Source organism: Podarcis filfolensis (assembly GCF_964270895.1).
Source record: "Podarcis filfolensis genome assembly, chromosome: 2".
In the NCBI taxonomy this organism is placed as follows: domain Eukaryota; kingdom Metazoa; phylum Chordata; class Lepidosauria; order Squamata; family Lacertidae; genus Podarcis; species Podarcis filfolensis.
The window spans coordinates 38,974,143-39,046,231 of record NC_139605.1 but is presented as its reverse complement, the minus strand read 5'-3'; the positions used below and the strand labels follow the sequence as shown (position 1 = coordinate 39,046,231).

General features: G+C 42.6%; 2 long non-coding RNA genes across 3 annotated transcripts; one reads left to right on the top strand and one right to left on the bottom strand.

Annotated features, from left to right (window-relative positions):
• The first annotated feature begins 35,064 nt into the window (after positions 1-35,064).
• Positions 35,065-53,889, top strand: LOC310757571. Its single transcript, XR_014545322.1, has 6 exons — positions 35,065-35,211; positions 40,309-40,366; positions 42,578-42,760; positions 46,082-46,323; positions 48,110-49,281; positions 53,157-53,889. It is a non-coding gene; the product is annotated as an uncharacterized lncRNA (long non-coding RNA).
• On the bottom strand, positions 50,336-70,829 carry LOC310757577. Of its 2 annotated transcripts, XR_014545330.1 has the most exons (5): positions 70,583-70,829; positions 67,898-68,004; positions 53,828-53,861; positions 51,776-51,915; positions 50,336-50,794 (listed from the first exon to the last, which is right to left on the bottom strand). It is a non-coding gene; the product is annotated as an uncharacterized lncRNA (long non-coding RNA). The 2 variants fall into 2 exon arrangements; XR_014545331.1 differs by lacking the exon at positions 50,336-50,794 and having other exon boundaries at positions 51,436-51,915.
• Between the last annotated feature and the right edge of the window lie 1,260 nt (positions 70,830-72,089).

The window sequence follows — 72,089 nt, the reverse complement described above, 5'->3', positions numbered from 1 at the left end:
TCAAATGATTTAAAATGTTTTTCAAATGATTTATTTATTTATTTATTTATTGCAGTTGCCCGTCTTGTGCTTGCTATTTAGCACTAAACACCACACTGCAAATTGTTTGCGACCATTGACTTGCAATGTTTGTTTGATGTAGCCCTTGAACAGGAGCCAGGAATGGTGTTCAAATGAGTTGTGCTGAGTGAAGTAGATCATTGTGTACCAAGAGGCTTGAATAACATCTAGATATCCCCACTGGAGAAATGTGCAAACAAAGGTAATCTTTTGGTTAAACTAAGACGAAATGCAGATCCTTTCTGTGTCTATGCTTAAGTCTAACATTTATACACTGTTAAACCAGACAGCATAGGGTGTGTGTTCTTGTTTTATGTTCCATTGTGCTATTCAAGGCTGTTACTGTTTGGGCAAAACTGCTAGTTGGTCAAAGGCATTTGGTATCTATTGTTCACCCAAAATTTCATGATCTCTGGTCCTTTCTGAATCCGTTTTCTGATCTTGGGTACTCAACTGTGTTCCACAAATAATGATGCCTTTGTACAATAGTCCATCAAAGTTAAGGCTGTGAAAAGAACCTGCACCACAACAGGATGATTCACAGGGCTGCCCTAACCCCACTTCCCAAATCTAGACAATCTCATTTCCATAACATGGAAATGAGGTGCTGCAATCATGCAAATTGGGTGCACCAATTTAGCAGACAACGTTTGCATGATGTGCGTGGCTTCTTTGGCTGCCTACCAGAGGTGGCAGGAAGGAAAATGCAAGGTGGCCCTATTTGGCCAATTGGTTTGAAGAAGAAGAAGAAAAAGAAGCAGCAGCAGCTGCAGCATTTGCTCTTCCAGCTGTGACTCAGATTTGGGTATATTCTAGCTATGTGTCAGTTCATTTAATAGTATAAAATCATTTGCTTACTGTTAAGGTGTCAGATATATTCAAACATGCATGTTTTGCTCATGCTTCCCCTTCAGTTGCCCGAGTCTCTAAAATTATGGTATGTGAGAATGAGAGACAAGATCTCTCCTTATGCAGCACTGGAGTCATTCTAGCTCAGCAGGTAAATCCAAATCTTGTCTTGTTCACGAGTCTGAAGCTGATAATGTTAAGTACCACCTTGCCAAATGTGATAGTTTTATACCAGCCTTTCTTTAAAAAAAACCCACACCATTCAACAGCTTCCCTAATAAGGAATGCTGAAGATCAATGTGAACTTTGCAAAGAGTTTCAAAGCTAGGAGAATTTGCTTGAGAGCACACCCTCACAAATTCTCTTCAGCTGAGACATCCTGAGCCTTGACCTAGGGACCAGTGGGGTGGAGTAAAGCAGTGGGACACGTGCCACACCCCAAGCACTGCTCTTTGGGGCTGGGGGTTCTTTTGCTGCACTGGCTCCATTTGAGGGGCCCAAGGATCAGGTCCCTCAGGAGATTCACAGAGCTTTGGATCCAGTGGGTTAAAAGGCCATTAGCACCCCAAATGCCCTATTTCAGGGCTTTTCTGCATTCCTGTCCTGGTGGGTGTCATGGAGGTCTTTGCTGTGATGGAACCCTCCTTGCTGGTGGAGGCCAAAGGAGCCCAATGAATGGTCACCTTCTTATCCTAGCGCCCCTCCAGCACTACAGATTGGGATTAGGATTACTATGAAAGACTCTTTCTCAAATACTAGCCCCTCTCTTTGGTTGCAACCAACACAACTCCCTGGGGGTAACTCCTGCTAAACTCAATGGGGGTTAATTCAGAGTATGCATGTATAGGATTGCACTCTTAGGAGGGAAGCTTGCTTAAGATCTTGTGATTATGGTAAACTGGCATTTCACATCCAAGGTACCTGTAAACATCGTCTGGAACCTAACCTTCTGCTATACAAGATTAGGAAGAGCAAACAGGGGAAGGGAACAGCAGGGAGTAGGCTAGTGATATAAAAATATAATAAAACCTGAACACACGAAGCTAGTTTAATCTGAGTCAGATGGCATGTCTAGCTAGCTCAGTATTGCCTGGGCATGCAACAATCAGCCTAATCATGGATAAAATCCTTGAAAAGTACTGAGGCCACTTACTATGCAGATGTGTCAGTGGGGGGAATTTGTGCGTTAATGCCAGCCTTCCCCAGCCTGGTGCCTTCCAGATGTTAAGGGCTACAACTCCCATCAGCTCTAGCAAGCATGGCCAATGATCGCGGATGGCAGAAACTGCAGTCCAGAACATCTGGAAAGCACTAGGTTGGGGAAGGCAGATCTATGCAATGGTCCATCTCATTTGCAATGCATTTCTTTTTTAAAGTCAGGCTGAAGCTGATAATCTCAAATATTAGCATTTCCCCTGGTTTGTTTTTGCAGATTGGCCACAATTAACATTTGAGGTGTTAATTACCTCAAATGTATACTGATTTGGTGCCTAAAAATGCATAACGAGGACTTCCGGAGGCGGCGCGAAACAGCAATGGCGGTCCTCTTCAGTTGTTGAAGAGGGGCTCCGCGGAAAAGGGTCGTGCGCTGCGGCACAGCGACGACCCGTTCAGGAAAACCACGGGTAGAGTGAGCCCGTGGCCGTGGGATTCGGCGGGCACCAGGAGCGACCTCGGAAACGCAGAAGGGACCCCGTAAGGGGCTCCGGAACGTGGAGGGGGTAGCGGTGCTGTGAATCCATCGCTCTTTCCGCGGAAGTGAAGCCGCGCGGCTGCTGCTGATGAGCGCTGACCTTTCTTCTTTGAACATTTGATCGGAAACAACAAACTCGTGAGTAAGAAATTTGAGGCTTTATTTGGACTCTAAATTGATGAATTTCGGCTGAAAACGGGAGACGCTAAAAAGGAAGTCAGTCTTCCGTCCCTGTTTAAAGTACTGAGCAAAGTTTTCCTTTAAAGCGGAAGCGTTGAAAAGAGTTTAAAAGAAGTTGGAATTTACCCTGCAAGTTTGAATTTGACTGATTAAAAATAAAGGGAAAGTCAAAACTGTATTATAAATGGACTGAGACTGTGCTATACCTCTCCTTATTTTGTGGATTACAAAGTTATGAGCCCCAGCACACGGGCTGCCTGGATACAAAGTAACATCAGACTGTGGCAATTGCGTATAGAGACATAAAGTTACTTGGGCTACTTTACAGCCACTAAAAAGGAACTGTTGTTTACACCTTCGCAAAGAACTTTCATTATCTGCAGTGTAAAGTGATCTTAGAGGGTTCCACCCCCCCTATTTTGGAATTTACTATATATGGGATTTAAATGGTGGAAAATTTTCTATCCTTCTTCCTAACTTTTGGGGAGCTCCCCCTGCTGGATTGTGGAATATAAATCTCTGAGAACTGCTGGTTGTTTTGGAAATTCTTTTGCCTGGATGATTACTTTTCCCATGGGATTTACAATTTGACCTTGAAACCTAGACAGCTGTGGAATGAGTGTGGCAGGAAAAACAAGGGCTGCCAAGAAAGCAAAACAAACTGAGCTATTGCAATCAACTTTGCCTGTGCAACCACGTAGATCATCTGTTCCAACAGTGATAGATCTGCCAGAAGGACAATTTAAACAGCCAGCTTTGGAGGATATGGCTGCAGGAGGGTTAGACCCTATCTCTAAAGAAATTTTGGAACAACTGGCAGCATTAAATAAGAAAGCCGACGAACAAGCGGCTAAATTTGACCAGGTTACAGCAACAATTAATAAGTTGACAGACCAAGTTGCTCAAAATACACAGGCGATAGGAAATTTCGAAAAGACTATATCAGAGAATCGAAAATTAGCTGAAGACGCAAATACGAAAGCAGACCAAAATAAAAAAAGGATTGAGGAATTAAGAGGGGAAGTAAGACCACTGAGCAGACAGGTTACTGAACAACAGGCCTATCTGTCTATGGCGGAGCTGAAAAATCGGGAGAGTAATCTTAGGATCAGAAACATCCCAGAACTAGAAAAGGAAGATTTGGCCGGCTTTTTGACAGCAGAAATATCCAAGTTCTGGGGTCTGGCAGAAGAGAAAGACTTCAAAATCGTCACCGCTTTTAGATTGGGAAGAGTGGCCAAGAAAGACAAACCAAGGGATTGCTTGATCATATTGAGATACAAGCAAGAAAAAGATAACATACTTGGCCTACATTTTAAAAACCCATTGGTGATACAGGGGAAGACAGCAGAAATCTTCAGAGACATACCAAAACAACTGTTGGATTTAAGAACTATATATAAGGACCTGGCAAGATTATTAAGAAACAACACAATCCCCTACAGGTGGGAATTTCCCCAAGGACTATCTTTTAATTTGAAAGGGAAGAAGGTGAGAATCAGAACAGCAGAAGAGCAAGAAAAATTCCTAAACGACTACGGGGAGGACCTTCGAAAAGGGACAGCAGGTACCTGGCCACCCCCCACGCCAGACACAAAAGATCCACCTCCAGACATAGACGATAAGGGAGGCAATCCCACTGGCTAACAAGTGGATCCAGGATGTCTCTGCAGCTTTTTAGTTGGAATATTCATGGTGCAAATTCCCCTGAAAAAAGGAAAAGGATTTTCCATATTTTGAGGAAAGAACAACTAGACGTCATTTGTCTCCAGGAAACCCACGTGACCAGGCTCCACAGAAGAGTGCTAATAAACAAGCGACTAGGCCAAGAATTTATTTCATCAGCTAAAGAAAAGAAAAGGGGAGTCGTGATATATGCAAAGGAGAGCCTAGCACCAAAATTTGTGTTTAAAGATGAACAAGGAAGAATTTTGGCGATTGAGATACAATCACAAGGACAAAAATTTTTGATAATTGGAATTTATGCACCAAATGAGGGGAAATCTGAATTTTATGGGAAGCTGCATGAGACAATGCTGGACCACATGGACTATAACAACATCATTCTGATGGGAGATATGAATGGGGTTGTCTCCACACACATGGATAAGTCACAAAACCAAAATGTGACTAAAGATGGCAGACTACCAAAGACCTTTTTTGAACTCACAGACAATATGGATTTGATTGACATTTGGAGGACAAAGAACCCCTTAGGTAGAGAGGGAACATTCTTTTCTGAAGCCCACCTATCCTGGACAAGAATCGACCAAATCTGGATATCTGGAGGACTGGCACCTAAGACCAAAAAAGTAGAGATCTGCCCTAAAACTTGCTCCGACCATAACCCCTTGAAAATGGACTTGAGACTTACACCAGCTGGATCCTTCAGATGGAGAATGAATGACGCATTGTTTAGAGACCAGGAGATAGTGAAGAAGGCCCAAAAGACGATGAAAGACTACTTCGAATTGAATTTGAACACGTCGGTGGAAAAAAAAACAATCTGGGACGCAAGTAAAGCTGTCATGAGAGGGTTTCTGATACAGCAGAATTCTATTAAGAAAAAACTCTGGAATGGTAAAAAGGACAAGATTTTGGAAAGGATAAAAGACGGAGAGAAAAAGTTGAGACTAAATCCAAAATCAAAAGAAGTTTTGAGAGAAATAAAATTCCATCAAGCACAATATGCTAAATTGATAAACCAAGAAGTTGAATGGAAAATTAAACAGATGAAACAAAGATCATTTGAATCCGCAAATAAATGTGGGAAGCTGCTTTCATGGCAGCTGAAAAAGAGACAAAAACTGAACTTTGTTACCAATCTAGAGGTTGAAGGAGAATGTATTCAGAAACCAGAGGAAATTAGAAAGTGTTTCCAGAGATATTTTAAAAAATTGTTTTCCCAAGGACCCCAAGTGGAGACTGAAATAAATAATTTTTTAAAAAGCTATGGCCTACAAAAATTAACACAAGATAAACAAACTGACCTGAATTATAAAATAACCCAACAGGAAATCGAAAATGCCATTCAGCACATGCAACTAGGCAAATCTCCGGGCCCAGATGGACTTACCTCCAAATACTATAAGACATTAAAGGAATACCTGACCCAGCCATTGATGGAGGTATGCAACCAAATCATGGAAGGGAAGGGGGCACCAGAATCGTGGAAAGAGGCATTCATCACTTTGATACCAAAACTGGAATCTGAAAAGACTCAACTTAAGAATTACCGTCCCATCTCACTCCTAAATGTGGATTACAAGATTTTTGCTGACATTTTGGCAAATAGATTGAAAAAAGTTTTAAATGGAGTTATTCATAAAGACCAAGCAGGCTTTCTCCCTGGTAGGCATCTGTCAGACAATACTAGGAACATCGTCGATGTTCTGGAACTTCTACAGACAAATTTGAATACGAAAGCAGTATTGATATTTGTGGACGCGGAGAAGGCCTTTGACAATATATCTTGGAAATTTATGAAGAAGAATTTGGAAGGGATGGGAGTGGGAAGGGCGTTCCAAAATGGTATAGATACAATATATTCAGAACAAAAGGCTAAATTGATAGTAAACAACGTGGTGACAGAAGAGTTTAAAATTGAAAAGGGAACACGACAGGGGTGCCCCCTATCACCCTTGCTATTTATCTCTGTCCTGGAGGTTTTGCTAAATTTGATTAGGAAGGATCAGCGGGTGGAAGGAATACAGGTCGGAGGAAAACAATATAAACTGAAGGCCTTTGCAGATGACTTGGTTTTGACATTACAGGAGCCGGTGTCCAGTACAAAAAGAGTATTGGAACTAATTTCTGAGTTTGGTCGGGTGGCGGGATTTAAGTTAAACAAACAAAAAACTAAGGTCTTGGCAAAAAACTTGACATCTTTAGAAATAGATGGGTTTCAGAGGGAAACAGAACTAAATGTTGTTAATAAAGTGAAATACCTGGGGGTTAACTTGACTGGGAAAAATTTGAATCTGTTTAAAGACAACTATGAAAAATGTTGGTCTGAAATCAAAAAGGATCTAGAAATCTGGTCAAGATTGAAACTTTCCTTGTTGGGAAGAATTGCAGCAGTAAAGATGAATGTATTGCCAAAAATGTTGTTTCTGTTTCAGACCCTACAGATCGTGGACAGAGTGGAATGTTTTGGAAAGTGGCAGAGGGACATTATGAAGTTTGTCTGGCAGGGCAAAAAGCCCCGAATAAAATTTAAAATATTAACAGATGCAAAGGAAAGAGGGGGTTTTGCCCTGCCGGACTTAAGGTTGTACTATGAAGCTGCATCCCTCTGCTGGCTGAAAGATTGGTTTTTGCTAGAAAACACTGATGTCCTAGATCTGGAAGGGTTCAATAATGCTTTTGGGTGGCATGCATATTTGTGGTACGACAAGGTAAAGTCTCATAAGTTGTTTAAAAACCATATTGTAAGGAAATCTCTGTTTTCTGTCTGGACTAAATACAAGGACTTATTCGAAAATAAGACTCCGAGGTGGTTATCACCGATGGAGGCTAAAGCCATAAAAACACTTAATATGGGGGGTGACTGGGCAAAATACTGTGAAATAATAGAAAGAGTGGGTGACACTTGGAAGTTGCAGAGCTTCGAAAAATTGAAAGGGAAGGTGCGAGACTGGTTTCATTATGCCCAAATTTTAGAGATTTTTAAAAAAGATAAAAAAATTGGTTTCCAGGTGGAAAAATCAAAATTAGAACTAGAATTGTTTGAACCTAAGACGAAAGTGCTTTCAAGAATGTACAACTTGTTGCTTAAATGGAATACTCAAGATGAGACAGTTAAATCAGCCATGATAAAATGGGCTCAAGATATTGGATACAACATTATGTTTGAGGACTGGGAAAGGTTATGGACCACCGGTTTGAAATTTACGGCATGTAGTGCCTTAAAGGAAAATATTATGAAAATGATGTACAGGTGGTACATGACCCCAGTCAAACTTGCAAAGATATATCATTTGTCTGATAATAAATGTTGGAAATGTAAGGAGGCTGAAGGAACCTTTTACCACCTCTGGTGGACATGCCCGAGGGTGAAGGCCTTCTGGGAATTGATTTATAACGAGTTGAAAAAGGTATTTGAGTATACCTTTCATAAGAAACCAGAGGCCTTCCTCTTGGGCATTGTGGGCCAGAGGATACCCAAGAAAGACAGAACCTTCTTTTTATATGCAACGACCGCAGCAAGAATTCTCATAGCTAAATACTGGAAGGCACAGGAGCTACCCACACTGGAAGAATGGCACACACAACTGATGGACTATATGCAACTAGCCGAAATGACTGGCAGAATCCGAGACCTGGGAGAAGAGGCTGTGGAAGAGGACTGGAAAAAATTTAAGGACTATTTACAAAAACATTATAAGATATATGAATGTTAAAAATTTGCTAAGGTTTGAGGTAAATAGGCTTCAGTATTGAAATTCGGAGACGATAGAAACAAAGTTAATGATTGAGAAAGTTTTAATTTCAGAGTGAATAACTAGACGAAAATACAAAAACACAGGAAACAAGGTACTAATTTGCTGTTTACATTTATTATAAAGAATGCAGGGATGGAGGGGATGGGGAAGTCCAGTGGATGATGGAAAAAGATGTTGAAAGATGAATTTTTTCTTGTTTAATCTCTTTTTTTCCTGTAAAACTGCTTTTGTTGTGTTATTGATGATGGACTCAGATTCTGGAAAAAAAGCAATAAAAAATATTTAAAAAAAAAAAAAAATGCATAACGAGATAATAATGAAGCTGCAACCCTAAACTCAGCTACTAGGGAGTAAGCTGTATTGAATTCATCTTTACCTCTGAGTAAACAGGCTTAAGATTGTGCTATGAAGTAGGTAGGTGGGATTGAATTTAGATTGTTTTGACAACTGTGGGTGGTGTTATGTCAGGGGTGGACAGCCTTCAGGCTAGCAGGAGCTGCTTTTTGGTTTAAATGGAACTCATAGTCCTTCCTCACAAAAGACCCACTTCTGTTAACCCCCTCAAACTTTCTTCATTTCAGCGCTATAATTAAGGGAGCAGGAAGTCAATCATTGCTGACCTACTTCAAATCTGTCTGAGCTATCAGTAGATCCAGGTCTACCTCTTGCTTACCCTATTGTTATGTAGCCAAATTCTTTCCCAAAATTAAAAGGACCCATTTTTGCGGAAGCTTTTTGGATTAATCCTCAACCCAGTTAAGTCAAAGTGCTGTCATTTATAGGTGCTTTTTTCCCTTTGCCCCATGGATACTAACTCAACTTCATCTGAAGTGCATTGAGAACTGACCTTATTCTTGGCACTTGGATTCAGTGGTAATTGGTGCATTAGAAATATTTGAGCAAAGAGTTAAATTGGTAGATCAGATTGAATTAGGTGCTTCTATTTGAATGCATTGCCCTGACAGGGCATTAGAATCCACACTGGTAATAATAAGGACACTTCAGGATGTAGGTTAATGGCCCAGATTGCTGCAAGTTGGCATTGTGTCACTACAGTGCTCTGGGCCATGACTGTGGAATGCTGAATATATATATATATTTGTCCTTGTTAAAAAGGAAGTAAAGAAAGAAAGAGAATCCAGTTGCTATGGATTCACATATCTGAATTTCATTTCCATGGGAATTCACTGAGCAGTCCATCCTATCAGCCAACTAATCACCAAGCAGCAGCTCTCAGAGAGTGGTGTTTAACATATCTTGAGCTTGTGGCAAATTGTTGTAGACCTGAAATATCCTGAGCAACAGGAAAAATGAGGGGGGAGCTGAACTACTTGTCGATGACAGCAGTAAGAGTACTACACTGAGTGAGGACTTTGTACTGGGCTCTGTCTACACTATAAACTTATTCGGATTTCAAGCAATTTAATGATCACAGCTTCCCTAATGTATAGTGGGAAACTCCAGATTTGTGAGGGTGGGGGAAGTTCTAAGGGGTGGGGGAATAAGCAACACTCTAGCTGCGTTACAGCTTTCCTTGGGGAAAGATGACAGCTTCACTCACTTAAAGTGTGTGATAGTATTTGTTTGTTTATAGGATTTCTTGCCCATCCTTCATCATCAGGCCCCACGGGTTGATTACAAATATTTTACAAATATTTTAAAATGCAGTATTAAAAACAGATTACAGTCAAGAAAATAGGGTGGTTTCTAAAACATTCATTTCATTTTATTTCTAGCCCACCTTCCTTGGAGCTCAAGGTGGCATACATGGTTCTTTTCCTCCCCATTTTATCCTCACAACAACCCCGTGAAGTAGGCTAGGCTGAGACTGTGATTGGCCCAAGATCACCCCCTGAGTTTTATGTTTTCCCAACTCCTTGTGTCTTCAGCGTACAATTAACACAACAGAATGAAGGTGCCAGACACACTTCTGTGGAGAGAGGATTCCACACCTTAGGGCATGGGTAGGCAAACTAAGGCCTGGGGGCTGGATCCGGCCCAATTGCCTTCTCAATCTGGCCCATGGATTGGGATTGGATTGGTCCGGGAATCAGTGTGTTTTTACATGAGTAGAATGTGTCCATTTATTTAAAATGCATCTCTGGGTTATTTGTGGGGCATAGGGGCATAAAAAAATTCATTCACCCCCCCAATATAGTCCGCCCCCCACAAGGTCTGAGGGACAGTGGACCAGCCCCCTGCTGAAAAAGTTTGCTGACCCCTGCCTTAGGGGCTGCCACAGAAAATGTCCTCTCCTGCCACCTCCTGCCCACCATCAGAGGGCAGTGGAACCACCAATAAGGACTCCTTTGCGAATTGTGATACCCAAGAGGGTCTATAGGGAACAGGGCTGGCAGAACCCCAAGAGGCAGCACCCCCATGGTTGCCCCACCATCTCCGCCATTGGTGGAGAAGTGATAGTGGCTTCCTGCAAAATCTTGCGAGATCTCGTGCATTCTGTGAGATCTCATGAGATTTTGCTAGAACCCACCATTGCTGCTTTATGGGTGTCGCTGTATGACCCAGGTAAAGGAGGCTTTGGTGAGGGAGTTTGGGGGGGACTTAAGCAGCTGGATAGTGTGCCCTTTCCTGTTTCATCTCAGGTGGCACAGCAGGCCACGCTGCCTCTGGTAGAGAAAGGAATAGGTTTTTCAGATATTTGTGGTCCATTTAGGGCTTTAAATATTAAAGTAAGCACCTTGAATTGAGCCCAGAAATAACCAGCAGCTAGTGCGCTTGTTTTAGAACAGGGGTTATGCAAGTTCTAAATTTAACTCCAGCCAGCAACTTAGCTGCTGCTTTTTGGATCAGTAGAAGTTTTCAAGTGGTCTTCAAAGGCTGCAGTAATCTGGAAGTAACCAGAGCATGGAGTACAGTGGCCATGTCTGCCCAAAAGGGGTCATACCTGGAGAACCAGCCAGAACTATAAATACTTAGCCCTAACCACTGAGCTTCCAAGATCTGGGAACACTCCCAAGCTATAGACCCGCTCCTTCAAGGGGAGTGCAACTTTTTCCAGAACTGGTTGTTCCACATCTCTTGTACTTGAGAACTTGGAAAATGTACTGTATAGTTTTGCTTGGAAAATATGGAGCAGCACTTTCACCCATTCATGTGGAGCATAGTATGGCAGATGTTTCTTTGCTGCATATAATGATCTGGAAGAAGATTTTCCAGAGCTACCAACATCACTCTATGCAGCTTTTGGTAAAAAGGTAGGTTTTGTAACTTCTCTAATGGATGACTTCTCAGATGCAAATCAGGAAGATGCTATAAATGGACATAGAGAGCTGGTGTGATGTAGTGGGCAGAGTCAATGATGGTAGATTGGGAAGACCTGATTTTTAATCCCTGCTCAACTCACTGCCAACAATGGTCTTGGGCTAATCTCACCCTGTCAGGCCTAGACCTGGTTTGCATTGGGTAGCTATAGAGTTCTGACATAGGATTATGGGAATATAACAGAAGCAGGAGGTGTGGTGGTGAATGAGCTAGATATCAAATACCAGACTAGCAAAACAAAGGCAGATGTGTATGTCTGAACTGAATAAATTGCTCAGATTGACCTGATGCTTTTTTGCTGAATGAAAAGTCTGATGATCGCCTTCAGGCTGTGGGGTCAGCTGAGAGCACCCAGGCAAGTCTTCTGTTTTGAGCACTGGTATCAGCTGTACTGGTGGTGTGCGTGCCGTGTGCGCACTCAAGATATGGGCAAACAGGCTCCACTGGCACCATGGACAGCTCCATGAATGGACTGAATACTCTATAAGAGCACAGGTTGCACTATGCTTCAGTGATAGTCATTCACAGTCTGAGCCTTAAACAGAAACTGCAGCGCCATTTAAAGAGGCCTAGACTCCTTTAACAGCTGTTGATTCTGACGGAGCAGGGGAGCCTGTCGTTTCACAAGCGCTTCCCACCAGGACTTCTTGAAGTCAGAGGAAAGCAAGGACCTGAGAGCTACTGGCATAATGGGCTTTTCTTGTGCAGGTGTACCTATGGCTAGGCCTAGGGGTGATTGTATCTTCCACTCCAGTTTCCCAGCCTCACACCCCAGAGTCAAGGAGTTGAACCCCAGGGCCATGCCTAAACGGCCTCGGTCCAGTATACCTGAAGGAGCGTCTCCACCCCCATCATTCTGCCCGGACGCTGAGGTCCAGCGCCGAGGGCCTTCTGGCGGTTCCCTCATTGCGAGAAGCAAAGCTACAGGGAACCAGGCAGAGGGCCTTCTCGGTAGTGGCGCCCGCCCTGTGGAACGCCCTTCCAGCAGATGTCAAAGCGATAAACAACTACCTGACATTCAGAAGACATCTTAAGGCAGCCCTGTTCAGGGAAGTTTTTAACGTGTGATATTTTATTGTATTTTTGGTTTTTATGGAAGCCGCCCAGAGTGGCTGGGGAGGCCCAGCCAGATGGGCGGGGTATAAATAATAAATTATTATTATTATTATTATTATTATTATTATTATGCCACCTGGTTTTGCAACTGAGAAGGGATCCTTGCCTATGTGAACTTGTCTGGCTGACTGGCTGCTTTTTCTGTGTTTTTAGCTGTTCTTATTTTTATCTGTTAGCTCTCTTGAGGCTCTGACAGAGAAAAAGGTGGGGTATAAATAAATAAACAACAACAAAGACCCCATGAAAGAAGGATGGGCCAAAAATCAGATAGAAATGAACGAACAATGAGGCACATAAATCCCCACCCTGAGGTGCACTTGCATGATAATGATGATTTTATGCCATGCCTCCACATCTGATAAAAAATTTTTCCAACAACATGAGGCATTCTAGGGGGGGAAATTATGTTGAGGTCTGAAAGTCTGACTTAAATAAGGCATTTCTAGTCCCTGTGGGTGTGAGACTGGTGTGCTTGGTGCTAAATAGCAGTGTTTTGTCATTGATGGAAAGCTGTTGGATATAGTTTCCCTTTTCAATTCATTTAGTTTCCAAAGCCTCACTTATGTTGCCTGGGTTAATTTGCAGTCATTTAAAGTAAGGGTTAAGTGAAGGTCACAGGCTACTCTAAATTAGAGGGAAGCTTTTGCAACAATTGCTATGCTGTGACCTTTTCAGTATTTTCTGATTTTTGCTGGCTAGCCAGGCTCTTTATAGCATTGTTAACCTGTGAGAAATACATAGAGTGGTTGTACCCAGTAGTAATGCAACAAATTTTGAAAGGTTAAAGCCATTTTAGGGTAATGCAGACATGAAACAGCCACAGAGTCCCATGGAGCTGTTCTCTTTTTGATCAGTTTTGCCAAGGTTTAAAGTATGAATTGGGAGAAATGCAAAGCATTCCTGTAAACAAATGTGCCAGGACAGCCCCCTGTTTCAAGGTACACAACCAACCAAACCTCAGCATCAGCTAGATACACATTCATTCTTTGTGGGTAATTATTTCAAAAGAAATAATATTGACTTAAATATATAAGTACAAAGCAATAAAAACCCACCCTGATAATAAAGTTCCAGTTCTTGGTACCGGTCTAATTGCATTCCAAGGAGCCTCAGCAGCCTGACTTACTGTAGATACAGTTCAGAGTGAGCCTTTTCACCAGTCTAGTTGATTCACAGCTGGCTCCCTCATCTTTCCTCCAGAGGAGACTGGGGAGGGCAATGATAGTGATTCACTTCCCCAGCCTCCTGGAAGTTCCAGCTGCTGGTGCAGGTCTCATGGTACAGGTAAGCTGATATGGGTGCAGGTGACCCCTAAGAGGTAATGTGACTGCAAACCATTTAAGGTTTTAAAGATCTTTGAATTGAGCCTGGAAATATGCTAGCAACCAGTGGCAACCGGTGGAGTATCAGTGTGACATCGCAGGATTGCCTGGTGCCAACTAACAGCAGCCACCAGTTTGCAATGCATGGTTTTCTGTAGATATGCCAACATATTACGTCCATACAAAATATGCAGTTTTGTGCATTTGCAAAAGTGAGTCACTGTGCATTTTAAGATTGCACATGCAGAAAGAATGAAACAACAACAACACCATGTATTTTGATAGGTGTTCACAGCTGAGAACTGTTTTACTGCATTCGGAAAAGTGTGAAAGCCAGTAGACACAAATCCCATTCACAAACTTGTCAGGGGCGGGTGGGTAGATCAGGCCATTTTGTCTAGGAATTTCTGAGGATCAAATTTCTAAACAATCACCAGAAGGAAGCAGAATAACTATAAGTAGAATGGAAAAAGGGATGGCAACAGATAGTTAAACAAACCCACCAAAAGGAGGCAAAAGTTTCTAACTGATTATTAGACAATGCGCCATTATTTTGATGTGCAGTATTTACAATGCATTTTAATTACTTGTTGTCTTCAGGGATCAGCCAGTAGTGCACGATGTTATTCCACTGTTTTATTGTAGCAATGAAGATGGAAGCAATGTGCAGAAAAACCAGAACCTCATGTTATTCCAGATGCTCAGCTTGATTCAGAAAATGGCAATTTGAAAATCTAAGGCATCAATGTGCTATCTTTGTGGGGGAGGGCCATGCCTCAATGGTAGAGCATCTGCTTTGCATGCAGAGGATCCCAAATTCAATCCCCAGCATCTCCAGGTAGGGCTAGAAGAGAACCCTGCCTGAAACAGCCGCTGCTGGCAGAGCCAGATTTAGGGCTCTGCAGGCAGTTCCCCTGCACACAGCACCAAGCGAAGGGGGCAAATAATAATAATAATAATAATAATAATAATAATAATAATAATACCTATATTTATATGGGTACCGACTGAGAAGATCCATCACAAGCAACGGCACCTAAAGGAAAATAAGAACTATTTAGAGGGAAGGCACCAAGTTTTGTCCTTGCTCTGGGCACCATATTACCAAAGTCCACCCCTGCCTGCCAATCAGTGCAAACAATGCTGAGCTAGATGAATCAATGGTCTGCCTAGGCAGTGGTGTAGCGTGGGTTGTCAGCACCCGGGGCAAGGCAAGTAATTTGCGCCCCCTAACCCGTGGATTTGCGCCCCCTAACCCGTGGATTTGCGCCCCCTAACCCATGGATTTGCCCTAACCCCAGATGTTGCGCCCGGTGCGGCCTGCCCCCCCTGCCCCCCCACGCTACGCCACTGTGCCTAGGGGTCAGGCAGCCTGATATGTTCCAGTCGTTCCTAAGTATCTTGGTACTGCAGTTGAAATGCACGCACAACCTAGCAAGGCAGTTCATGTACCTATGCTTTCCTAAGTTAAACTGTGTTATAAAGAGGGTAAACTCAGTATTCCTTGGTGGGCTACTTTTATAGTGTCCCTTTGTCCCTCCTGTCACCTTTGCGAATATATAGATCAAAGTGCTGACATTATATATGGTCAGAGTGATGACATGTGGCATGTAGAGGTACCATAGCTAGCTGCTGCTAAGCATGGCTTAGGCCTCTCCTCTTATCCCATTATTGAACGTAAGCCCTTTGGTATGTCTCTAACTTTGATCTCCTTTCAGCGGAAATGAAAGGCTATTAAGAGGGAAGAGACCACAGGAGCACAGTGCTAGCACTAATCCATGCACTGTCAGGTTGACGGAACAGCGTCCAAAAAGCTATGCTTGCAGTGGGAAAGGGGCTTATTTGTTCTTTGAATAATTAGGCCAAACACCCCAAAAGAGAGGCCCATTAATATGTCCAACAATCCAGAGTTTAGATAGACTGGCAGGTTGTGAAATATGGTGGTGAAATGCACATTGAAAAAGCTCATTTGTGCGCTAAAGTGCACCACATATCTATAGCAAGGAAGAGCTATATACTTTAACTGCAGGACACGGCAATTTTCTTTAAGTAAATGCAAGGTATTGCTTTCATCATGCCAAGGAATGGTGCAATATTAGTATCAATCAAAATACTGTTATCCCAGAATCCTCCATTGTGATGCCAGTAATACTCCAGCAGATTAAAAAGGAGACAACAAAAACACACAAGAAGGTGAGGAGATAATTATTTCAGTACCGATTTGCACCTGAAGCAACTGCTGTTTGAATTAGCTGTGACTTTTAGGTGGAATAATTCCATCGCTGTGAGAAAAGAAAAATAACAGTGTTGTAATGCATTGGAATTAAATATCCCCTTTTAAAAGAAAAAATTAGCACAAACAACATACCACTTCATAATAGAATACTGGTTGACATTTCTAAAGGAACCTAGAATGGCTAGCAGAGGAATACTATACTTGTCTTCTCAGAAGAAATGTCAATGACACTTATTATCAGGTAACTCAGAAAACGCTTGGAATGTAAAAGAGCTGTTATGTTTTTATCCTTCTTCCCATTGTGGTGCTCTGTAAAGTTTCCAGGGTCCCGGTGACTTCCCTCATCTTCTCTTTCTGGTTTATTACAAAAATTGTTATCTTCTGCATGTTAATATTCATAAAATGTCATTACATTATCTTCCTCCATGTTTTAATTAAATAAAATTGTGGGTGTTTATTCAAAACCTGCCAACGAGTCCAATTCTTTATGTTGTTTTTGTAAGTAAATTGTAAAAGATTCCCATTCATTTTTAAAGTCTCTATTGTCCTTTTCATGCAATTTTTCTGTTAACTTTGCTAATTCTGCATAGTTCATCAATTTTTCTTGCCATTGTTCTCTAAAAGAGCTTTTTGGAAAACCTTGGGCAAATCTGAAATTTACCACAGGTTTATTATCTCACATATGTACAAATTTGGATCTGACTGATCAAAAGAAGAAATAAATGAGATGTGGTCATTATTGTCATTATTGTTTCATTACATATGCCTGTGTACACACTGTACCTTTAAAGCACATTTGAAGCACATTCTTTCCCTCAAAGAATTCTAGGCACTATAGTTTACCCCTCACAGAGTTACAATTCACAGCAGCCCTTAAGAAATTACAGCACCCAGAATTCTTTGAGGGAAAGAATGTGCTTCAAATGTGCTTTGAATGCATTTTAAAGGTACAGTGTGTACACAGCCTATGTGGAGATATATGTTTCAGGACAGCCCAGTTTGCGATCTCCAAAATGTACCGGTATGTAAAAATCATTACAGTGGTACCTCGGGTTAAGTACTTAATTCGTTCCGGAGGTCCGTTCTTAACCTGAAACTGTTCTTAACCTGAAGCACCACTTTAGCTAATGGGCCTCCCGCTGCCGCCGCGCTGCCGGAGCACAATTTCTGTTCTCATCTTGAAGCAAAGTTCTTAACCTGAGGTACTATTTCTGAGTTAGCGGAGTCTGTAACCTGAAGTGTATGTAACCCGAGGTACCACTGTATATAGTTTAACATTTGACATTTGACTCATAAATATTAATTTATTTATGGCATTTGTATACCCTATCCTTTAGCCTAAAAGGCTCTCAGAGTGGTTTACAAAAATCAGGACTGATCTTAGGAAAACACAGTAGATATAATATATGCAAATATTGGTGATGGTGCTCACTATATGTGGGGATGTGACAAATTTAAAGATTGGGGTGAGAGGGAGCAGCTGCACGTTATGCTGATCACCAGGGCCTACCGAATACATTTTAGCATCTGAGGCAAACCACAAAATGGCACCTCCATCCCCACCAGAGAAGAAGGTGTGGGCGAAAATCTACACCGGGAACAAGGGAACAAAGATTTACATCGAGATTTGCTGACTCTGTGAATCCTGCTGCCTGAGGTGCTCACCTCACTTTGTGCGTGGGCCAGCTCTGCCGATCACAATTCTGTTAAAGTCAATGCTTTTTTGATTCAGACATTTTTAAATGGTACAAGCCCTCTTCAGGCATTCTGTTTGAATGTGCAATGGGGGAATGCATGAGGTCATCCCAACCCGTCAATGGCACTATGTGTTCCAGAAACACTCCCCAGCTGATGCTTAGTCAATGTTATCCGAAAGGGGGCTGCCTTATTTGTGCACCGGGTTTCTGACACAGCAGCAGAAAACATCCATTTGTATTCCATCTTTGCACATAGATGTTGACTCGGATCTTATTCTCACAAAACCTAGCCATTGTGCTGTGAAACGGAGTATAGCATTAAACTTTGTCACCAACATTTTTGGCTTAATTGTACCTGAATTTCATTCCGTATAATTTGTGCTGTGATATCTTGCATCAGTTTTGCACATGTCCAACCTCTGTTACATACACATGTTCATCGTATTTGGACACATCTAAGGAAGCACATGATTCCTTTCCTTTGAGAATGGCATTATGTTATTAAAATTAAAGTGTCCAGGGTATGAGATCCAATGCCAACATATGCTTAAAAAATTAAAGATAATGTCTTCCTTGTGACTACCAGAAAAAACCCCAGGCTTTTGACTCCGAGAATAATTTCCATGAGACCCGAACAGCTTAATTCACTAGGTAATTACATGCTTTTTTTTTTTTGTTCTAGAAAAGGTAAAGAGGTAACATTTAATTTACAAGGTACTGGATAATCCTCTAATTACTCAGTAATTTCCATGTCATCACACAATAAAAGCAAGGTCTTTTCCATGGCCCAGATATGACATGATGAGAATCTAACTTCCATCAAACGTTGTCATAAAATTAACCAAGGGGGTGGATTTTATCTTCTTCATACTGACATGGAGTTCTAGGGAATGAGGTTTTCGAAGGCTGAAATTCTGTGACCGTTGTTGGTCATCTGCTTGCCAAAGGATAATGATTAAAGACGTGAGCTCAATGTGTCAGAAAAATGAGAAACCAGAAAAAACAGATACAGCAATCTCATTAAGAAATGTGTTTATTGAATTACATTTTCAAGTCATGTCAACTGCAGTTCTGGATGGACAGTATAAGAAAGTGCTAAGGGAACAGATATTAGGTATTGGTAGCCAAAACCAAGTGGCGGAGGTTCTCAAACTATTATCCATGAGCTGCATTCACCTCTGCCCTCTGTATGTAGTTTCTAGAGAGATTTTTAAAAAACTTTTGCTGACTTAAGGGAGTGTTTCCTTACAGAAACTGTGGCATCAATAAGAAACTGGATGAAATTTCTGTAAACTGCTGCAAAGATACAGAAATTGAATCTGAATAAAATTTAGTTCCTTGAGTAACCCTCAATTCCTATGATGTAGGCTTTGAAATTTTTTACTTCACTCACTTGATTGCTTGCTGCATATATTTGTCAAACCTTGGGCTAGAACAATAAAATGTGTTGTTGTTGTTTTTAGAATAGATATCCCTTATCACTTCTAAACTTATATGGAGATTTCATAATCTCCAGATATCTGAGATTGACAATAATGAGTGTTGCTATTTCCATCTGAAGAAGTGTGCATGCACATGAAAGCTTATACCCAGAACAAACTTAGTTGGTCTCTAAGGTGCTACTGGACAATTGTTTATTTATTTATTTTGGCTATTTCCATCTTTCTCCAAATATGCTGGGCCTGAGCCTCCTGTTTTCCTCATTTTTCCTTTCCTAGCTTGCATCCTGAATATTTCAACAAGAGGGCAGATGATTTTTTAAGGTCTGTAGAGCTCCTTACCATTCCACACTGATGTACAAAGGGGGGCGGAGTGCACCGCCCCAGGCACCATTTGGGGAAAGGGTGCCATCATGGCTGCCCCCCTCGGGATGCGCTCCGCACCCTCCCGGGACGCATGCCACACGCTGAGCAACCCTGCGCCGCTCACCACGCCCCCACAGACAACGCACCATGCCCCCGTGCTGCTCGCCATGCCCCAGCCCCCTCCCGTTCTCTGCTTCAGGGGCCGCAGCATGTTGCTCCGCCACTGCCATTCCATTGTATATAGTACTGATAAAATAAGCCGTGCATTCCTTCAGCAAGCTGTATACAATCACTCAAATTGCCTTTGACATCATAGCTCATCATAGGTGTAGTTTGGACACATTACTAACCCATGAGGCAAGGTCTCAGAATGCCCATGGTCATGTCAGCTACTAAGGTTCACCATTCCAATAATAATAAAACACACAGTATTAAATATGTGATGGTTGTTTCTAGATGGGGTTCTAAGCCATGGTCACTTTGCAAGACCCTGTCCTGCTCCCAAGACTGTTCTTTAGCCTGACCTTTCAATTTAGCCAGCTTGAGTAACCATATCCCTTTTCCCTACCTGTTTCCCCTTCCATGCATAGCGTGTTAAATACACACACACACTCACTAGGCCTGATTTGCATTCAGTTTTGCAACTGTTGAAAAATACCTTCCATTTTCAGCAGTGGTTGATGCTTATTGTAGAACATTCACAGTGCCGCTGAAGACAACCATGGCTGGTGAAGCTCCTTGGAGAAAAGAGGGGCAGAAGGGTGAAAAGGGAGGGGGGAATCTTCCCTCAATGAACTGGTTTCTAAAGTAAGGCCATCCAACTCTCATCCTCCCAAATTCGCAGAAATATACGCTACTCTGAGATGCTCCTCTCCACGGATCATTCTATATATATGCATGGTATTTACAAAACAGTAATTCAGTGAATGTTGCTTACAAATAATTGTTAAGTCTTTAGGAAGCTAGCAAAAAAATCCTCACATTTATGGAAGAATGGTACACTCCTTCTATCTGGGATGGTCATCCTCTTTGACTGAGTGCGCAGCTTCAGGAGGGATGCACATGGAGGGGTGAGGGAGGGGCACCCACCAGCCAGATTAGCTGAATGAACCCTGGAAATCAATGCAGTGACAAATGTCACAGCCAGATCACCTTCCCCTGCCAATAAGGTTGACAGGTATCATACATCAGCACCCATTTGCAGGGTACCTTTTGTTGCTCACAGCATTGGAACATTGAAGGGCTCACACACGATCATGTTTTGAACAAATGGATGCAGTACAATGATGGAATCAGATTCTATGCCATTCTATGGCATCCCAGTTCAAGGGAGATTGTGTATTTGTGGGAAACCTGTCTCAAAGGATTTGGCACATATCCTTGAATGTATATCCTTGATTATACACAGACACCAAAGATCATTACTTAGATCCTTTTCTAAAGAAGATGAAATTTTGGTATGCTAAATATAAATTAGCTTTTCTGCTACAAGAAACACTAAAAAGAAGCTGGGTGTTTTGCTATAGTGGGCCTTTGCAGGAAAGGCTGCCAGGTGTTGGAAAAAGCAAGTAGACACAATTGCTGTAAATTGGAGATTTGAAAGCATGAGAAATGCACCTCAATATAAGTTTATAATGTTTTGCACTAGGTAAGTAATGTGTGTTATTTTAAGAAAATGTTTTGATATGGTTTATCCCATAACAAATATGTTTTAACATTATTTATCCTAATCACTAATTTTACTAATGAAATTACTATTAAATTTTAAATAGCAAGCAGTGATTTTTCCATGTAAGTTTATCTGGTTTAAATTTTGTCATCTCACTGTGCAGCTATAATCTAAGGGCTAATGCAATAAAGTTATTCTGCTCTATTTAGCAGTAAATTGGAAGAAGTGTGGTTTTGACTCAGAGAGACCACCTACAACATAGGCTGAGACCTTCCTTGCATAGCCTCTGTGATCAAGTTTTAGTCTACCTGAAAATACTGATCCTCATTCAAAGTATATTAAAACTTTACAGTCTGAATGAATTTAACAGGAATATTAATAAGAAAAGGAATGTAATCGTTTATACCTTAGCCTTTGCAATATGTGATTTCTGCAACTTCAGTTGGGGTACCTGCCAATCATGAGTCTTGGGTGGACTCCCAATTTATGGCTTTAATACCGCAGAGGCTCCTTGCATTATTTATCTTTTTGTCAATTTTCACAATTAATTATGAATGCTGTAATCAAGGCCTTACCCATATTATGTATTTTCCAATAGCACAGGTCATTGGTCACTTCCCTAGGGTGTTGTGTCATCCGAGCCACCATAAATATTCTTGACAAGGTTCTCCTTTTGTTCCAGTGGGGCAAGTTAATTAACAGGGAAAATGATGAAACTTCAAGATGCTCCCTAGAGAGATTTCATTGTTTTGCAGTGTTATAACATCATCACCATCATCATCATTGAAGAACATTAAATGAACCCAATAGCATCAGACTAAGGATTTTATCTAGCCTGGCATCTTTTCTTTTCAACAGAAGTCTACCAGCTTCCAGAATGGCAATGATGCAAATGACCAACCCAATTACAATGTGTGATACAACTGCAGAAGAATTTTATTAAACACATTTTCATCATTTAAATAAGAGTTACTTTTTGGAAATATATGCAAGGTCAGGTCTTCTGTTTGTGCCCAGATTTTGAGACATTTGCATTGTTTTTGGAATCCAACAATAAACAGTATAGCTGTAAAACCTCTGTTTCTCAGACTTCACTGACATGCCAGATGAAAATATGTTGGAGATTTGACGATTTTTTGTGTGTGGTGAAAATCTAGACCATTACCTCCTTCTCCTCCAACTCCTCTTCCCTCCCCCAGGTGATGCTTTTATATGTCCAAATATAAGGTTAAATCTAGACTAAGTTAGATCAATCAGTGAGGACAGTGGTATCAGTCACTTTTGTTTGCCTGCGAATCACCTGCATTTTGTGCCCAATAACATGATCTGCTTATGAGGCATACGAAGAAGTCAGAAGTGGCAAAGGAAGGAGTCTCTTTATAACCTCTGCCCCACATATTCAACTCAGCTTGAATGATCATCAGTCCCTATTTGGCTGCTCTGTTTCTCTGTTAATAGGTCTTTTAATAGTTCACAATAGAAGTCTCTCCACACATTCAAAATGCACTCGCTTTGCACTTAATTTCAAAAGAAAGGTGTGATAGCACATTTTGTATTAACTCCAAGTAATGTATAAGGGTCAACTCCAAGCTCTGTTACAGCTCAATTTCCATTTACATCACCCTCTCCCATAGTTAAAACTGTTTTTTTTTGAAAACTGGAAGCATGAAGAAACATCTGGAAGCCTTATGTCTGGATCTGTGTTTCCCCAAAAACACCGAGTGTCCTTTTTCCTGTTTTTGTTCTGTTTTTTCCCAAGCTACTTCCAGTAATAAGACAGTACCAACTAATGCAAACAATAACAAATGTGAGGCTTCATATCTCCTTGGTGCTTTAAATTGATCTCAAGCTGTACTAGTTATTTAAACTCATACAGGTTGCCAAGAAATTTACCAGAGAGCCACTTAACCAGAGAATGGCAGAGATGGGAGGGATAAAAAGCCAGGGTCATGCAGTGGTTAGGGTGCTGGACCTGAGAGGTTCAAAGGCCCCCTCACTGAGTGACCTTGGTCTAAGTCACATTTTCTCAGCCTAACCAACCTCACCATGTTGCTGGGAAGCTATAATGAAGAGGGGGAGTACTATGTATGCCATCTCGAGCTCCTTTGGAGTTTGATTTTCCTCCCAGATTTGTTTCTGAGCTATAGATATAATGAGGCAAAGATTTCTAGCCCATCCTGGGTTTATCACAACCTCTGTTTTCTCCATTCTGCCACCAGAGGCATAGTTGTTGAAGATGCAGGGCACAGCCTTCTCCACCTAGGTGCCCTTTGGAATCAGGGAGGTACAATTGGCTCTTTTTCTAATGGCCTCCAGACATATATGTTGGCTGTCTCTTCAATCTTGGCTCCTAAATTATAAATTAGGTTGTGCTACTTTATTGTCATGTTAGTTTTGTTGTTTTTAGACTATGGTAGGCTTGTTTTAATTATACCATTGTTAGCCACCCTAAGACTCTCTATATGACTTGGAAAGGTGGTATTTAAATGTTTTAATAAACAAGTAATAAACAGATATCAGAGCAAATCCATATGCTGCCAAGTAAAGCAAAGTAAGTTTGGCATCATCACTTTGACCTGTGGACCAATTTCCTCCCCAGCTCCATTTATAGCAGTCAGATCTAAGCACCAATAAAATCCATGCACTGAGTCATCAACAAGAAATTTTATTAGGTGTGCTTCCGTGCCTTTTGACAGCCTGACTGCACTACTTCCTGAGAACAGAAAGTTGGCTTAGCTTTCCTGAGCTCAGGCTACAATCCTCCAAGAATGTACCTAACTTTGAAATAACCAGCCAACATTGTTTTCTTTTGGGTTTTTAAACCAAGCTCAGTTTGGCTCTTTTGGAAGCTTTCATAGGATCAGAATCAAAACGACACTACCCAAGCAAATTAAGCCAATTGAGAAGGCAATATCATGCTGTGTGTTATTAACCAATCATGCAGCGTTTCCCAGCACAATTCAAAGTATTGGTGCTGACCTTTAAAGCCCTAAACAGCCTCAGTCCAGTATACCTGAAGGAGCGTCTCCACCCCATTGTCCAGCCCGGACACTGAGGTCCAGTGCCGAGGGCCTTTTGGCAGTTCCCTTGCTGTGAGAAGCCAAGTTACAGGGAACCAGGCAGTGGGCTTTCTTGGTAGTGGCACCCGCCCTGTGGAACGCCCTCCCACTAGATGTCAAAGAGAGGAAAAACTACCAGACATCTGAAGGCAGCTTTCAATGTTTAACAAACCACTGTATTTTAATACTTTGTTGGAAGCAGCCTAGAGTGGCTGGGGAAACCTAGCCAGATGGGCGGGGTATAAATAATGAATTATTATTATTATTATTATTATTATTATTATTATTACCCACGCATCAAACATCCCATACTTCACTCTGTCACACACACTTACCTTTTCATCATTTGGCTTAACTGCCAATGAATAAAGATGGCATAATATTGGTCCCCAGAGCAGCAAGACACAGCAAAGTATGAAAGCTGGTGCTGTCCTTAGTGCTGAAACTGGAAACTACTCAGCAAGCTTCAGCTATGCAGTTTTAGGAGTACTCAGTGAATAGGACAGAAATATAATATTCATGGTTTTCCTGCTTTACTACAACAAGCGTGGTTTTTATGAGATATTTTCTTAATGTCTGAGGCATGAACCACATCACATGTTTTGCAGGTTCCACTCCCCCTCTGGGTTCTTTTTATTCCCAGATGTCCAACGGGACTTTGGTTTAGACACTGGAAAGGGAAATGCAACTTGTATCTTCTTTAATATGGTCCAGATGGGATCATAAATCAGGCAAAGCCTCCCTTTTTGTTCCATGTGGGTGAATGTCTGCAGCACCTGTGTAGCTGCTTGGCAGCTCTGCTGTTCCATTGATTTTATCTCATTTCTTACATCTCACTGCATACAGGGCCTCTGTAGGTACCCCACAGGCATACACCTCATGGCGGTCAGCTAGTCTGTGCCTGAACCTGCAAATGAATCGGGTGATTGTACACTTCCCAATGCATTAACAGCAACAGCAGCCGAAAGGGGCCCACATATCCACTGTCTGGTTTGCATGAAGAATTTCTGATCAGATGGGGAGAAGAAGCCTGCCTGCTTAGCCAAGTGTGAGGCTGAGCAGACAAGGCCAGTCAATGCAAAGTTTCATTTAAAATAATAATAATAATAATAACCAGCCCAAACGTCAGGGCCTCTCAGATGAAAAAAATGCAGTAATGCGCTCCTTGTCGATAAATCCGACACCTGGCTCAAAAGAAACTTAAATATTTCAGCACTTTCAGGATCGACCCACAGTGAGCCTGAAATTCCAGGCTTTGCTTTGAAAACTCCACTCCAGCTATGTCAAAGCTTAATGAGAAATGCCACAGATTGGCTCCTCAGGAGCAGTATTAGCTTCGGCAGCCACCAGATTAATTTTACAGCATTGCTCAGGGGAGGAAGAAAAATGAAACCAACACAACTGGATACTAGTATGGAGCTCAGAAGGCAGGGCAAAAAAATATATGGGGCCTTCTTGCTGTGTTTCTCAACATTAAAACTATCAAGGACAGTTCTGGACATGCATAAATACTAAGCTTGAAATTGGCATAGGCACTTACTTGACAGTCAGGGCAATTCATACTTTGTAGCCCACACATGGAGCCATAAGGGAAATTGATTCCACATAGTGGCGTTCATGTTGTATGTGGAAAGCTTTATGAGGATCTTGCTTCATACACTGGATAACATTAGGCGGGCCTAACTTTGTACGTCTCAGCCCCTGCCGAAAACCAGTTTCAAACTATCATGACCTGGCCTTGTCCAATTTATCTTGTATGGGGAGGAATCAAGCCAATCCTCAGTGTGTTACACCAATGCTTTCTATTGGCCTCAAGCTAGGCCACAACATTCTAGAACAGCATTGCCTTGATCACTGGCAGGATTAGCAAGTAATAAGAACATCTGACCAAGGGCCCATCTAGTCCAACATACTGCTTCCAGCGGTGGTGAGCCAGATAGCCTCTGGGCAGCACATAAACAGGACATGAAGGCTTTCCCCTGTTGTCTTTCTCTAACACTCTGATATTCAGAGTTATGCTGCCTCTGAGCAGGGAAGGAAGTTCATAGAATTGAAGTAGGTATGTTGGTCAGTGCCTAAGTGCATCAGAGATGAGAAACTGCTATAGCGGTTACATAACTAGTAGCAGTCACTAAAGAGTTGCAGGGGTTGCTCATCTGCCTTCTGAACACCAAGCACCACTGCTGGTTCCTGAGATGAAGAAGGGCAAGGTTTGGCAGGAGTATCTGATTTGCTCTGCTATGCACTCTTCTCCCTCTGAGGAACCAGCAGTGTTCAGATGGCAGGTGAGCAACATGGCTGCGCCTGCTCTACCCCACCAACTGGCTACATTAAAAAAAGGGGGGGATTCTCCTTGGACTCCTCTTGGGACAGCCGAGAACCATGAGCAGCTTAATGGGATCATTTTGAAGACCAGTTATAGTGGTTGGAAGGGTTGTAGCTCAGCAGTAGTGCACATGCTTTGCATGCATAGAGTCCCTGGCATCTCCAGGTCAGACTGCCTAAAAGCCTGGGATGCCACTGCCAACCAGTGTTTATCATAACGAACTGGATGCAGCAATGATGTGGTATAGGGCAGCCTTGTGCTGTATGGATCTTTTTAGTAGCTAGGTCAGGGAAATTTTTGACGTCATTGGGAGATGAAGGTCACTGATTTCCAAGAAGGGTGGAAAGATCAGGCTTTTGCCTTCCTTTCTGGAATCTCCTGGAGAAGATGTGGAGGAAACCCAACCTTCAAAGCTCCACCCATCTTGGACTTCCCCCTCCCTCCCTTCAGCTCCTAGCACCTAGTGTGCTGCCTTTTCTGTGCAGCAACGCTGCTTCTGCTTTTCCTTACTGAGTCCTAGTATTCAGCATGTTCTGGGACTGTGAGCTATGCTACAATAGAGAGGTGAGGTCAGTGGTGGAGCAATCTGATTGGTCACCTGGGGCGGCGTGTGTGCCCTGCGTGTGGGGGTGGGGCCAGCAGGGCAGGACGCTCCATGGGGCCTCTAAGGAGTCTGCCTGCTTCCTCCCACTCAGCCACCCTACAGCTGAGGGGGAGGCGGTGGGCGGACCATTTGGGGAGAGACACATGAATTGGGTGCTCTGCAGACCCAGCGGTGAGTGCTGCTCGGCATTTTGTCACCCTCCCCAGTGATGACACCCAGGACGGCCTGCCCCCACCACCCCCACCTTGCTCTGCTACTGAGTGAGGTTGCCTTGGAACACATGAGCTGCACAAGTCAGTAGCTGTATTTCCAAACCAGCAGGAACACAGATATCATGAGTCAGGTTCAGAAGGGTGCTCATTACTGTTGGTAAAGCTCCAGTCAAAATAAAATAAATAGCCCTGACAGTGTTAGAGAAGCCAGGATTCTCTAAACTGCACCAAACTGTCAGCCAAAATTACTGTCAGTTCCCTGTCTCAGCCTTACCTTAGCTTTCAGATAAAATCGGCACTAAGGAGATGGCAGTGGAAGCATGAATGCAAAGAGGGGAGGGGGTGAGAAGAGGCAAACTTGGAGAGAATCTCTTCCCTTTGGGTGCTGGAGTATTCCAACATCAAACCTTCTGTCCTCATTAAGAAGCGCTGTGTGTGCAGTTGTGACATCTTTATTCACACACCCCAAGACTTCAAAGCCTTCAGGAGATTTCCTTGGTGGATTTAACATAAAAAAAAATTTCAGGAGATGAAACGGAGCAAAAGGCAGCCCAGTGCATTCTTGCTCTAATTAGAACTTGGGTGAAAGGAAAACAGAATCAGGCAGGAACCAATGACATGAGCATTTGCTCAGGCATATCATGCAAAAAACAAACAAAAACAAAAAAACCTGTAACATGTGAATATCCACAATCTCTCATCCTATTTCCCCCCACCCTTGTGCATACATAAATTTAAAATATGTTGTACAGATCATGCATCTCACAGTATGGATTTTTTATTTTATTTTAAAATGAATGCATATATCAAGCAAACCTTATGGATGTAAGACCACCAAAGGTGAAATACATGCTAATATTATGCATTAAGCATTTTCTAAAATGAAGAAAATCTATAAGAAAGGAGCAAAAGAGAGAAAGATCAAACAACGCATTCCTGAAACAACACAGGAATGAAATTTGGTAACAGAAAATAGTACTGGATAAACTATTTGCGGTGAATCATTTATTTACATGAATTTAACCTCTTTTTGCTGCTTGTTTTTCATCCAAAGTTCACAATGTATGTGTGTTTAAGCAGTGCTTATTCATTAGTTTAAATCATTTCTGAGTTAATTTATGTAAATGCACTTGGTCTGTAGCTTTTTCATCGCATGAAATTGCATTTGAATTAAGTGCATTTGAAATGTGCAGTTCGAGGAGCCTTGATTGGATGCACAGGTCACACTGTATGCCCTCAACTTCTGATCAGGTAATAAAGATTACTCACTGCTTACTTTAGTGCAACCCCACTGAGGTCAGTGGGAATACATTAATGCTCATGGCTAGGACGCTATTCCAGGCAGATCACAGTGGGACTGAAAAAACAGACGTCTTAGGAGACTATTACATCTCAATGGCCATCAGTGGTGATAGCAAACACAAAAGAATGCAGTGATGAGGCACAGAATGTGCTCTTTACTTTAATATAGTATTATTGAGGTTTTTGAACAGAACATTATTACCAAAGATAGCTCTCTATTCCTCTTGTTCCTTTACAGAGTACCTGATTGCCAGCTTCCAGTGAACCTTCGCCGCAGCTCCTGGTAATCTTTACCAGCAGAACCTTCAGGGAAAGAGAGATGCAGCACAAACAGAGGCTGGAAGTTTTCTCCACTTTTGTGGTTCAAAACATTTCCATTCTCCTTGCCATGAGACCCTTCTGCCCTGGGATAGACTTTGAGGTCAGCATTTGGTCTTAGGCCAAAGAGACAAATCGACAAGGCCACTTTGGGTTCAAGTGCAGACAGCGATAACAACATAATTAATGGTGGTAATTCACAAAACAAGAAAGGACCTACCAATAAGATCCTCATCTTTGTCTGGTCTGAGCTTCATTTACTGGTATTGGCCCTCATTCTATGCATTACCATACACAGGCTGTGGTTTAGCACCATCACTGCCTCACCTGAACTGGATGAAAAAGTTGGGTTTCATTTGCAATTTTTTTTTAAAAAAAGAACACTTGCCTCATGATTTATAGACCCAAGAGCCACTTGCAAAAGGTTCTCCAAATTGAAACACACTCAAATATAGTAACAGGAAGAGAAATTATCGTACATGGCATCCACACAGAACCAGGATTGTTCAAACTGCATTTCCTAGAATCATAGAATCATAGAGTTGGAAAAGACCACAAGGGCCATCGAGTCCAACCCCCTGCCAAGCAGGAAACACCATCAGAGCACTCCTGACATATGGTTGTCAAGCCTCTGCTTAAAGACCTCCAAAGAAGGAGACTCCACCACACTCCTTGGCAGCAAATTCCACTGTCAAACAGCTCTTACTGTCAGGAAGTTCTTCCTAATGTTTAGGTGGAATCTTCTTTCTTGTAGTTTGGATCCATTGCTCCGTGTCCGCTTCTCTGGAGCAGCAGAAAACAACCTTTCTCCCTCCTCTATGTGACATCCTTTTATATATTTGAACATGGCTATCATATCACCCCTTAACCTCCTCTTCTCCAGGCTAAACATGCCCAGCTCCCTTAGCCGTTCCTCATAAGGCATCGTTTCCAGGCCTTTGACCATTTTGGTTGCCCTCCTCTCGACACGTTCCAGTTTGTCAGTGTCCTTCTTGAACTGTGGTGCCCAGAACTGGACACAGTACTTCAGGTGAGGTCTGACCAGAGCAGAATACAGTGGCACTATTACTTCCCTTGATCTAGATGCTATACTCCTATTGATGCAGCCCAGAACTGCATTGGCTTTTTTAGCTGCCGCGTCACACTGTTGGCTCATGTCAAGTTTGTGGTCAACCAAGACTCCTAGATCCTTTTCACATGTACTGCTCTCAAGCCAGGTGTCACCCATCTTGTATTTGTGCCTCTCATTTTTTTTGCCCAAGTGCAATACTTTACATTTCTCCCTGTTAAAATTCATCTTGTTTGTCCTCATCTCTGTTCTTCTCAGCTGTTGGACTAGGCAGTAGCTCCCACCAAGGGAGCTCTGGGTCAAAGGAGTAGAACTGAGAAACTGGATCTCAGTCCACAATGGAAGCAGTTGGCAGTTGGTGCTAAATGATATGGGGGACTTAAATTGAACCAGTAGAACTTGGTGTGAACTCATAGGACAATGGTCAGGGAGCTGAAAAACATCGCCCCACAAAAAAACAGCAACTCCTGGGTTGTCAAGAGGTTGTCTAATAGGAATGGAACCATCTTAACATGATATCTCCAGTGCCCAACCCAGAAGGAAAGTACAGTATTGGAGGCAGTGAATTTCAATTGCTGGGAATCATAAGTGGGGCGAGTGCTGTTGTTCCAGTCCTGCTTGCAGGCTTCTCATAGGCATCGTTTGAGAACAAGAGTCTGGACTAGATGGGCCATTGGCCTGATCCAGCAGGGCTTCTCTTACTCTTATGCTGATGGCATTGAAAGCCTGAGGAATAAACATGGTCGTATTCCCCCCTCTCTTTCCAGACATACACGTAGGTAATTCATCTTTATTGAGAACCATGAACAGTTCAAAGAGTTTTAAAACTGGATTAGCCAACACTCTCTTTGATGGATTCCCGGATTTAATTCTTGGAACAAGTTCCCAGCAGTGTTCCATTATTGCCATGTTGTAATCTTCCTCCATAACATGTGAAATTGGCCGTTGTCAGAAAAAAAAGTTAAGTGGTTCTTAAATTGTGATCTACCAGTGGACTCTGGTGCACTTTCAAGGGAACTCTCTGGAGGCTACCAGGAAAAGAAGGGAGAATGCTACCAAAATACAAGCAGCTTCTTGATATTTCCATTCCTTGCTGAATAAGCAAGCCACTTTAGATTCTGATTTATTACAACTGAAATGAAAAAAAAACCCCAACCTTTCTTTTCAGCAGCCTTCCCACCTCACCCTGCCATTCTGATCTTTCTTCTTCTATGGTCAAGTTGCCCTCTTCCTGAAGGAGGAGGTTCACAATATGGCACAATATGCTGTCCCTGGAGGTTCAGGTAGCCTCTGTGTCTGGAAGTGTATTTTTCCAATTGCAATTGGTATGACAGTTATGATCTTTCCTGGGATGGGAAAGCTTGGCCATAGTTCATGCACTGCTTACTTCAGGACTGGATTACTGCAATGTGCTGTATGCAGGGCTTCCTTTGCACATGATCTGGAAGCTGCAGTAAGTGCCTATGCTGCAGCACATTTGCTGACAGCAGTGAGACCTTGTTAGCACATAACACCTGTGCTGAGGTTACCCGCACATGAATGACAGTGGTCAAGCTATCCTGGTGCAGAAACAGCTGTAGTTGACTTACCAGCCAAAGCTGGTAAAAAGCATTCCTCAGCCACTGAGGTTACCTATGCCTCTAGTAACAAAGATTGCTCCAGGAGCACCACCAGACTGTGAAACTGCTCTTTCAGGGGTAGCATAATCTCTTTCAAAGCAGGCAATTGACCAGTTCTCCAGACTTGGTAACTACCCTCCCACCCATAGTGCCTCTGTCTTGCCAGGATTCAGAATCAGTTGTCATGTCTTCACCCAAATAATTATTGCAACTGTAGTTTACCCCTTAAAGGTAAAGGTAAAGGTACCCCTGACTGTTAGGTCCAGTCGTGGCCGACTCTGGGGTTGCGGCGCTCATCTCGCTTTATTGGCCGAGGGAGCCAGCATGCAGCTTCCTGGTCATGTGGCCAGCATGACTAAGCCGCTTCTGGCGAACCAGAGCAGTGCACAGAAACACAGTTTACCTTCCTGCTGGATCGGTACCTATTTATCTACTTGCACTGCATGCTTTCGAACTGCTAGGTTGGCAGGAGCAGGGACCGAGCAACAGGAGCTCATCCCGTTGTGGGGATTCGAACCACCGACCTTCTGATCGGTAAGTCCTAGGCTCTGTGGTTTAACCCACAGCACTACCTGCGTCTCTAGTTTACCCCTTGTTGTTGTTGTTGTTTAGTCATTTAGGTGTGTCCGACTCTTCGTGACCCCATGGACCAAAGCATGCCAGGCACTTCTGTCTTCCACTGCCTCCCGCAGTTTGGTCAAACTCATGCTGGTAGCTTCGAGAACACTATCCAACCATCTCGTCCTCTGTCGTCCCCTTCTCCTTGTGCCCTCCATCTTTCCCAACATCAGGGTCTTTTCCAGGGAGTTTACCCCTTACATAGCTACAATTCCTAGTACCCTCAACAAACGACAGTTCCCAGGATTATTTCGGAGGGAGACACACACTCTAAATGCATGGCTAGCTCAGTGGATAGAGCATGAGACCCTTAATCTCAGGGCCGTAGGTTTAGCCTGAAGTTGGACAAAGGATTCCTGCATTGCAGGGGGTAGTACTAGATGACTCTTGTGGTCCGTTCCAACTCTACAATTCTATAATTCTATTAAATTCAAGATGTGGATGTGAATCCTGCATGATGGGTTTGGCTTGAGGAAGACGAAATGCTACTCTAAGGAAACCTGCCTCAAGGGATACCAAAAGCATGAAGTGGTTATTCCCCTTGCACAAAATAGGATTTAAATTCAAGAAATGGCATGGTTCTTCTTCAGGAGTGGATTCAACTTAATAATATAACCACTTGGCAGCTAATAGGAATTTAATTGGATTCACGTGTATGTCTACAACATAGCCTATGGCATCAAGCCAATACAAGAGTGTGTGTATTGATTTGATTATCCTGTATGTCCACACAGATTTAATATTTTCAGTTGTTTTTCCCTGATCAAATGAAGTGTTTTCCACTGATTAATTAATTTTAATTTGTTTTCACTTCAAGCACAAGATTTGTTTTTTATTGATAGTAAAGTATCCATACTTGTGATATGCTGCAATTAACTTGCTCTCCCTTGCCGTTAAAACCTAAAGTGCTCCAGCTTCAATAAAATAATTTATGCCCATTGACCCATTGACTTGAATCTTTCTTATTAAAATGTTGGTTTGACTTGGAAAACAAAAACAAAAAATGCTGTATTAGCTTCATATCCTAAGTTATATACCATTATTTGGTTTCTAATTAAGAAACCCCTTGCCATATGCTTGCTTTTGCTCCCTGCACAAAGCATTTTCAAGAAACATCAGCTCCTATAAAGATAAAAGAAAGTGAAGCTTTCCCAAATATATCCCCCAGAGTCTTACAGCTGTGAATAATTGGTTCCCACAACTATGAATAATTGGTTCCTACTTATGGAGAACCATTTTGCTCCGTTACACCCAAATGGAGATGTATTGCTTTGAAGCTCAGGACAATAGTCTGCAGCTAGTTTGGAAAATAGACTGTCCTTTCACTTCCCAGGAAAGCATATCAAGCTCTGTCTGTATCATTAGTGCAACTACAGCTGTATTTAGTGTAACAATTGAGTGTTATCAAAAATTGATCTGAATGAACTTGGAACTCCTGCTATACATCAAGCTTAGTTGGGCCCACCAAACTTCTCACGCCTAGTCTGGTTGTGTCTTTTTAAATCAGGGCTGAGTGACAGCCACACTTTCCACCTCCTCGGGAATTTTATCCAAGTAGTACAGAACCAACCAGGTAGAGGCTTATGTGGATCTAAACCAACTTTATTTGCCAGAGTCAAATGGGGTGGGGGATGGGGATGGGGGTTCCTTAAGCCATTTCCCACCAATGGGACTACAAATGAACAAGCCCTTTGCCCCTTTTACAGACTAGTTCACAACTGCACTATACATTTTAAACAATCCCATTCCACTTTAAGAGCTATGGCCTCCCACAGAGAATTCTGAGAACTGTAGTTTGTTAGGGGAGCGGAGAGTTGTTAGGAGACCGTCAACAAACTACAGCTTCCCAGGATTCTTTGCAGGAAGCCATAACTGAGACCTGGGAGACCAGGGTTCAATGTCCAATCAAGAGTGAAATTCACTGGGTGACCTTGGGCCAGGCGCTGTCTCTCAGCCTAACCTACCACACAGGCTTGTTACGAGGATATGATTTGGAGGGGAATAACAATGTATGCCCCTGTGGGCTTCTTGGAAGAAAGGTGGGGTATTATAAATGTAATCAATAAAAATTGCCAGGGGGATCTGCCAGAGCAAACAAGAACAGAGGCACTGCGTAGGGACAACAAACCATCCGTTTCTGAGGTCCAGTCATTAGGACATCAGAGGCTGGAGAAAATACAATTCCCCAGATTTTTGGGGCATTACAGTTTCATTTAGGGTTTTAGCCTTGATCCCTACCCTGAAACTAGTTAGACACAGAACTCCTCAGGTCAGCTCTGAAAATATTCCTTAGCTCTTGCCAGAGTTTCCCCCCCCTTCTCCTTTAATGACCTAGTATTTTCTCTTCTTTGAGCACTAGATGTTGTATCCAAGGTGAGAAAGCATCATGTTACACACAAGAGGAAAGGTTCCCAATAATTCCAGGGACACCTTTTTAACGTGCTCATTTGAAGTTGTTTCATGGACTCTGTCGCTTAGAGGTCACACTGATGCCATTTCAGAATAATCTTCAGAGAAGCGCCTCTCTCTGAATAAAGCCCCCTCAGATGGCTCTGCTTCCCACCAAGTCCTGCTTACGGTGGAATCCAGCTATGGCCTTGCTCTGTGGTAAGCCCACATTGCCATAGCAACCCAGTATTGCTCCACACCTTCAGAACAGACTACCGTGGCTCGCAAAGCACACTGAGATGAATGAAGCCTGTTTAAAAGAAGGGAAGAGGAGAAGGGCAGGGTATGACACAAGTCAGATTAATGGCTGGAATACAATCAAAAACAAAAGTTAAAATGAAAATGTTAATCATTTAAAAGAGGGCCTTGGTGGAATTGCTTGCTTTATGGCTTAGAATAAAAAATAGAAGCAGGGAAAGAAGTAGAAGTCTCTATAAGAATAATTTAGTGTCTGGTGTAATGAGCTTCCTTTTTCTTTGGTAGTTCACTGTGCTGCCTTATCACTTACCCGGTGATTGACTGAGTCCTCTCCTTGCTTGTTCCTGCTAAGCAGCAATTCACCATCTGGCAGTCATAATTTCTTTTTTATCCTATATTCCTTTGTAATTAGGAAATAAGTTACGTCCCACCCTGCTTGGGAAGGAAGAAACATGTCTGGCATATTATTTACAGATGACACTCTAAGGAGGTGGAGCCATTTTGATAATGATGGGTGGCAGTGCTGTTTTTCTAGAAAAAGAGGTGCCAGAACTCAAAATGAACATCTCCCTTGTTCTCTTAGAATGGCAATGGTGACCACCTGAGAGGTGACAGAACCCACCTGAGAGGTACCGGAACTGAGTTTCTGCAAGTTCTAGCTGAAAAAAGCCCTGATTTGTGGGGAGTTTGAGCCCTGTCCTGAGAACACAATGACCCATACCCTAAAGAAACATACATTCCTATCTGGCTTCTAGGGAAAGTATTTAAATGTGATTTTTATTAACACCTTTGTTGTTGTTTAGTCGTTTAGTCGTGTCCGACTCTTCGTGACCCCATGGACCAGAGCACGCCAGGCACTTCTGTCTTCCACTGCCTCCCGCAGTTTAGTCAGACTCATGTTTGTAGCTTCGAAGACACTATCCAACCATCTCGTCCTCTGTCGTCCCCTTCTCCTTGTGCCCTCCATCTTTCCCAACATCAGGGTCTTTTCCAGGGAGTCTTCTCTTCTCATGAGGTGGCCAAAGTATTGGAGCCTCAGCTTCACGATCTGTCCTTCCAGTGAGCACTCAGGGCTGATTTCCTTAAGAATGGATAGGTTTGATCTTCTTGCAGTCCATGGGACTCTTAAGAGTCTCCTCCAGCACCATAATTCAAAAGCATCAATTCTTCGACGATCAGCCTTCTTTATGGTCCAGCTCTCACTTCCATACATCACTACTGGGAAAACCATAGCTTTTACTATACGGACCTTTGTTGGCAAGGTGATGTCTCTACTTTTTAAGATGCTGTCTAGGTTGGTCATTGCTTTCCTCCCAAGAAGCAGGCGTCTCTTAATTTCGTGGCTGCTGTCACCATCTGCAGTGATCATGGAGCCCAAGAAAGTAAAATCTCTCACTGCCTCCATTTCTTCTCCTTCTATTTGCCAGGAGGTGATGGGACCAGTGGCCATGATCTTCGTTTTTTTGATGTTGAGCTTCAGACCATATTTTGTGCTCTCCTCTTTTACCCTCAATAAAAGGTTCTTTAATTCCTCCTCACTTTCTGCCATCAAGGTTGTGTCATCTGCATATCTGAGGTTGTTGATATTTCTTCCAGCAATCTTAATTCCGGCTAGGGATTCATCCAGCCCAGCCTTTCGCATGATGAATTCTGCATATAAGTTAAATAACCAGGGAGACAATATACAGCCTTGTCGTACTCCTTTCCCAATTTTGAACCAATCAGTTGTTCCATATCCAGTTCTAACTGTAGCTTCTTGTCCCACATAGAGATTTCTCAGGAGACAGATGAGGTGATCAGGCACTCCCATTTCTTTAAGAACTTGCCATAGTTTGCTGTGGTCGACACAGTCAAAGGCTTTTGCATAGTCAATGAAGCAGAAGTAGATGTCTTTCTGGAACTCTCTGGCTTTCTCCATAACCCAGCGCATGTTTGCAATTATTAACACCTAAGTTTTGATTAATTGTTACTGCTTTTTTTGAAAAGGGTGCAGTGTGGTTTTAATCTGTGCTTTTATATGGCATTATATTTTGCTGTTATTCTCTTACACACTGCCATGTGAGGGTGACATTCCATGAAGGGCAGTTTTGAAATAGTTTAATAAATTAATTTATTTCTGCTTATTTAAGACAGTTATACAGGTCACCTTTAGGAGTGAAATTAACACAAAGGATATCTTCTCAAGTGGCCCCCAAAGTTACGAATTGCTGCTACTGCTACTTACTACAAGTATTTAACATTTAATAATAATAAAAAATGCATGCAGCTGAATAAAACATGGAAGCAGAAGAGGGCTATAACTCAGTGGCAGAGGACATCCTTTGCAGGCAACAGGCTTCAGTTTCAAATTCTGGCATCTCCAGGCATGGCAGAAGAAGAACTCTGGAGAGCCACTGCCAGTCAGTTTAGGCAGGGCCAGCCAAAGATATTGGCACCTGAGATGGACCCCAACATGGTGACCCCTTCCCCACGGGGTGAGGAAAGAACTACATCAGGAACAAGGGGGAAAGAAAGTTTGACATTGGGATCTGCTGTCCTAGTGGATCCTGCCACCTGATGCAGCTGCCTCACTTGGCCTCGTGGGTGGGCCAGCCCTGAGTGTAGGCAACACTGTGTTAGATGGCTCAAAGGTCTGACTCAGTCTAATACAGCTTCTTACATTCCTACTAATCATGGTCTCTGCTCCTTGTATGATTGTTATCAGAGGGTTCTTCACACATTATGGGAGATAAAAGCATATTATTAAACATTACTTGTTTATTTATAAGATTTCTTACCTGCCCTTCACCATAATGTCCCAAGGTGGATTACAGTCATAAAATAGACAACAGGAAGAACCGATAAAGGTGTTAGCAATTATGAAACAAGTATAACACCATTTGAAATGGAACAGAACAGTATGAATTTTACCAAAAGAAGTGGGACCCACAAAATAAAAGACATTAACTGTCAACAGGGCTGTCTTAAGCATATGCGGCGCCGGGGTGCAAAGATCCACCCAGCGCACCCCCAAGTTGGCCAATCCCAGGTGTGCAGGAGGGGGGAGCTGGCCGGCCACCTCAGCATCTCACTGGCTCGGTCACCCCTGAACTTGCGGTGCAGAGCTGCCCACAGCAGAGCCGCCTGCCGCGGCGCTCCAACCAACGGGCAGGCACTTCCCCGGACACAACTCTCAGCTCCGGACTCTCGGCCTGGCGCCCCTGAGAGCCCAGTGCCCGGGTGCCCCGCATCCCTAGCACCTATGAGTAAGACGGCCCTGACTGTCAAAGGCCAGCATGTGGTGAAAACTGTACAAGGAAGGTGCAAGATGCAACTGTGTGGGTTGGGGGGAGTTGCACAGTTTAGCAGCTGCCACAGAGAAAGCCCTTTCCTGAGCCATTGTTCCCCACATTTGTGGGGGTGGCGGAATACCAAGAGAGCCCCATTGCAGATCTTAACATCCAAGAAAGCCAGTAGGGATGGAGATGATCTTTCAGACACGTGAATGTGGCAGAACTAACTAGTGGACTCTTGAAGCACATGCAGAACTCATGTTCTACCATATATTCCTCCCCATCTAGAAATACCGATTGATGCACCCTTTCTTCTGTCACCTCTTTTGCTGAAATTTGTCAGTGGCAGCACTCATGCTATGGGATTCCCTTCCCAGAGACATCTATTTGGCTCCTTCGCTTGCTATTTCACCAAGAATTAAAGATCCTTTTTTCAGGTGGCCTTTTCTCCTGCCTAACAACTTTTTTGTGTACATATTTTGAAATCTTGGCAGATGGTTTTTAATTGGTTTTAACTGCTGCAATGTTGCTTTTTGCACACTTTGTATCCCCCCCCCCCCGTGTTTTCAGCATTTCTCACTTGTTCTACCATGAGGTTTTACAGTTTTATTCTTGTTCAATCATATGTTGTCTTGAATATACTGTTGAAAAATGTATCAATAGGTGAAATCAGTGTACTTGCACACATGTTTTCTTCCCTTTTATAGACGTGTAATGTGGAGGTGGAAGAAAGGATTTGAAAAAGGATCAGAGATGAATGGGTTAACTACAGCATGGTTAACTGTGCTGACAGGTATGGCTAAAGCAAAGTAAAAAAAAAAAGAAGTGAGTGAAACTCAAGAAGGAAGATTTTAAAAGAGGTATCCTAAGGGATAAAGATGAGGAGGCCATTGTAGGCATAGAGAACAGTGGCAGAAGACAAAAATCAAAAGTAAAAGCAGGAAGCAAGGGAGGTGGTGGCTAATTAATTCCTGGGCTTATCTTGGGCCCTAAAAGAAGCCAAACTCAGAACACCAGAAGCTCTTCTCTGGATATGTCCTGAATTATAATGCTGTGATTTGTGGCACATATGTAATGCGGCTGAGAATCCATTTATTTGGGGTATGAGCTCAAGAGACTCACATTGAAGTTAAATTTCAGAGGCAATTCTCAACAAGTTAAGAACAAAATTATAAGTGACTTATTGGTAGATATGAGTAAATATTAGGAATGTTGGAAAATTACTATGAGAACAGAAACAGGAGTGGAAATTGCTGGTGTTCCCTTGTTTGTCCCATCTCTGAAATGGAAATCAGTCCAGTGAATACAACTGGCGTTTGTTGCTGCTGTTGCTTCTAGTGTACAAATGATACACAACTACCGGTTTATGTTTACCTCCATTTGCCTTGCATTGGCTTTGCATGGAAATGAATGGGGCGGAATCACATAATGACCCAAGGTATGACATCAGTGTAAATTATGAAATAGATTACGTAAATTACATTATTTTGTCACGGTGGAAAGCGAGATGAATAACATAGCTTCTGAAGTAAGGCCCCTAGTAAATGTAAATGCAAAAGTCTTAACTGTTAAAAGCATACTGTGCATTAGCCTTACATAAAGGAACAGCAACAAGGTCAGGATATCTGCCTGGAGATATTCAGACTATTTTAGAATCAGAAGTGGTCCAAGGTGAAGCAGGCTAGCTCTAAGGCTTTGAAGCTGCTTTAGCACTTGGGAGGACTTTGGTACTTGTTCCCCCCAATCACCACCACTGTTTATACATTTTTGCAACATCCCCCCAATTCTCCATAAATAGAAATTTCCAGGCAGAGAGGAAAGGGGAATACTGAAGAGGAGTATGGTTCTTTGATGGACAACTCTGACACAGAATTACTTCATTAAGACTGCCCTTTTGTTTCAAATCACAGTGCTTTGGGGAGGATGTAGAAAGACTTTGACTTCAGTACAGACTGAGCAGAAAACAAAGTAAGTTTTTTTTCAAAAGCTTCAATTACACTTTTTAAAATTTATCACTCCCTAAACCCTGCGTCTATCCTCCTGAAATTTTGCACAGAACCTACCTAAAGGCACCTCTGTATTGTATGTCCCTACTCATGCAAATTCTGAGAGCTCCCATGCAGAGCTACAATTCCCACAGTTCCTTGGGTAGAACAATTAATAGATAAAATACTTTGAGAAGTGTCGCTGTGTGAGGGGACTTGGAGTCTCCTAATAACTCTCGGCACCCTTAACAAACTACAGTTCCAATGATTCTTTTGTCATGCATGACTGTTAGAGGTAGAATAGCGCTTTGAAGGTTTGGTGCAGTTGTAGCCTAAGAGTGCGGAATAAATTTGTGACCCACCACATTAGGATGTGAGTGTGGTGGGAACAGGGGACAGGCCTTTGTCTGTAGGAGTCCTGCCCTCCATTGCTGCCTACTTTTAGAACGGCAGTAAAAATGTTTGGCTCTGCATATCTTTCAATCGTTTCAGCGATGCTTTGATTTTGCTCCTCCTGGTTCTAAGATATTTTCTGGTCTGTCCTTCATCTGGCTTATTGTTTAAAAATGGCTTTCTTCTTCAAGTATTTCAACTATTTATGTTCAACTTTTCATTGGGGAAAAAACCCACCCAAGTAGTTTACAAGCAAATCAAAAGTAAACACTGTGTAGAAAACAATAAAACTGATAGTGCATCAAAATCCATACAATGGGATTCTATTCTTCAATACCTGCACAAGTTCAACACCTACTAAGGCACCCATCCCTCAATCAGGCTACACCTGCGCACATTCCTCCACTTAAACCCACCCACACCCATAAACACAATTTCCCTCAATGCCTTTAACGTCTTCACTTTTACGCATTGCCTTGAGGGGCTTTGTTAAGACCAAAAGATGGTTTATAAATATTTTTTTTATAAACGAATAAATGCATTTAAAAAACTAAAGCAAGGATGACAAGAAATGTAATACATTTAAGAACACACACACACACCCGTTTTATGCTACCTTCTCTCAGAGAACAAAGCAACTCCCTAGAAATTCATGGCTTTTGTGACAGAAACTGTAAGTAGGTGGCAGGGGAGGGGGAAAAAAGAATTCTAAAGAGGGAAATAGCTTTGTCTTGTCTCTTCAGTTACCGCAGAAAGAAACATTTCAGAGTCGGATCTCTGTTACATGTAGCTCACAAAACCAAAATTCCTGGATAGCTGAAATTTCCTACGTGACCTCTACATCCTGCCATGATCAATGTTAGCCTATCTCGGCATCTGATTATCCAAATGTTTTGGCTCTCCCTAGGGCCGTTTAGTTAAATGAGGCAGCACAGTATTTAAAAATGTACAACAGTGGAAGGAAATGCCAAACTGGTTAAAAAAAGCTAATAAACACCCACTCAACCATCCCACATCATCATCTTCTGCTACACTTCACCTCCAGTCATAACAGTGTGTTTTACGCTTACGCCTACAGCTCCCAGTTGGGGACACCAGCTGTAGCTTGCTTGCGCTCCTCTAAGCCACAAAGCAGAGAGGCCCCGGCACAGCCGCGCAGAGCGCATTCTCCATAGCCCCAAGAACTACGACTGCCAATCTGTGCGGCACGCTGACAGAACGGGGTTCATGCGCCGTGAAGAATAAATGAAATAATTACAAGGCACCCACAGCACGGGAGGATTCCCAACTGTTAAGTCACTGTACAAACGAGCTGTTTGGGGCTCACTGCTTTCCAGCAAGCCTTCAGTGTGTGGGGCAGGGATTATGTTCTTGTTGAAATCTCTGCAGTACAGTAGGGAACCCATAAGGTGTGTGGTGTATGGAGGCTCTAGACCACCCACCAAATCCGCAAGACCATCATATATGATAATTTTGTCATGCATTCTGTTTTCTCTGACAGATATGTGCCATGTCTGAATTTCCCAGAGACATGCACTGACATAGTGTTATCGGTTTTGCATGTCCTATGCATCCTGACTTCCTGCTATGTTTGGAGTGCTTCTGGCTGCTTCGCCATGAAGAGCCCTCATCGCCAGTTGTAGACTTTCCTGTGCTAGCTACTGTTTATTCTCCCTCCCTCCCTCCCTCCCTCCCTCCCTCCCTCCCTCCCTCCCTCAGCACTTCAGTTGTTTATGTTTAAGAGCAGAGTGGTAATGTAAAGGCTTTCCTACTGCTGGTGTGCACTTTTGGTTTATTACAGTTTCTCGAATGATTGCTCTCCAAAGTGGAACTTTGTGGATGTTTCCAGAAACACGGGCTTACCATATATAAATGTCACTGTTAGGAGAGCGGACTAAGGTGACAGATGGAATTGCTTTGCTTTGTGTGCGCTCCCTCTCGTCCACATCTGTTTGGGATATTCGCTGGATGTAAGATTTAAGTGGTAAGCTTACATAAGGAACTGCATCATATGGCATTATTACTAGCTTTTTAATTTTTTATTATCTTGCTGCATTATGGCAGGTAATGTAAAAAAGCATGTGTGGGAGCAGGGCCACAAAGCATAAAAAGAAAGCAGAGACTGAAACGCAAATGGCTAAACTGGGAGAGCCCCACAAAATGCATTTTGCACAAGGCCCTACAACGAAGAATGGCTGCCATTGCTGCATTGGGTGTTAATGGATCATTCAGGCACTCCTGTTGTAAGCCACATCTGAACCAGAAATTTAAAGCACTATTATACCACTTCAACAGTCATGGCTCCCTCCAAAGCCATTTCCGACCTGGGAGGAGAGGGGGTTGCGGGCAGAAATCCCTCCCACATCACGCACGCGGGGGCTGTCCCTTGCCCCCGCATGATCAGGGAATCCCCGGGCGTGTCGGCTACCCGGCCCGCTAATCAGCGGTCCGGGGAGGCGTGGCCTAGCTTATTTAAGGCCAGGCACGCCCGGGGACCGCCCTCTTTGCCCCTTTTCCAGCCAAGCGGTTTTTTCCCATCCCACCCACCCTTTAGGTTTAGCTAGCTTTGACCTTGCTATGGACTTCGGTTGGTTGCCGCATGGGGCCTGGTAGGAATTTTTCCAATTCGGCCCACTTCGAGCCTTTTGGTTTTTTCGCCTACCTCGTAGCAAACGTCACAACATATTTGGTATTGGCGGTTAGGCATTGGCAGGGGTCAATTGTTATGCAAATGAAGGGGGGAAGGAAGCGCCATCACCTTCCCCAAGAGGAAAGGGTAGTCCGGTAGAGGACTCCGGGGGGCGTTGCCTTGTCTGAAACCTAGGGAGGTAAGGGCCTCCGGCACGCCCCAGAGCGGTGACACCCGTGGGATCCTAGTTGGTGTACTTCAACAGGACCCCCACGGTTTGTGGACAACCCTTCCCGGTCCCCATGCCGGGTAGTCGATAGGAGCCAATGCCTAAGGCCAATACCTTCCAATTCTGTAATCAATAAAGCTGTGGCCTTTTTATGCCCATTAACCTTAAATACTGTGTCCAGTGTCTTCTTCATTTCACATGGGGGAGGGGTCTTGCCACGCAATGAATCTTGGGAACTGTAGTTTAGTAAGGGTGTTGAGATTTGTTAGGAGGCCCCTATTCCCCTCACAAAGCTGCAAAGCTGGGTTTCCTGTGAAAAGAGAGTTACTATTGAACCACTGTGAGAGCTATATAGTGTGGATGTGGCCTTAGAAAGGAAGAGAAAGTATTTTCTCTCAGAAGAGGCTGCGTGTTGTCCGGGGCCTTACGCTGAAGCACCTTAAACTTAGGTGATGGAGTGACGGTTGAAGCTGGTTGGAGCAGTGAGGAACAGCAGCGTGCACACAGCACTTGCACACAACGCCACTCGAGAAAGCGCACACACAGACATAGAGGTTGGGTTCTTGCATTGATAATTGTCATACTGTGTCACATAGGTGCCAACTCCCTGGGTAAGCACCCACAAAATTCCCCATGAAGAGGCTGGGCACCCACAAATTTCAGTGCCAGAGACACAGCCCTAGGCACCCATGGTTGCGGGGACAAGTTGGCACTCCTGCTGTGTCATTTTGTAATGGGTGGAGGTACTGTTTAGCCTAGAAGGGGAACTGCTAGTTATAGCCCTCCACAACTTCCCTCCTGAGGAAATAGCAGCTTTAGGAGGGGAGGGGTGTTGGAAAAACAGTTTGAAGAGAAAAGTCAATCCCACTTCCCTGTGCTGTAGTCTCAAACTGGATAGGGAGCTCCTGGAATCCACCCCACCCCCCTCAAAAAAATTAAATGAATCCAAATGTGATCATGCATTTCACATGTTGCCCTTAATCATATCAGATGTAGAAGTGAAGTGTGCCTCTGGGAAAGAAGTGTGCTTCACCCAACACCATCTCTGAACAAAGAAGACAGAAAGCTGTTAGCTAGAGTAACTGGAACGCCAGTCTTTAATGTGGACAAATGCTCTTTTGCCTTTAATGGCTCCCTGGCCCAGGAGTATAGCCTTTTCTGCCCATTGATAAGTACAACCAGTGTGATGTCCAACCTGGACTGGCGGGAGAGAGGAGCCATGCCATGAAGCTCTGTAAGCAACCTTGGAGCAGAAACCACTTCATTTCCTAGCAGAGCATTCCCAAATAAAGGAAGCTGGTCAAGTTTACACGAGTTTAAGTTGCAGTGATGCAGTGATTACCCTATTCCAAACTCCATTTGGGAGCAGTGTACTGCTTGCTGAGGCAACCTGAGCCTGGCAGAAGGAAAGCAAAGCTCTGAAACAGAATTTGACTTATACAACCCTTTTTTACTAGTGTAAATTCCCCCCAAGTTACCAGGTCATGTGCCTGAACTGAAATTGGTTTGGAATAGGTGTAAGTCTCCCACCTCCTGCATGCCCAGCTTTTGGACTTAAGTGAAAGTTCTTCTGGGTGAGCCAGCATAACCTGGTTGAGATAGCTACATTGGTCTAGCCCCAGCTGAGCCCCAGCTGAACCAAGACAGCCCAAGATCTGCCTATTCCAAGCTCTCTCACCCCAGTGATTCTTTGGTTTGAATTGTGCTGTAATCTACTTCGAAAAAATACTGTTAATATAACAGCATAATTTCCACATGTACCACCCAAGAACCTTGGATACAAATATGATAAATAAATAAACCATATACCTCCTTGTACTTATTCCATCAAATAACTAGTAGAAGAGAATCTTTCCCACTTGGAACGATACAAAAAAATTGCCCATGTGCAAAAATTGTGCATTTTCTTTTTCCTGCTTCTGTGTCCTGTTTCCAGATTACAGTAATCTTATGCAGAGTTAATTGAAATTAGCAGGCTTAGGTGCACCTAATTCTCCATAGGATGGCAGCCTTAATAGGGTATTTATGAGCATCAGTTCATCTGCACTTTCTGAAAGAGCAAATGAAAGAGTTATTTCTACATATAAATGTGTGCATATCATTTTTTTAATCTATGAAAGGACAAGTAGCATATCATAGGAAACAGGGCATCTGCTTGATACGGGGACCAAATATGAATATGCAGAGACATAGAGAGAATTTATTACAGAGTTAAAATGAGAAAGTGTCAAAATAAAGAAAGGAAAGAAATCTATATTTTGAATCTGAGGACATTTGAGTTCTGACTGAGTTTGTTTTAGGGGGGGTGTTTTAACCGTTGTGTGTAAAACACACACACACCCCAGCCAACTTTTGAAAAATCAAATGCGTAAATATTGAATTCTGCAATTTGATATGATAATCTGACATGCTCAGTGCTCTTCCTTGCCTCTTTGTACTCTTAACAGGTAGCAGCCTATAGGACACCAGCCATTTTCCAGCAACCGAAGCAATGAGTTACGGATTCATAGGACTGATCAAATCATAATAATCCCATCACAGTTAAGAATCTAAGCACCCTGCTGGATGCGACCTAAGGGCTATCTAGTTCAGCATCCTATTTCCCACAGTGGCCTCTGAAAGAGCCAAGCAAGATAGGAAGGCAATAGCCCTTTTGCTGCTCTCATTTCCCAACAGATGGCATTGAGAGGTATGTGGCCCCTGATCCTGGCCATTGAGGGGTATATCCTGGGGAGAGGTGGTGTGATTGGCATATAGCCTGGGGAGAGTCTCAAAGGCCAGTCAAGGAGACCTGGAGGCCAATAGACCCCTCCAGGTCTCGGAGGTTCCTCACCCCCTGAACGATGTGGTGTATGAAGAAGTACTTCCTTCTCTCTGTCCTGAACCTCCCATCAATCATCTTTATTGGATGAGCTCAGCTTCCAGTACTATGAGAGAAGGAGAAAAACCTCTCTGGAGGAAATGAAATAGGTGCATTCACACCATTAAGGAATATTTTCAAGCTGATGTCAAGTTGTAGACCAGCACAACTTTAGCAAAGTGTTACTGGAATTAGATTTGCATGATTTGGTATATTTATATTTTAAAACTAGTATTATATTACTTCATAGAAACACTATATTGAACCATTTAGGTATACACAATCATTTATTTATATAAATAATAATAATAATTGATAATAATAAAAATTTATTATTTATACCCCACCCATCTGGCTGGGTTTCCCATATAAATGCCTGTCCCATATCTGTTTCTACAGGCCCAGCAGGTGCTGTAACTCCCTAATGGTGAGAAACTCTGGAAACTCTGTGACATCCCTAGTTGTTTTATTTCAAACGTTTATGAGCAGTTTTGTCAATAAAAATAATATACCAAGTGACATACCCAAAATAACAAACAAAGGAAGCAGGAACGAGAAATAATTACCACCTCGTAAAATGTCATAAAATTTAAGAGCAGAAGTAAAACACATTTTAAAATAATAAAATACAATTAAATAGCGCTAAGACAATAAAATCAAAGAACTATTAAGAGCCATTTAAGGCATCAGTGAGCAAATCCGTTTTATGAAAATCTATGGAATGCTGAATGAGTTGGTGTCTCCCAGGACACTCTTCAAAGAGTGACAAGGTCTTCTCTTTGGTCACCACCTGCCTGGTTTCACCTGACAAAGGAAACCTGAAGGATCTCTGGTGCAGATCTTAAACTCCAAGCAAGTTCATAGAGGAGAATGCTGTGTTCCAAGGTCTGCAAATCTTAGCAGGATCTGGACTCACACTACACTTAGTAGAGCTATAGGTTTATTTCAGAGTGTCTTCCTTGCATAGGAGTACTCTTTTAAGTTTTTCTGTACAGTCATATTTATACAGTCTAACACTTTCTCCCAAAACTTAGTGAGAATTGGACACTGTAAGAATGTATGTTTCGAAGAGGCATTATCCTTATTACATCTCCAACAATGAGCTGCGTTAGACAGTCCTTCTCTATACAAATTCAAAGGAGTTGTCCAATAGATTCCAAATATTATTTTCTGTTGTGTAAGTCTTAGTTTGAGATCCATCGATACCTTTGCTATGGAAGCTAAGAGACTGTTCCACTGTCTAGGTAGTAGAGAACATCCAATTCTTTATTCCAGTCGTTTCTTAACGTTTGCATATCAAACTTACTAATTAATAACAAATAGGAAATGATTGCTTTTTTTCTTTCCAAAGATTTGACCAATTGTTCTAATATCTCCTGTGTCTCAGAAGCTGAGAATGTAGGAAAAGCATGGAAGCCAAATTTGATTAATAGAATACCTGGCCTCTAGTGGGCGGGGCTTTTATGCTGTACTCTAGAATTGGCCCCTCCCTTCAGGTTGTCAGTTAAAAAAGGATAACTGTCACTTACCTCAAGATGTTTCATTTCTCTTAGTATGTTACTATGTTACATTTTTCTACTATTAAAACTTTGGTGTGTGTGTGTTTACTTCACAGGATGAAAAGACAAACTCTGCTAAAGAAGGAGATGGTGGAATATCTTACACTGGATCAGTGAGGAGATATTTCCCTGACAGGAGGACTGATTTTTAGTCACCCCCCGCCCACAAGAGAGAAAGCTGCTGGTCCAAACACTGTTGTTACAAGATGTTGTAGCTGCAGTTATTTCCACTGGGATGCATCTGATCATGATATTTATTTCTTAAAACACTGTACATATAAAATTCATCTTCCTCATCTATCAGTTGATCCAAAGTCAATATGCCTGCTTCCACCCAATTTTTCCATATTACCATCTTTCCCCGCAGTTTTAAAAATTGGATTTCTCCACAAAGTTAATTTAGTGTGGGGAAATGGCTCAAATTTGTTTCTATTAGGCATTATATTCCATATCTTTCTAATGGACATGTTTCAAGAGTCTCCCAAATTCTCAAATATTTTGATCCTAATCTTTGGTCCAACCAACCAAAGGTGTTGTATGTGTATATTCTAAAGTTGCCCAAGTTGGATAGTTAGCATCAGATATAGGTTTCCAATATTTTATACTTGACAATAAGTAAACATGACGGTTTGGCTCAAAATTTGAAATACCAAATTCATCTTCATTCATTTGTAGTTGCATTTTTTTAGCAGGGTATTTTTGGAGTCATTGAACGCCAAAGAAATTTCCTGAACAAACAAACATTTTTTTTTAAAAATATGTTTTTTTGCAATGCTGCCTTTAATTACAATGACAATATTATAAAATAATTAGAAGAATAAAACCCAGCAGCCAAGTTTATTCATTATAAGTTAGGAGGAATAATAATATCAAAAAGCCCTCTGACTAGACAGCATCTCAATACTATAGGTTGAGGAGTATGACTTGTAAGCCATGCATGTGGTCTGAGCCGAGAGCAATCAAGTCCTAACCTCCATTACACAAATATTTCACACAGTAGACTAAGTGTTTCCAAATTATTTGTATAGAAACACAAAGATGGATTTGCTAAAGCCACACTTGGAGTGATCTCCCAGACATCCTTCCTGCTCGGTTACATGGTGGGAAAAAGAGAGTTTTGATATAACTCGCTTGCTGGATGAACTCAGAGGCTGTGAAAACGAATGAAGGATTAACATTGGATTGATTTATGGGAACCACCTGGACTAATTAAGAAAGCAGTGCAAATGTGAGATTATGGCGATCTTCCGACCTCAGAGCATGGGAAGTCAAACAAAGATTTATGATTTGGCTTAATATTTGGACTGTTTGATTATTTTACAATTCAGAATGTCTTTAATGTGGCCTTTATTGGATTGTTAAACTGGAAAACTTAATAAATATTATTTTTTTAAAAAAAGAAGAGAGAGAGAGAGAGAGAGAGAGAGAGAGAGAGAGAGAGAGGAAGAAGCAAAGAAACTTGACTTCCTTCCTTCCAAGGTGAGGGATGTGCCCCAGATAAGTCTAGGAAAACAGCTTCTCTATGGTCTTAACTAGAGCTAAGAATGCTGGTTATATGAGGCTGATTTATCTCACAACTAAGTGGTGACATGACAGAAGTGCATAACATGCATAGCATGGAGAAAGTGGATAGAGAGAAGTTTCTCTCTCTTATAACTCATGGACATCCAAGGAAGCTGAATGTTGGAACATTCAGGATAGATAAAAGAAAGCCTTTCTTCATGTAGTGCAGGCTTCCTCAAACTCAGCCCTCCAGATGTTTTAAGACTACAATTCCCACCATCCCTGACCACTGGTCCTGCTAGCTAGGGTGATGATGGCTATGTTCTGCCTCTACTATCAGAGACAATATGGTTCTGAATACTAGTTGCTGGAAACCCTAGGAGGGGAGAGTGCCCTTACACTCAGGTTGTGCTAGTGGACTTCTCTAGGAACCAGGTGGGTCATTTTCCTGATCCAGCAGGCTCTTCTTATGTTCTTATGTGCGTATTATGTATGTCTTCCAACTTGGATATCTTCATACCACAATAACTTTGCAAATATATGCACAGCTTCAAATTTCTGATTATTGTATTTTGAAGGTGGATCTGTGTCGTACAGTGGTACCTCGGGTTAAGTATTTAATTCGTTCTGGAGGTCCGTTTTTAACCTGAAACTGTTCCTAACCCAAAGCACCACTTTAGTTAATGGGGCCTCCTGCCTCTGCCACGCCGCTGGAGCACAATTTCTGTTCTCATCCTGAAGCAAACCCGAGGTACTATTTCTGGGTTAGTGGAGTCTGTAACCTGAAGCGTATGTAACCCGAGGTACCACTGTACTCTGCAAAATACCCAAGTGTGGGGCATTTGTGGAGGGCAGTTGGCTGGCCACCAAATCCTATATAAACAGCTGGTCCCCCCTCTCCCTGCTTGCTTTCTGCAGTATTCTGAGGAACTGATCTTTCATGAAGAAGCAAAGCACATGTCAAAGGTTGTGTAACTGTACATGTAGGGCATCGTGATATTGTTTACGATTTAGCTGGCATCTTTATAGATCAGAAATATGGCTGGTCTTTCATACCCTTCATGAAGCAGAAGCCAGAAGACGTATGATGCTTTTAGAACGATGACAATGAGAAGGCATCTGTAAGAAGATTCACAGACAGGAAAAACAGGCAACAGGCAACCAGCCCCAGCATGGAGTCTCTAGATAAGTAGTTTAATTGCCAGACTGCATTGCTTGGAAGGAGAAGGAAATCTAAGCTAAATTAAAAGATTAGAGAGAGACATTTTTTTCATCAAGTGGCAACAAATAGGAGAAATGGTCGTCTGCTCAGGACAAAATAAGAAGAAAGGAGCTGTGAATGTTGCAAAAATACATCCATTAGGCCTGTGTTATCAAAACGTGCCTGTGCCCCTGTATCCAGCCGTACATTTCCATAGCAACAAGGCCTTGTCAACGGAGAAGAAAGTGTTTTTGTCAGGGATAGGCCCAAACACATAAAAGCCATTTCTATCTGGGAGCAGTACAATCCTCTTAAATCAATACAGCACACGTAGTAATTGCACTCACCATTTCTCCCATAAATCTTCACTTTTACCCCTTCCATTTCCTGCAACTTGTCATCATATGAACTAGAGCTGGTTTTACCTGCTTTCTGCAGTTTTGATTGCCCCTTACCTTCTTCCATAGTAAACAGGTTCTACGTTTGGAAGATAAGCCATTTCCTCCATGCCTAGATAGAAATGTTGCGTAGAATAGTTCCAAGCTGGAGGTCTTCACTTTATTGTCTTCCTGGTGTTTCTTTCAAGACCAACGGCACCAATTCTAGCTACTAAAAGTGCTAGTGGTGGAACTCTTCTCTAGGGAAATCAATAACTGAAAATTCAAAAACAAGGAGAACGTTTGCTCCTTTCATTGGACCACAAACTCAACCTGTACTGGAATGCAAGTACCGACTAGGATATGCCACAGGGGGACACCACAATGATGATTTAGAATAGAGCATGAGAGGCAGAGGGGCACTGAATTTTGGTGCCACACAGATTCCAAGGTCTGCCACTGTCCTCTGACCAAAAAGCTACAATTTAGTTTCCAATTAAGGTTTCAGATGAAGGTTTCTCGAGAAACATATCCTATTGATATGAAAACCAGTAATAAGACACTTCTTACTTTGAGGGCCCTAATATATATAGGCAATTTCTGATGTGTTGCCAATAACATAAATACCATAAGAACCAAACCTGGTTGCTTCCGCTGGGAGCTTAAAAAGTATGTTTTAAAGTATCTGATATTTAATCAGATTTCCCCTAGAATGGTGGCTGTTGTTTTGAGACTTGGATCAGTTATTATCAGCTTTTCAGCATTCAGTACCATTGGCAGCCTGTAAAGGGTAAGAATTAGAGGAGATATAATGATTATGACAGGAACACTAACAAGACAATATCTTGCATCTCAGAGAGCCCCACATTTTGACAGATGGAAATGAAAATGTTAATTTGGAAGTGAAGTAGAAAGAAATAATTCCTAACACACATACTCAGTGTGGTTCAAAGAGAATGAGATGCGGGGGAAGGACACATTGTTCTAACCGACAATGCTTTTTGGGGGGGTGGGGGACTGCCTGCCCACAAATGTATCGCTTATTCCTATCTCAGGGCAACCTCAGCATCATATATTATGAAAATGCAGTGGAAGGGGAAGGATTAGAAGTATGTATTGAGTGAAAGGCATAATTGATTAGGAGGACTCATGCTTTGCATGTAAAAGGTCTAGTGCCTTCTATGTGTGCCCACTGTGGTAGTTAAATGCACCAGAAACACATAGCTCATTCCCTTTAGTGAGATGGCCTCAAGACTGCCTGCAGCTAATTAGTGTAGAGAAGGTACTAAAAAATGAGGGCTGAACAAGAAGAATCCCATCCCTTGAAACATAACATGGAAATTAAAGGTAAAGGTACCCCTGCCCGTACGGGCCAGTCGTGTCCGACTCTAGGGTTGTGCGCTCATCTCACTTAAGAGGCCAGGGGCCAGCGCTGTCCACAGACACTTCCGGGTCACGTGGCCAGCGTGACGAAGCTGCTGTGGCGAGCCAGCACCAGCGCAGCACACGGAAACGCCGTTTACCTTCCCGCTATAAAACGGTACCTATTTATCTACTTGCACTTAGGGGTGCTTTCGAACTGCTAGGTGGGCAGGAGCTGGGACCGAAAGACGGGAGCTCACCCCGCCGCGGGGATTCGAACCGCTGACCATACGATCGGCAAGTCCTAGGCACTGAGGTTTTACCCACAGCGCCACCCGCGTCCCAACATGGAAATTACTGAGAGATTAAAGAATATAGCCATAGAAAATGCCACTGTAACGATGAGATCATCTCATTATCTTTCCCCATTTTGAAAGTTATACATACAGGGCTTCCCCCACCCAGCAGGAACTCAGTTCCGGCACCTCATCTATCCCTCACTCCCATCCTTCAGTCACCTTTTGTTTCCTTGGGTCCTTATAGTGGCATCACCCATCTGTTACTTGTCTTTTAGTTGACATGTTTGAAAGCTGTTGCATATAAAACAGAAGTTGCTCTTTATAGGTCTACAGAATTAAAGTGTACCTCTGTTCCCTTTAGGAAAACACAGAACTACTTGGAACATAACTTTCAATTATTGGCCCTAAAACGCACTGCATCTGGAGAAAGGTTACGGCAAGATTATGATTTTCGGAAGAGAACCCAGCAGTCTTTTGTGGGAATGACGAAAACGCCCATCTGCTTTGAAGCTCACAGAACGTTTGGTGCATTGTTGATGGGCATTTGAATTTTATTAACAAAATGTGTGAACTGCATAATCAAAAGATAAAATAATTATCAATAATAATAATTATTATCAATTAACCAAAAAAACCCCCAAACAAGTATGCATAGCTACTTGTTGTCTGGGTAGGCTTGCTGAAATGAAGCAGTTTTTCTTTTCTTTTTTAGCAGGCATCTAAAAAAATGGTGCCTGTCAAAGGGAGGGCAGGGCGTTCCAAAGCATAGGTGCTGCCACACTGAAAGATCAAGTCTTCACAGATGTGGAACAAACATGTGGCATTTGTAAAAGTGCAAGTTCCATAGATCAAAGCAATTGAGTAGCTATGTATGGGGCAAAGTGATCGTTCAAATAAACTGGTCTGAGGCCACAGGATACAGTGTTTGCATTGAAGTTTCACAGGGAAATGGTTTGACCCACTGATCACCAATTTAAACTATTGGACACTTGAAAGCAAAACCAATATGACTGTGATGAGATGATTATTTACCTGTTATTTGTTGTCCTCACTAGAAGGTTTTGCTCTGTGAATAAATAAAATAAATGAAAATATCAAAAGTTGTTTTTAAAAAAAAAACAACTGGAACTCCTCTTAGAGGTTATATTAATATTTCTGTGTTTGATGGATATGTGAATTATTGATACTGTTCTGTTTTCATCAAACACCATAGCTAACCCAAACTAAACTTGCAAAACAAGCCTGCAAATGGTCAATTATTAATCATTCAATTATTTGTAATTTTGCAACAAATTTTGCTTTACTGTTTCGATGGGCTTTTCTTTGAGGAGCCAAATCTGGACACTATGGTATCAACATGGATTCACAAAAGGAACTGCATAGCATAGAATTTGGGGGCATGTGGAAGGGCTGCAGGGAACTGTAGAGGAAGGAAAGGGCCTGTTGCACAAGCTGCAGTGAAGAAAAACATAAGATGAGCCCTGCTGGATCAGATTAAAGGCCCATCCTGTTCTCACAGTGGCCAACCAGATACCTCTGAGAAGCCCACAAGACACTGATATTAGGTCAAACATGCCCACTGCTTTATTGATTATGGTCTTAATAAAGGTTAGTGCTACCACAGAGCATGGATTCTGCAGAGGGCAGCCTGTCTTTTGGCTGAAACTTCATGCTCAGCCTATTGGCTGGGCACTGGAAGTTGCTGGGTATTAGGGTTCCACCCCAGCATAGACCATTCCAGTGGACCCTGCATAGAAACTGTGTCTGTGGTGACCAACTTCAGCTCTTTGAGATAGAGCTGGGGCTGTGCCAGGGAGGCTAACTCTCCGGGGCCAAGCTGTCTTCGGCCCACTCAATATCTGTTGGGAGGGGACCAGTCCCCCTCAATGTTGAGGGGGTGGAGGAGGATGAGGGCGGAGCTGAGCGTGGAGCAACTTCAGTGACTAGCTTCTCATGAGCACAAGAGAGGAGGAGCCACCGGGCATTGAAGCTGCCCCATGCTGGGCTCCACACTTGACCTTCTTCCAATGATGCAGTGTCGCTCATGTGTCACGTGCTGGGCGCATTGTGTCAAACACACGCTATGCATGATGCATGCATTATGTCACACACACACATGCCACCACATGAGTGGCAGAGGAAGCTGCTTGGGCGCCAAGGGACGGCGCACACCGCGGGGCCTCTGGAGTCTGCCTCCCTCCTCCCACTCAGCTGCCCTACAGCTGAGGGGGAGACAGCAGGCGGACCATTTGGGCAGCGCAGAGCCTGCATGCGCTCCAGCCACTGTGTATCTCCTAGAAGAGACGTGTGGCTTGGGTGCGCTGCAGGCCCCGCGGTGAGTGCCACCCAGCATTTTGTCACCCCCCCCAGTGGTGACATCCAGGGCGGACCGCACCTACCGCACCCCCCTTCCTCTGCCCCTGGCCACATGCTGGGCCCTCACAATCTTGGGTGAATGTTGGTGTTTCTGGGCCATTATGGGTTTCTCCCTGTTTGACTATAGATCCTGTCCAATATTCCTGCTCTACCAACACCTAAAGTTGCAACAGAACAATAACTTGAGAACAGAACTTGACAGAACTGCTAACCAGTGACTCTGCAGTTAGGCCATTTTTAACTGAGGGTGAGTGGATGAAGTAACCACAAACAATGATATGGTGCTGGGGAATGGTCCTTAATTTCTGCCCGTGGGATGGGCTGGAGAGAGAGAGAGAGAGAGAGAGAGAGAGAGAGAGAGTTTTCTCTCTCGGACCTACTCTGAAGTTGCACCCCTTTCACTCTGGCCAGAGCCTGGGATTGGCTCCACTTCTTGATCATGCAGTCCTCTTCCACCTGCCTTCCCTATTTCAGTGTTTAGCTTTGAGCTAGTCTCAATGCAAGAGAATGATATCTTCACGTACATAAACGTGGGGATTAATTAGTGCATGCAAAGTGCTTTGGAGTTGTTGATTGAAGGGAGAGATATAAAAGCAAAGTAGTGTATCATGCTCAGTAGCCTTCACCAATTTGGGAAAAGGCACCTGGCCATTAATCAGACAGTTTTAAACCTGTACCCATAGCCGCTTATGAATAAATATATGCTTCATATTCACATCTCAGAGTGGCTAGAGACCCTGTCCCTCCCGTCCATCATTAACTCCCTATGTGCTTATCCTCCTCTGATGTATTCATGGTGTCAAGGGCACGGAGGTAACTTTATATCTTTGGTGTGCACATATAAAAGCTCAATGGTGGGTGGCATTATGAGTTTTATTGCCAAGCATGTAATGACTGCCTCTCTTTTGCATGAATGAATTCAGTGGGTGACAGGTATGTAATTCATAGCTTTGTAAAAAGCTTTGAGAGTAAGTGTAAGAAATGTACTATATAAATGTCAATATAATGCACATTTTAAAGACTATGGTTTGAATCACAGAGAGGTAAGTTTGTCGACTGGGGGGGGGGGACTGTGATGGTGGGTGGGAAGAGAGAGAAAAGAAACATAAATAGAAAAGGAACAGCAGGGTTTTTTTCTGGGTAATGATGACTGGGGATTTGTGCCGCAGTTCCATAAATGCATCTGCTCTGTCTAGAGCACTTCTATGGGCCTCATTACTGGGATATCTGAGTGACTCACAAACATGAAGAAATGTATATCTGCACAAAAGTGCAGGGAAGTCTATTACCCTGATTTTACAGAAGAGACTCTGGGGCACAAAGAGATTAAAGAAGCTCTCTGTTGCATTCACAGACAGCAGGCCACAAAGGTGTGGTGTGAACTACATCCCCTGGTTTCGGGCCCAGCACCTTGATCAGAGCAAATGGCATGTATATGTTGTGGTCCCCCAGGGAAGAGGAAAAAAGACTACGAAATTCATCCTGCTATGAGCCATTCATGGTCCAGCTCTTTCTCCCCTACCACACAAAATGACCTTTGCAGTCACTTGGCAATGGAATCTCTGTGGAGCTGTTGGCCAATTCACGTGACACCCCCCACCCCAAAATGAATTGTAATCATGGGACCTTTAGGAAACAAGGCTTGTGAATTTCCAAATAACTGAAAATATTTTTGTGCACACCCCAATGTCCAAGATCCTCCAGTGACCCAGGGTTTGGTTTTCTTGAAATGAAGGTCAAGGGAGACTGTGGTGCCATTAGGATATATGACTTTATTTACACATACATGGAACCTGCACATAGGACTCACCATGAACACCTCTTTTCTTCTCTTATAATGGCAATGGCACCTATCTGAGAGGTGCCAGAACGAAGTTCTGGTGAGTTCTGGCTGAAAAAAAGCCCTGTATAACTGTATCTAGGAAGGCATGTCAGCTCCAGGGAATTCTGGGCCATGCCTCCCTCCCCACCATGCTCCTGTGTCCCACACATCATTTGTGGTGTTGACTTAGATCAGTGGTAGGCAACCTAAGGCCCGGGGGCTGGATGTGGCTCAATCGCATTCTAAATCCAGCCCACAGACAGTTCTGGAATCAGCATGTTTTTACATGAGTAGAATGTGTGCTTTTATTTCAGATGCATCTCTGGGTTATTTGTGGGGCATAGGAATTTGTTCATCCCCCCCCCCAAAAAAGAGATATAGTTTGGCCCACCACATGGTCTGAGATACGGTGGACTGGCCCATGGCTGAAAAAGGTTCCTGACCCCTGACTTAGATAGTAGCAACTGTGTTATCATCAATTGTTCTGTGTATGTGAAGAAGCCTAATGATGCAACTCAGTGCTGTGCTGATCATTCACAGATACATATGGAACTTTCCAGAAGCATAGCTGTATAGGTCTGGGGTAGCAAACACAACTGAGCCTCAGAGACTAAGGATGAAATTCTTAGCTCGTCATGGCAGCAGTGGGGCTTAACAGAGCAGTGAAACTTAGGCCAGCTAGGGTGGAAGTGAGTGGGGAAAGAAAAATATATTTTATTTCTATTATGCCAGCTCAGTGGTCTGGGCCCTTCATCTCAACCTGCCAGCAGCAGGGCTGGCTTAGTATCCAGACATGCCTTCACTAGCGCAGCTCTGCCCCTTTGTCACTCCAGAATGGCACATTTGGGGGATTATGCTAGCAACCACCAGCAGGGATACCATCAGTTGTAGCTTCCACCCACAGTTTTGGGCAGGGGCATGAAGGGGCAGAGACAGCCCCTCCCCTTGCCAGTGGCCACTGGGCAGAGCTGGGTGGAGGGACACCTCAGTCTCATCCAAACTCACTCTGCAATGGTAAGTCAGGGCTTGGAATTATTCTGTTAATATATTTATTATTATATAAGCTTTCATGAACCACACTTCACTTCATCAGGTGCATGAAGTGTAATCCTAGATTGGGTGAGGAATGCAGCAACGTGAGATCAGATACCCCTCTAAGCTCACTCCTCTATAACAACCAAAGAGCATCCTGAGGAAGTGGCTCCCATGTGGCCTGGTCTCTGTCAGAATTGCTGCTTCTTTTGCCCCACATTTAGTCCCCCTTCACACATACAGTTTTCATTAGCCACAGTTACACCACCCTTCCCCTGTGCTGACTGGCTTCTCTTCTGTTAAATGCCCTTTCCTTCTCAGTTTAACAGTTTTACTGCTTCTACTACTGGAAGAACAAAGTGATCAACAATACAAGGATGTCTCTATTAGATGTGTTGAAGAGCCACCTGTAATGCAAATATTTATAGCACTCAGACACCAGAGAAGGCTTCGCGGTGCTGACTGAGATCATGACATGCCAAAACCTGGGCAAATGACTGTAATTAAGTCTGGAGGAATCATGTTCTGCTTTTTATAAACAACTCAGCATGTGATAAGGCAGTTCTTGTGTGTCTGTGGTGCGAATACAACAGAGTGGGAAGGAATGGAGGATTAGTTTGTCTAAGCAAGATAGGTTAGAGCTTCAGACTTTTCAAGGCACATGGAAACACAACCTATAAATAATGTGCAGCTCTGGGAACTAATTAAAAGGAGAGATTAAATCAGAGCCCAGCCAAGGAAAGCTTAGAGTAATTTGTGGGTGTCCTGTTGTTATTACTTAGTATAGGGATGGGAATCTAGAACTCATGAATCTCTTATCCAGTTTTTGTAATTCCATTTGTATTCTCAGCTTTTGGATTTTATTTTTTAAAAGACACTTTGGGTTGAATCGGGTGAAGTTATCACATCATGAAAGGAACAACTTCTGCTCATGTGACTAAACTTCTCCTCCTTTTCCTCCACCCCCCCACCAAATCTGCTCTGGAGGGTTAGGAGAACCCCAAAAAATTTTTGGGGAAGGCTATTGGCCATGCAGGGAGAGGAGAGGGATGGAACGTTTAATTGTACATGAGATGTCCTTCTACCCACACATGGTTGTTTGAAACAATTTCCTGTTGGATACAGGTCCATAGTTTGGAAAATGATAAATCTCCCCTGCCAACACACATTTCTGATTGTGTGTGTGTGTGTGTGTGTGTGAACATGGTTGGTTTCTAAGAACACTGGAGGGCAGGGGTGCCAACCTCCCCTCAGGATTGTGGGTGCCTGTTGCTGCAAGATGGACGTCTCTGCAGCCAGGAAGGCACCCTTTTCCACAGGGAGGGGCTCAGACTCAAGGGCAGACACTCTGCTTCTGTGTCTGAGCCCCACCCCCCAAAAAGGGGAAACCTAAAAATAATCTGGGCCCATCTTGCCTCACCTAGGTTGTTAGTTAATCAAGAGAAGTGCAGGCTTCAATACATTGCAGAGGCCTTGAATTAGCTTCAACCACTTAGGAAAGAGATGATACAGTGTGAAAAGGGTTGTGATTTTTTTTTTTTACTGATTTCTTACAGATAATTTTTATTTTTTATTTTTGTAAACCACTTTGAGATTTTATTGCAATCAAGTGGCATATAAATGTTGTGAAACAAACAAATAAATAAGTACAAATGGCATCTAAAAATAACCAATAACAACAAACTTAAATTGTTAGGGCAGGGTTGGAACAGCTTCCTGATGAAGACTGGCAGACATTTCCATTATTATCATTTATTATTATTATTATTATTATTATTATTATTATTATTGAAATGAGAGAATGGTTCACATTTTACTGCAATCCTACCTAACCTATGCTTCCTGAAACAATACCAACGTGATATACAGGAAATATTTGCACTTCTCTGAATTTTGCGATGCAGTTCTACAACCCAAAAATATGTACAAAAATGTGTATATGTCAGGGACTAGACAGAAGAGGAATGGTAGAGATTGCCTCCCCACCCTGACCCTTCCAGGGAGGAGGAAGAGGAAGACAGCATAGACTTACAACAGTGGTTTGCGGGCGGTCACAGCTCAGAGGCAGATGAAGGGAAATAATAGGAGAGGAGGAGGAGGAAGCAAGGTGATAGCTGACGGACACGGTGTCATTGCAAAGCCTTCCAGACCCCCCCCCCGAACCCGGCGAGCCTTGAAAGTAGGAGAGCAAAGAGCTAGAAGACAGAGGGCATATAACAGCACCCGTAGAAGTGATGAATGAGGAAGTGGGAGAGACGGGGGGGTGGAGATTCACTTGGGACAACACCATTATCCATGAGGCTGGGTTCTATAGCCTCTCTCTGTAATGATTGGATGAAAAGGGACAATAAGAAACCTTCCCTTATGTTTATACTTTCCTGGGAGCCGCTGACAGCATCCTGACAGTGAATTAGGTGGGAATGTAAAAATAAATAAATGCACATATTAGTGAAAATAACATCTTGACTTTTGTGTGTGCCTACCTGTTGAACTCAGTGGCCATGAGATGCCAATCTCATCCAGAAGACAGTTTTGTATGTATGCATGCCATGTATCTAAATAAGTTGTCCATGCCACCACCACAAATTCATTATACAGTAGCTGTTTCTTACAGAGCAGATTGCTAGTTTTTCACCAAAGAAGTAACATGCCCGGGGAGGGGATGCATTCTCTTGTTTTTGATGGGTTGAACACAGTTTCCATCTTTCAGCAGAAGGGATTTCTGCTAATGCAGTGAGACTTCCCCCTCCCCCCCCCGTATAACGCTAAATCTGCTCCAGAGGATTGAGGGGACCCTCCAGAGCAAAGCTGTGATCCTTAAGAGAGGAGAAGGGGAGAGGGAAGTCCCATTGCATGAGTAGAAGTTCACTCCCACAATGTTGGAGATTCCCTAGTAGCTTCTATCATTCCCCCCCCCCCCCCATCATGGCCTGCACCTACTCTCTCTCTCAAATACCTAAAATGTTAGCAGACAAGACACATATAAATGGGACTTTTGTTGTTGTTTTTAAAGTTGAATGTGCTTTTTTTAACACTGTTTTTTCACCCTTCATTGAATTTAAACACTGGCAATTCCAGTAAAGCCATTGGAAGGGGAATTGTCGTTATCCATTAAGATGCTGAGATTTCTGCCCTTTCATATTGGCCCTATTTCTTAATTTCCAAAGTAAGAGGCGGTGGGGTTCAAGAGTTCTGGGTCATTTCCTGACAGTAGATGCATAGAGGGTGCATTGTGATGACCCAGTCGTGAAGGAAAGCTACTTTTCAGGTGCTCTGCAACACCCTCCTACGTTAGCTCTAGGAAGACTGGTCTCCAATGAAGTTCTGCCTCTGGGTAGAGGACTACACACTTTAGCTGGCAGCAGCAGACTTTTGTAATTACTATAAAATATTTTTGTTCTCTGCTCAGCTATATCTCTTTGAGGGGGAACAAATACTCGAGAAGCTTCGGTTTACCTGTGATGTAAAACCTTTCGGCTTTATTTTCCTCCCTGCCTTCCTTTCTGAAATTCAGTTTTGTTTCCCCTTCTTTCCTCTCTCTCCCTCCCTCTCTCTCCCTCCCTCTCTCTCTCTCTCTCTCTCCGGCCACTGGATTTATGTCTTTTCTCTCTTGTTGCCCTCCCAGCGCTTCATTACTGTCATCTTTTTTTCCCAGCCACTGAACCCTTGATGTTGTTCTAATTGACAGACGGGGTTTAAAAGCACATTTGAAAGCGCCTGTCTTTTTAAATAGACTCCTGTCTCATCAAAAGATGTACAGCAACATTCCATTAGAGCAAATCATTTGAAAATAGATTGGGCTTTTAGTAACTGTGGTTGTGTTTTTATAGTTGGGCTATTCAGCAAGGTTCTTCCGTTGCCCTCTATTCCTCATTCTCTTCCATTCTAGGGGGGGGGGGGAGGAAGCAAGAAGAAGAGATACATTAAAGAAAGATTAGGGACTATTTCTGTTGTTTGGATTCTCCCCCACCCCACTCCCCTTTTCAACTTCTCAAGCAGCTTATTTCTACTATTCATTCTTCATTGCCGAGGCATGAAAGTTTTTGAAATGAAAGTGGTGATGAAAAATGCAAACACGCACACGTTGGAACGGAACAGGGAATAGAAGGGGAAAATAGCATTACTCTGCCCACCGTTCTGCCTGGCAAGACCAATTTCCATTGCCTTCACAATTTATCTATTGACAGCTAACCTTTGGCTTTGCTACAAGCGCCGTGTGTGGAGTGGTGCTTTGATGCACTGTCCCAGGAAGGCACTGAGCAACAGGCTGGTGCCCAAAAGAACCACAATAAAATCTTCTGGTTTGTTGATTTTATTTATTGAAAGGGTTTATTTCATCAAATAAATAAATGTTGAGGGAGCCTTACAGCAGGGGTCAGCAAACTTTTTCAGGAGAGGGCCAGTCCACTGTCCCTCAGACCTTGCGGGGGGGGGGGGGCTGGACTATATTTTGAAGGGGGGGAAATGAACAAATTCCTATGCCCCACAAATAACCCAGAGGTGCATTTTAAATAAAAGGACACATTCTACTCATGTAAAAACACGCGATTCCCAGACTGTCCATGGGCCGGATTTAGAAGACGATTGGACCGGATCTGGCCCCCGGGCCTTAGTTTGCCTACCCATGCCTTACAGCATCTAAGGAACAAGCCCAGAAGCAATCCTATCACTACCTTGAGGCTGTTTTTAGGAAGGTCCTCAGGAAGCCATGGAGGTTACTGCTCCACTGGTGGGGAGGGAGGACTACTAGCAGGGCAACTCATATGCAACCAGTTTCCTCAGCACGTGGACAGAGAGCTTGGCTGCTGTGCATGTTCCATCAGTGCATGTTCCATCCATTTTCCAGCGATTGGAATGTTAAGTATGACTGTTTAATTGAAACTGAAATGAAAAATTGCTAAAGGTTTATTGCAGAAAGTTTAACATGCTGCTTTCCCATGAGGCTGTATTAAAGCCAAGTAGAGCACACTGAGCTCTTTCTAAGTTGATGATTAACTAACTGTTGTTCTCTGGTAGTTAACATGTGAGTGTTGTAACTTTAGATCACGTGATGAAGGTATTGAGTTGCAAATCTCCATTTTGAAAGGGACTTGCCTTTAGTCTTTGTCTCCCAAACTCAATCAAGTGAAACTCTCCTGAAGGGAGAGTAAACAGCCTAAGGCCAATAAAGGCAAGAATGCAGGCTGTGGATAGAGAGACAGAGACCTTTCATACTTTCTAAGATGCTGAGCCTGTGCTGGACAGCACAAGTCACTGTACAGGTATTTTTATGTACATTTGATGTTTTCATTCTGTTATGAAGAAAGTTTGCTAGTAAAATTTGAATAATATCTTTATGGACCTGGAAAATGCTTTATTTCCAAAAGGAGTCAGTTCCTATGCTTCCAGTTGCTCCAAATTGCACAATATTAATATCTGCAACAGGTGACAGGTAAAACTGAGTGTGTTGAAGGAGTGTTATGGGTAGCCCTCCATGTTTCCATGACACATCCTCTGGAATGGCACAGAGATATATGCCAGCCTTGGGATGGTGCAGAGGCAGGAGGGAAGAAGGAATGGCTGCCCGCTCACCTCCCACCCTGGCTGCAGCAAACTGGTGGGGCAATGGATGTGGCCGTGGCTCTACCAGCAGCTCTTCCTTCACCACAGTGACTCTTAGGCACACTCTGCCCACCTAATAACCCATCTTTAAAATGCAGAGAAGAAACATGTCACAGAAGATAAAAGAGACTCAAATCAAGGGATTGGTAAAACATCTATGCTCAGCAAGTTGAAAGCCTAGCTGAAAAATAATGTCCTTGAGGAGGCTTTTAATCACATAAGCAAAGAGGGGGCACTTCTATATTCCCTGCCTATTGATGGCAGGCAGGCAGGCAGGCACCTAACTCTTTTTGGTGCCTACTCAAAACATCTTTGTTTAGGCAAGCCTATTCAGACATATAGAAGCTGCCAAATGCTTTCATCAGGTTTTGGCTTATTGCCGATTTTAATTATTGTTGATTATTTTAAATATTTGTTTTTGTATGTTTTTACTGATAATTTTATTTATTCATAATTCTATTTATTTACTGCATTTATATACCACTTCTCTCTCTCTCTCCTTTTTTTAAATGAATATTTATTAAATTTTCCAATTTTATATAAAGACAAAAAGAAAAAGAAAAAGAAAAATATTAAAAACAATTCAGTTTCAATAACAATTTTCAGTCACATGTTTCTTTGACTTCCTCATACCTCCCCTTCTTGTTCTCTAGTTCAATTTGTTAATTCAGCAAATCCTAATCTCTTAACATTCCCTTTAGAATATCACCTTATTTTCCACTCAACTTTTTTAAATTTAGTAACAAAAACAATTATAATCCCCATTATCTTTATCATAACAGCTGGAGACCACCGAAGTTCAAACCAACATCTTTTCAAAGTTCATTAATTTTATAATATTTCTGTAGATTTTCCTTAAATTTCTTCCAATCTTCTGCTGACTTTTCTCCCTGGTCGCGGATTCTGCCGGTCATTTCTGCCAGTCCCATACAGTCAATCAACTTCATCTGCCATTCTTCCAGAGTGGGTAAATCTTGAGTCTTCCAGTGCTTTGCTATAAGTATTCTTGCTGCCATTGTAGCATACATAAAAAAGATTCTGTCCTTCTTTGGCACCAAATGGCCGACTATACCCAAGAGAAAAGCCTCTGGTTTTTTCAGGAAAGTATACTTAAATATCTTTTTCATTTCATTATAAATCATTTCCCAAAAGGCCTTGATCTTTGGGCACGTCCACCATAGGTGAAACACTTCTCTCTCTCTCTCCAAAGGGCCTCAAGATGGCCTACATGGTCCTCCACCTCCTCATTTAATCCCCACAATAACCTTGTGAGGTAGGTTAGGCTGAGAAGCAATGACTGGTCCAAAGTCACCCAGTGAGCCTCAGGGCCAAGTGGGGATTTGAAGCCTGGTCTCCCAGGTCCTAGTCTGACACTGCACCACACTTTCTGTAAGCTGCTCTGAGGTTTTATGACCATCCAGGTTAGGGCTGGGAGGTGCCATATTGTGCGGAGACAGGGCCTTCATGTCATCTTTACCTTTTCCTGATTCACATTTAAAGGAAACATAGTAGCCCTTAGATAGTTTCCCCACTTCATCTTGTTCCTGCACATATTGTAAGCATACAAGCAGAGGTAGGTCCCAATGAATTCTGTTATTTTTCCATGCAGATGTAAGATTGCTAGGATGATATGGGAAGGGGGTGCTATTCTATCTTTAATAATTACCTTAAAGGAACATTAAAATAGGTGTGGCTCTTTCACCCCTGCACTGTGATGGGAAAGCCATGCCTAATGTATTTCTCAGTTCTATGCAACTCTGAAAAATACAGGGTATCTAAAAGTTACAACATTGCAATTTGTCTCCATTTAAATCAAAATCAGGAGAGAAATTTATTTTTCCCCTCATAGTTGGCAGCAAGGCCTCCCAGGTGCATGCCAGATGTCCCTAATTTAATTACTTCCTGATTTTAAAGGACTACTGCCCCCCCCAGAAGAGTCTATCTCCACAGGAGGCTACTACAGCTTCCTATAAACTCTAGGACAATATACTATAGCTCTACTGTGTTTCTAACATTTGAATTCTTTTTCTAGAAAGCTGAGAGAAACCTGTCATATGTTTCTGAGAGCTGTCAGTGAAGATTTCGAGTCAAGTGACGCTACCACTGGTTTCCCGTTGAGGAGTTGATTGATCAAGTGGGAATCAGGGTTCACATTTGGAGAAGTGGGTATCTTGTGCTGAGAGTTAAGGTGAATCATTGGCACATGACAGCATAGGTATACTTAATTGGATGTCTTTCAGAAAGTGTGAAGAGATGAAGAAACTTTCAGTAGATGTTCTTCCTCAAGGTGGCTTAATGAGGATTTCTGCTGGCAGGCAGCAGGTTAGTGTATCTTATTAGTGTGAGGAAACGTGAGATGATTTCAATCTCAGAAGGAAAGGGTCAGCCATTTTCAGTTTTGTTCAGTCCACCCACTCAATGCCCCAGCACCCTTCCAAGGAGAGAGATAGCTGTCAGTGGGTCAAGTAGACAGTCAAGTAGACATGTTCTGTCAAGTGATGTCAGAATTGGGAGTGCTCTCTCTGTCTTTTTTGTTGCAGCTTCCCTAGTTTTCTAGCTGTGGAAATGAGAACTGGCCCCAGAAACCTCATCACAGAATGACGCTGACATTGGTGTGGTAGATCCATGATGGTTTTCTTTCCTGGGGGTAGGGGGTAACAGAATGTTCATTTGAATGAATTATAAACAAGTAGCGGACATCAAAAACGGGGCAAGACTCAACAGTATAGAATCACAGAATCATAGAAGTAGGATCGTCTCATCTAACCCTATGCAGTTCAGGAATCACAGCTAAAGAATCCCTGACAGATTTAGGGCAAGTCACATAACGCATAGATATTTTCTCCAACATCTTACCATTGATCCTCAGTGGCCCCACCCCCTGCAACTGCCATCTTATTCTGCTTTGCTTTGGTAGTGGCAAACATCAGGTGGAAGTACCTTCCAAGAGTAGAGACCTCCATGCATGGAGGGCTATTGCCTGTTTTGGAGCATTTATTGCAGCCTCTGTGCCCTATCCCATGCTGCTCTGGAGAAGCTTTGGGGTCATGGAAGGGACTGTCAGTGGTGGGGCTTGCAAGGAGAGGAGAGCATGGGGATGCTCCCCTTTGCCAAGTTTATTTCTGGTCACAGTTCCTTGTATCCAACTTGTCAACACTGTGGTGGTTATTCTTTTTGTAAAATGTTTTCATGGTGCCAGAGGACCCCACTATTTTTATAAGAATGTAGGCTATACACAACAACCCTTTAAGATCTTTTTTTTAATCATCTGAATCCTCTTCACCCAAGATATGCAACCATTGTGTATGCTTATGTTCCTGCCATATAGCAGAACCAACTACATATATTTAACTCCCACAGATCACACATTTCAGAGCACAATGGTGACACAATAAGCAAGAGGGAAGCAACAGCAGATAACACAAGACATTGAGCCAACCTGAAGAGCACAAGTCGAATCACAGACATACAACATATCAGTGATGAATCAATACATTCCTGTACCCATTTCAACAAAGAAACAAACTCCTCAAAGAACCACATGCCAACAATCTGAAAACAGACAGAAACTGAAATGGTATCTCTCGAATATGGCACAAAGGAGACAATTGAAGCAAGAGACAAATACACAGCATTTAAATGCTATTTAAATATTTCAAGATGGTTTTAAAAAATATTTACAGATTAATGTGAAAATGGAGCCGAACAGAATGTGAAAAAACTTGCAAAAGTACTGTAAAAAATAGGCAGATCTGCCCATCCGAGTTTCATTTAGCTACTAAAGCTAAGACCCTTTGATAGAGCTGTGCTTCAAGAATGTGTTTCGCCCTTTTGTGGCTAGCTATCACTATCAGATCTTGGGGAAGTGGATTCCATAAACTGATTATGCATCGTGTGTCCTGAACCTGCTGCCACTCAATTTTATTTGGTGACCCTATATTCTAGCATTATGAGAGAAGGAGAACAAATGTAGAGGGGGCAGGAAGGTTGTTTTGACAGCTCTAGTGTCAATATGCATTTCATATCTTAGTATTTTATGGATGAAAGCAACGTCTTTCAACTTTGAGCAAGGAAATATCAAAGAAACAGAAGATTTGAGAGTTCCCAAGTGTGGAAGAAGCACAATTAGGAGCAGCATTAGAGTCTCTTACCTGCTAACAACTCTGGAAACTCTTACCTTTCCTCTTTCATTTGCCGATATTTTCTTCAGAAATACCATATCAATGTAATTATGACACTTCTAAAACCACCGAAGCTCAACTGCGACGTACCTAGTAATCATGTCATGAGAAGCTTTGCCTCTTCATTCTCCATAGCGTTACACAACAAAAGGTTCAGTCCAGCCAATTACCACTGAGAAAATCGGGTGAGACTTCTCCTAGATTTAAATGAAACCTTTATTCATACACTTGTGGTCAAATTTATTGGCCAAATTTTGATGGACTACAACTCCCATGACCCCCACTCACCTGGGGGGTGCCACATTTTAATGTGAAGCTACATAACCTTCACTTTCCATAAAAACACGTAAACCGAAAAGCAGCCATTCATTAATGTTCACACTGCTGTGAATTTTGCGACGCAGTTTCCCAACCAAAGAATGTGTGCAAAGGAGTATAAATGCATATTTTGGTGAAAATAACATGGAAAAATACATTCTATTAAGGAAAATTGCTTCTAAAATGAGTATATTAGGCAACACTGCATACAAAAAAAGGTGTGTATTAGGAGAAACATACACTAAAAGGGTTAGCAATATTGCAAAGGACTGAACTTGGATAAACGACAAATTCATCCATTCCTAACCCCAATCAACATGGCCAGTGATCAGGGATGATGGGAGTTGGAACCCAGCAACATATGGATGACACCAGGCTGGATGACACTAATCTGGCATAATGTTATGATATTGCTATAATTTACTTTGATCTTCAGTCACAAATCAGGACCTTGTAAGTGGTGTGTGGATGTGTGTGTAGGTTACCAAGCTGATGTGTTGTAACTTTCCCATTCCTGTGACAGAAAGAAATGCTTCCCTTTCTGAAATCTTTAGCCATCAGGAATTGGGAAGAAATTATGCCCTCCCCAAAATCTTTATTTCCACTCCCTCGGTGTTGCAATTAAGTCTGAGAAAGGGGCCAAGGCAGCACATTCAGACCTTCCCAAGAGAACCTCTCTGTGCTCTTTTCTTGCTTTCCGTGTCCTGGCTCCTTGTGTCGTAGCGATAATCTCTGTCGCTTTGTTGAATCTTCACAATAAATGGCCTTTGAGATTGATTAAAAACCCTCTGCTCAGTTCTGGCTCAGCATCGATTTCAACCGTTGCTGCTTCTAGCTTTATGTGCTGTACATCATAGAAATCAGAGATGGAAAAGACCTATTAGGTCCCATCTGGTTCGCCTCCCCTCCCTCCTCCTCTCTGCATGGGCCAGCAGTTTCTCCTTGCCCTGCCTGATAAATTCAACCCATCTCTCTCTAGTCTATCCTGAGCTGCCGTTTGTGGACATTATTCCAAACCCGTAAGGAAATGTCTGCATTGGTGGGCAGATTTGCTTTTGTGCTGCTATTTCTGGTGTCTTTGTTTATTTATATTTTGTTTCTCACAGGAAAGTTGAGCGCTTCCTTGTTGCCAAGCTGACTCCAGCTACAGATATGAAAGGTGCCTTCCCCCACTTCTTGCAGAGTGTTGAAGGATGCAAGGGAGGGGCATTTCTGTTCATGAGTGCAAATAAATCCTTTACCTACTACCACATCTGCTAAAACAGATTTTTGCAGGTTCATGCTGTGATTCAAAAACCTGCCAACACTGTTGGGTCAGAGATGACAGTGTTACCCAGAAGCATAAAAGGAAAGTATCCAAACTAGGGATCGGAAGATGGCTGGAGGTCCCGGTCCAAAGTGGCTTGTGCTGGTAGTAGGGCTTTCACTTCAACAGCATCCAGCCATCATGTTGGCTTCCCCAAAATCGGGTCCATGGGGTGGCTACTTGCACATCCTGAGAAGCAATTAAGCAGTAAATAACAAGTTAAAATTTAATTAAAAAGAGGACACAGATTTGTGTATCCTGATTTTTATGCATGAATCCAAATTCAGATAAATATAGGTTACGCTTCACTTTTTTCCATTCTGACGTCTTAAATAGCCCTACACAAGATTATCCAAAATACAGGAAATTCTTCTAAAAGTTAGGGACTAGCATCACCCTGGGCAGCAGATCCTTACCTTAATGAATTTACTTAAATTCACTATTACATGGACATCTGCTTGGCTGACTTCAGTCATTTTAATAGCTTGTTCACAGATGCCAGAGCCAGAGGTTACTCATCTCTTGGGGAGCAAATTTGACCCCCCCATCCTATGCCTCTTTACTTGGATGTAAGTACTACTTGGTCCACTGGGGCTTACTCCCTGGTAAGCATGCATAAGATTTCAGTGTTAATGTGTGAATATAGACTATAGTTAGTTATCATTCTGGGACAAATTTGGTTTTGCGTGCATCAACTGTGTGGATTTCAAAATAACTAATGCTGATTTATACGAATCTTGTCAAGATGGGCATCCATTCTGTAGCACGGGAAATTAGCAGGAGCAAATATAAAATGCTGCATGGGGTAAGTTTTATAACTGAGCCCAGAGGAAAGGATGCAAAAACTCAGCACCGGGTGGCAAGAATTCAGCATTCAATAACCCAAATTGGAAACAGACTGATATCTTCCAACATTTGATAGAAGGAAATTGGTGCACTTGGTTGTTAAATGAGCAAACCGTTCGTACATTAGTGAGAGAGCAAAGCGAACAAACAGGTTTTCCCCCAGGTGTTGAAGGCAAGGGAAAGAAACATCCGCAAGACAGAGGATTATTAAAATGTCAGCCTAAAAGTACAAATAGGATCCCTCTGACACATGATCTTTAAGATCAACCAAGTGCGGCTTAATGACGTACGTACTGTCAACTCACCATGCTTCTTGGAGGTGTAAGATGTAATCTTTACATGCAGGATGGTGATCAAATTGTTTAATTGAGAACAAACTCTAACACAGAAAAGCCCAAGCGAAAACTGCAGCTGCTCCCCTCCCACACACCTAGGCTCCTGAGCTCCCAAGTTTTGTGTAAATCCTGGCCTGGAACTACTCTGTTTAAAATATGGAGCAGAATCCCTAATGTTATAATATCTAAAGGAAATATGTACGCCCTTTCTGTTAGTTCTGATATTTGTTGGATGACTATGGGTATATAAAAATGGTCATTTTAAGCTTAGCACATTTTATAGCATAGATGCATTATGTTAAATCTCTGTTTCCCCATCCTGCAATAGTTTGGAGCATACATCTAAAATAATTAAATAGATGTTGTTACATCCAAGATGCAAGCAGGTGGTTTTATGCAAACTGCGTAAAGATGTTAACAATTAAGCAGTATACAAATCATGTGAAGTAAAAACAAAAATAAAGTAAATGAATTCCTTAAAGAGAAGGAACAGACTTAGGATCAGAACTTCAGCATTTATTTATTGGCTGGGTCTTTTGAGGCTGGTAGGCGAAGGACTGTGGTTCAGTGGCAGAGCTCTGCTTTGCATGCAAAAGGTCACAGGTTCAATCCCTGGCAACTCCCGGTAGAGCTGGGAGAGATTCCTGTCTGAAATGCCGTAGGGCTGCTGCCAGTCAGTGCAGAGACCATACTGAGGCAGATTGATTAGTGGTCTGGCTCAGTCTAATACAACTTCCTGTGTTCTAGGGACTAAGTGAGGACTTCCAATCAATACAACAACAAAAGTGATTCTTTTTGTTAATGCTTAGTATTGTCTACACTGACTGGCAGGGGTCTTTTCAAGCCCTTCCTAGTGATGCTGGAGATTTAACCTGGAACCTTAATAATAATAATAATAATAATAATAATAATAATAATTTATTTATACCCCGCCCATCTGACTGTGTTTCCCCAGCCACAGAATATTAAAAACATGATAAAACATAATGATATTGGGAATAAACAACAGAGAAAAATGCAGGAACAAGAATAAAATATTTCCTCCCTCTGGCCAGAACATGGGAAGTCCTCTTTAAATTATTTAATTTGAAATGTATAATTGGCTTTATTATTGGTGTTATGCTGTGGTATGATTTGATATGTTATTAACTGGAATATTATTAATGAAAAATTAATAAAAATAATTTAAAAAACATGATACCGTCAGGGAAACAGGGAACCGTCAGAAGGCCCTCAGTGCTGGACCTCAGTGTCTGGGCAGAATGATGGGGGTGGAGATGCTCCTTCAGGTACACTGGGCCAAGGCCATTTAGGGCTTTAAAGGTCAGCACCAACACTTTGAATTGTGCTCGGAAATGTACTGGGAGCCAATGTAGGTCTTTCAGGGCCAGTGTTATGTGGTCTCAGCGGCCACTCCCAGTCACCAGTCTAGCTGCCGCATTCTGGATTAGTTGTAGTTTCTGGGTCATCTTCAAAG